This window comes from Mya arenaria, chromosome 5 (assembly GCF_026914265.1).
Source record: "Mya arenaria isolate MELC-2E11 chromosome 5, ASM2691426v1".
NCBI lineage: Eukaryota > Metazoa > Mollusca > Bivalvia > Myida > Myidae > Mya > Mya arenaria.
In genome coordinates, this window is record NC_069126.1 from 45,737,096 (window position 1) to 45,809,184 (window position 72,089).

Here is a 72,089-nt window from a genome sequence, read left to right on the forward strand (position 1 = left end):
ATATTGCATTTTTGACGGATGTAGCAATCGCCATATATCGACTAATTGGCAAGTGTTGATTATACTATTAATATCGTCTCTACATTTTTGGTGTGTGTCCATTTTGCCGTTTTTTTATCTAGTGTATGGTCTAAAATCGTATTAAAATCGCCACCGATAATAAACGTTTTTTCGTCATTTCCAAGCAGAAACTCATGTAAGGCTTTAAATATTTCCGGTTCATCTTTGTTAGGCCCATAAATATTTATTAAAGTTAATTCATCTTCATTCAATTTAATATCTAGTGCAATAATTCTCTACAAGTATATGGGTTACACAATTTCTGAAAAATGTGTCATACTTTTTGAACATGAAAGGCCTTCAACATGAAACAACATTCATGGCACAAATAGAGAACAAAAGAGTGTGTGATTTTTAAATAAAATTTTACATTTTGCAAAGACATTTGTTTGCAAACCAGTTCGATTGGAAGAGGATCATAGTTTAATACCGGTAATTAAAGAATTACTTCAAATTAGAAAGAACCATGTGAAAACAGCACTTATAAATTTAAGAAAAAAATCATGAACATGTCTCTAAGTATTACAAAAAAAACTGGTTTCTACAGTATCTAGAGAATCATTTAAACAACAAAAATGAAATATGACACTACGGCTACTATGGGAGAACGCAGCTTTAAGGTATTAGCCATGTAATACAACTCGGGAAACATCGGGTAACATCGACATATATCGCCACTCGCCGTAACAGATCGCGACGAACATCGGGCGTATTCGGCCTGTACCGGATGTTGCTATTTTTAGAAACAGAAGGTATTTCCCGGCTATTCATAGGTCAATAATGGAATTTCTACATCGTAGGATTGGAAAACATTGTGATGTTTTTCTCATGAATATACTTTTAAAAGAAATAAACACTAAAAGTACACTCTGACAGTTGATTACGATACATCTAACAATTTGAGTCATTACAGTAAAACATGGATTATAAGTGAAATATACGCGTAAGATAACTCGAAAAAACGAACTGTCAACAATCGGCATGGAACTGGAATATTCGTATCAAAGGGCTCAGAATGTAAGTATCCTTGAGCAGTTTTGTACGTTGATGTGTTCAAAAACGTTTGTTTTTTAATTTATCTTTGGAATTCTTAAACCATTTTTATTAGCTAAATGTTTAGACAGCATGTTCATATTTTACATGTACTTATGTACATGTTACATATTTTTATATGTACTTATGTACATAACTTATGTTTAAGATATGATATGAGTATGTAATCTTTAAATTGATTGTTTTATCTTAGAAAAAATATTAGACTTAAAATTTTGTTTAAAAATGATGTGTTTTGGTACGTGACCTATTTCTAACATACCACAATACATGTACATACCCGTTATTTGTTTACAAAATGCATATTTTCAAAATTAACCTGTGAAAAAAAGTTGTATGTGGTTTGGGGCTTGAAGCCGCATCTGCTAGGACTCTATTGACATTCATTGGCTTGGTGTAGGTCTCGTTAAAACCCCATACTGTTGTGAATCATTATCAACCATATGCACAACAACTACACATTTGTGCCTACCAACCCTTACTCTTAGCTAAAACAGATATTAGTGCAGAATGTATAAAACTTGTGCATTTGTATTTTACGGTGGTAGTTTCTGCTGGTTGATAATCAGAAGTCTAATTTCTTCCAGGCAGGAAAATGACTGAATATTACTTAGTCAACAACACTGGGTTATGAAGAATTCCAGCCTGCATTAAATACTATGTTGGATCCTTGAGAGCGGATTTGACAGCCATGTCCATCCACAAGGCAGTCGCATCTGATCGAGATGATGTGAGTATTTCATATTAAACATATTTGACTTGTTTTTTGTTTTTATAAACCTACTGTATTCAATAATCAAGTGGTGGTGGTGGTGGTGGTGGTCGTGGTGATGGTGGTCAAGTGGTGGTGGTGATGATGATGATGATGATGATGATGATGATGATGATGATGATGATGATGATGATGAAGAATTTTATTGATAAATTTAATAATTTTCTTTATATATATACATGTATGTATCAGCTTGTTGTTATTTTTTCAAAATAATGTCGAGAAATATTAAACTGTTTATATTTTATTTTGTATATGTATGGCAGTATAATTATCTATACTTATTAGTTAAAAAGGCTTTAAAGTACAACTTTTTTCCTTTACAGCACTAAACATTCTTGATGGGTAAAGTACCTGAAGGTGCATGAAAACCAAATCAGCATTGACTCAGCATTGAGTAGTTATCATCTGTGTGCACACACTACAAGTACAAAGCATGGGAACAGACCAAACTTCAAATGTTGAAGAGTGAAGAATTATTGTGAAAAAAAAAAAATTGTTAGAATACCAATGACAAAATAAAACAGATATACATCAAATTACCCAAAGAGATTGTTTACATGTTATAATATTTAAAAAAAACATTAGTTGAGAACTTTCACTCTGATATTTTTTGAGGGGCGAGCCCACTTATTGTTCTTGTTTCTTCACATATTTTAGTTTAAAAGTACACTCATTTGTTTTAAATTCTGTATTCTGAGTAAGTATCATAAGAAAAATTCATTTATTTGAAAGAGTACATTTTATAAATAAGTCCAATTAAGCTTTATAAATTTTTACAAGAAAAAGGTTGATTTTTAAGCTTTTTATTAGCTATAAAAATGTATGGTAACATGACATTATGTATATTTTCTTCAAAACTGGACGGTAAACTATCATAAATTGTCTTTTAAATTGTTCAATAGACATCATAGATAATATCTAAAATGATTTCAGCAGCTTGCCTTATAGTTAACTATTTTTTATGAATTTTATAAAACTGCTGTCGCAAATGTGCAATCATACATTTGAGGATGCCGTTGAAATCGCCGTTGAGGCAATAATTAATCATGTATTATTCATACAGTGCCGTTTTGCGTTTTATTTTAATTCCCTGATCAAACATTGTAGCAAACATATTTTGATTTTGTTTTTACTTATTAGAGGACTGTATAAAATTTTGTATCGCTACATTGGAGAAACACTTTGTAAGTTTTAAATTTTAATGTTCCATTTGAATTTCAATTACAACACATATTCATGAATTCCATTAACAGAGAGAATGAACAAGTTATCTAAAACGTTACATCTAAAAAACTGAGTCCCTAGGTGCCGTTTAGCCTTCTTTAAATACTATATACTGGCGCCGTTAAGAACGGCGGGAAATAACACGACTTCCACAAATTTATCAGGGAATTAAAATAAAACGCAAAACGGCACTGTATGAATAATACATGATTAATTATTGCCTCAACGGCGATTTCAACGGCATCCTCAAATGTATGATCGCACATTTGCGACATTCCCGCCGCAAAAATACAATTACTCGAAAATCAATAACTTCACAATGAATGCATCATAAAAAGTAATTTCACAAAAGAATGTGTCAGTATCAAAGATCGATACGTATTTAGAATTTTACTTTAAATTCTAATCAAATCAAGTTTAACAGTTTATGCCACAGTTTATGCCATAAAATCATGATAATAATTTGCATAGTCTGTAAATTCACGGTGTACATATGCAAAAATATCAGGAAGATTAATGTTAACAGAATCCTCGTCAACGTTAAGCAGACTTATCGAAGAAGATCTATTTGTCCGTATGATTTGTCCATCGCGCACTCTATCTGTTCGTGACAGTGTTACGTTTATACACGACACCGTTATCGTGTCACTCTCCAATTCGTCCGCACTAGAGATATAAATGATATCGTCCATCGAGTTTTCGGACTCTTCATCAGAGATGGGTTCCTCGTCACACGCAGGCGATCTTGCCGAGATATGCGTTGGCGTGTCCGCAGTTACACGTGAAGGCGACGCCACGTTGAAAATCCTTTCTGATGATTCTGGTTGGGTGACGCCGTTGTTCGGCGAGCCTAAAGTATCACCGAGGTCTTGTGGTGTCCACGATCCCAAATCATTAGAAGGCGACCCCGATACACCAAATTCATGCGTTGGTGTGTTTGGTGTACGAACGCTGTCTGGTAGTGCTTCCGTTGTCGAGTAATCGCATAGAGGCGATTTCGATTCATTGTCGTCTGTTTGCGGCTCCGACATCGCATAATCACATACAGGCGGGTTCGTCGTAGACGCTTGTTCGGTTTCGGCGTTTCTTTGAGCGTTGGCGTCTAAACTGGCATACGGTTGTGTGTCGAATGTGGTACACACAGTGTCTGTTGTAACATCATTGGAAGGTACGTTATCAACCGTTATTTCGTTACTGATCGGGATAGCGGAAAATGTCCAATCTCCTATCATATCCCCAATATCAAAGGTTAAATCCGATTCATTGACATCGTTCGCAATGTACGAGTCTATAACTTGGAATAAAGCGTCCTCGTCTGACGAAATAGGTTCTGTAACAGGGTTATAGATGTTACTTGGCTGAACTTCCTCATTTGTATTGGTTTCAACGTCACTGACGTCCTGCAAATGCTCTGAATTGTCATCATTGACGGAGCGGTAAATTTCTTTTACACTCTTAACATCCTTAACGTGTATTTTCGCTGACTGGCGATCAAAATTATGGCACTTTCGTAAATGAGTTATCAAATACGACTTTCTTATAAATTTTGCCTTACACAATGGGATAATGCACTTGTAGTGTTTCAAATCAATATGTCTTTCCCGAACATGTCTTTTCAATCCTTTCAGAGTATTGTACTCTCTGTGACAATGTTCACAAACATGCATTTTAGTCCACGTATAAAATAATAACTTGTCTCTTCAAAATTCCGAACTGAAATAAAATGTTTATATGGTTGATTAGCGCACGAGGACTTCGAGCCTACATATACAAGAGCCGTCCCATGCATATTGTCGCCGTTACACGGGAAAATGTATATCACTACCATAATTTCCTCGAGGAGGTAAATATAGCGCCGCTTGAATACACCGATTTGAGATCACCATTGTTAATATTTATTTTAGAAACTTGCCGTTGCACGTGCAAATTTATTTGACGTTTCATTGGTTAATCTCGTGTTAAGGTATGCGCGGGAAATTCAAAATTACTTTAATTTGGTATAAGTCATTTGATAACACTGATCTGTAGTTAATTTTGGACTAACTGTCGTATTTTCTTAACAGCATCCGTAGCAGCAGTCCTGACAGGACGCTGTTTTGGTTCGTTGTCCTTATTTCTGTCCTCCTTTTCTTCAGCTATAGTTGTTTCTTCAGCGCTTTTATCTGAGCCTTCTAATGGATAGAGCAGGTTCATTGGGCGTCTAATAGTCCGCCCAGATGGCAGCATCACTGACGCCGATCGCACAAAAGCATCCGAACTTTCATGTTAGGCGGTTATTTTACCATATTTCCATTGCCCTCTTGGACAATTGTCCTTTATCAACACAATATCTCCCTTTCTTGGTTCATGTTTTGATGTGATGCGGCCAGACTTTATATACACTTGTGTCCTTTCTCGCAAGCTTTTAATGTAATCTTCTTTCCACATATTCCAAAACATATCGAGCAATTTTTGTCCTTTTTTCCAAATTGTCAGTAATTTGTCTGGCGTACTTTCCATCGGTGAATACTCTTCAAATACGTCAATATCTGGAACACCAGTGCTTGGATTTAAACAGAGAAAATGTCCAGGTGTTATTGGTATGTTTGAATTAATATCCTCGCCGACGTACACTAGGGGTCTAGAATTAATAACTGCTTCGATTTCTTTAATGATCGTTTGCATTTGAATTATTGTTAAAACCCGTCTACCAAGAGATTTTCTTAAGCATCTTTTTACCAAACCTACTAATCTTTCGTAGAACCCTCCGGCCCACGGCGATAGTTCAACGATAAAATGCCAGTTAATATGTTTATTTGAAACATAATTCATGATGTCTTTATCGTTCGGTAATTTGCACCACACACGGTCAAGTACTGTATTCGCTGTTCGAAACTGCATGGCATTATCACTAATAACTTCTCTTGGGGTACCTCTTTGTGCAATGAATCTTCTCAAGCACATTAGAAATTCAGATGTTGAACAGTCACATACTAATTCTAGATGTATTGCACGAGTAACTAGGCACGTTAATAAGCACACCCACACTTTCTTATCACAAGCATTATCTTTAACCAATAACGGTCCTAAATAGTCCAGTCCAATTTTCGAAAATGGTTTTGATTCAGTTACTCTTTTTGTAGGATAAGCACTCATAGGGGGTAACTTATACGGACCACATTCAAACCGTCGACAAACCCGGCACGACTGCAAAACTTGCTTTACTGCAGCGCGTCCATGCGGAATCCAAAATCGATTTCGAACAGCTGCAAGGGTTTGAGATACACCACTGTGAACATTCTCTTTGTGTATTTTGTCAATCACTAATTCTGTGAATCGATCTCCTTTAGGGAGAAGTATTGGAAGTCTCGCATTTTCACACAAGTTTACATTCATCAATCGACCTTTGCAGCGAAGCAGACCTTTCTCATCAATGAAAACACCAAGTTGACTTCTAAAGTTGTTGTGTGTATAAGCAGCAATAGCCTCAAATACATCTTTGTAATAGTTATGTTGAATGTGTGCTATCCAAAGATATTCAGCGTTATGTATTTCACTTGTAGCGAGATGTCCATTTACTTGCTTCCCTTTTAGACGATCGATGAATCGAAGTGCTAGTGCAGTGACCCTGAGAAGTCTTGTTATCGATGAAAACCTTAATAAATCAATCTTTAAGGGACCTTCAAAGGTGCTTGGCAATGAATTTGCATTATCCTTATGAATGTCATGTGTCATCATTATATTTTCAACAGAATCATGTTCACTGTGTTCTATTCCAAAATCAAGGTCAGGGTCGTATACAGGCCAATGTTCTTCGATAAGCCATCTTGGACCGAACCACCAGAGCGTTTCAGCTTGCAAATTTTCAACGGTAATACCTCGTGTAGCTATGTCTGCAGGATTTTCAGCAGTCGGCACATATCGGAACCGAACATCAGTGCTTTCTCTTATTTCCTTGACTCTATTCTTCACGAATACAGGTAGTTCCTTAGTACTCTTGAGCCAATACAAAACACACTTTGAATCTGTCCAAAGATACGTTTCATACACACTTATATGTAATTGTTCCTTTACAAATTTTAGACATCGGATCCCAATAAGGACTGCCATCAACTCAAGTTTTGGGATAGACATTTGTTTGATTGGAGCTAATCTTGTTTTAGCAAATGTCAATTGTGTAACGACCTTCGATTGATTGTTCTGATATAAGTAGATAACGATTGCATAAGCCTTTTCTGAAGCGTCACAAAAGCAAAGTAGCTTATGCACAACTGATGACGTTGACTGAAATCCAGCATATCTTGGAACGTGAATGTTCTGGATGTTGCTCAAGTTGTTTTCAATGTTATTCCAATTATCTAGGTCATTTAGTGCAAGAGAGTCATCCCAAAGCATTTGCTTCCGCCACATGTTTTGCATGAAGAGCTTTGCTGTAAGTACTACGGGACTTACTAAACCAAGCGGATCAAACACTGAAGCTAATTTTTGAAGAACGTTTCGTTTTGTCGTACACTGGTTTCTTTCAAATGACACTGGTCTCAATGATAATGTATCCGTATGAACATTCCAGACGTGGCCAAGGATGTTAACGTTTTCTGTCTTAGCCTTGTCTTCTGGGGCAAATATGTCGGTCACTTCCATTGAATTTGAAACCCATTCTCTCAAATTCATAGCACCGTCTTTAAATATTGACTTTGCTGTGGTATATACATATTTACCCTCCTCTGCGTTTTCAGTGCCGGTAATTAGGTTATCTACATAGATATCATGTTTAATTTTGTTACCAATACCACTGTGATATGAATCCAGGTGTGTTTCAATTGTTGCACCCAACAAGAAAGGACTTGATATCACCCCAAATGGAACACGTTTGAATCTGTATGTTTGAATATTATGTTGATCTGTCGAAGGGTTGGTGATATCTTTTAACCAAAAGAATCTCGTGACGTCACGCTGATCGTCTTGAAGACCAATCTGTAGAAAGGCTTTCTCAATATCTGATACAAGAGCTACTCGGTGTAATCGAAATCTCATCAGAATACCGCACATGTTATTTAACATAACTGGCCCTCTGTATAGGCATCCGTTTAAACTCTTATTGTCCTTTTTAGTCTTTGCAGACGCGTCATACACCACTCTGACCTTGGTTGTGGATTTTTGTGGAGTTATGACGGCATGATGTGGTATGTAATGTGTCCTGGAATTGGACTCGTCTGTATTCACCCTTTCAATTATTCCATTATTTAGCTGGTCCTTGATAACACCGTCATACTTCTGTAGTAACTGTGGGTTGCTCTTTAACCTTTTGACAGTCGATTTCAGTCGACCTATTGCTAATTCTTTGTTTGTTGGTAACTCGTAATCGTCTTCCTTCCATGGCCAACAAACGTGGTATCTATTGTCTTCAAATTGGACTGTTTCTTTAAATTTATCTAAAGCTATCATATCATCATTCCGAGTGTCCTTGTCAATTATTCCAATGGATTCGACATTCCAGAAGTCTTCGAGGTCGGGTTTTTGAACAGGTGTTTCAACTGAGAACATACTTTGATAAGTTATACTCGAACCTTGATTGAATATCAACATACTGTGTTCTTCCATTTCGTCCACATCATCTGAACGTCCACTCAAAATCCAACCGAGTTTAGAGGACAGTAAGTAAAGACCAGGTTGAACACTTAACTTTTCATTTTGAATAAAATCGAGATAGTAGTCGTTTCCAATTAAAACGTCAATTGGCGATGATTCATATCTTGTAGGTAATTCGTCTGCTAATTCATCAATTGCGACTCGTTCACGCACAATTTCCAGGGTATTGCTCTTAATTGGTTTTCTATGGAGTGCACCACTGGTAAATGGTACAATATTTACAGTTATTGGTAGTTCAGAGGAACACTTTAATTTTACACCCACTTGAGTGTTTTTAGTTTTCACGTTCTTCACTCGTTCACTTCCAAACGTCACAATTTGAATTGTTTCTTCACCACACGAGTTCAAATGAAGAGTTTTTGCTAATGACTCTGTAATGTAGCTTCTATGTGACCCTGAATCAAATAACAATCGAACACGAACCGCTTCGTTTGATTCGAGGTTGATAATTTCTGTTGAAGCAGTTTGCATCAAAACACATTCATGAGTACACAACAAACTCGGTTCCTTTTCATTGCTTTCTGTATTTTCTGCCGCTGATTCTGGAATTTCATTCACAACCGTGGCAATGTCCTTTTTGTACGGAAACCTTTTCGGACATAGGCTTCTATGGTGAAGATTCATTTCACCACAATATACACAAAGTCGTTTACTACGACATTCTTGTATTGTATGTCCATCTTTTAGGCATTTAAAACAACTGCCTTTAATTCGATATTTTCGTTCGTTTATCGTGCTGAAGTTAGTACACTCGTCACTCCAATGAGTTCTGGAACAGTACCGACATTTTCTGGCAATTTGCTCAGGTCTTCCTTTTGTTTTAGTACCATTTGAGCCTGCCGTCAATACTTGTGTAGACAAGTGCGTCCTTTTGTTAACTTGTTTGATTTTAGACATTTGTAATTTCATCTGATCATGTTGGTCCTTTTCCTCTGTAAGCCTTGCAATTTTTGTTGCTCTCTCACGTGCTGTAACGTAAGTTTCTATTCGTTCTTTGAGAGAACCAATAGTCCACTTTTGCACACCATTTTGTAGTTTTATTTGTAGAAGAACATCTTCAGGTAATTTTGATTTCACAATTGATACAAAGACATCCTGGTTTATGTTTTGGTTCAACATCTCAAGACAACGAAGATGACGCTCAATATTGTCCAGAAACTCTCTTAAGCTACTGACCTTGTTCGTTGCAGTTGACAAGTTCACAAGTTTATGGTAGTGCTGATCAACGATTTCTTGAGGGTTTCCAAATCTTTTTCTTAAAATATCAACTGCGATGTTGTAGTTAGCACTAGATAAGGCTAATCCAGCAACTGCACTCTTGGCTGCACCAATTAACTTAGACTTGAGATAATTGAACTTCTCTACATTCGAAAGCATCATATTTGCATGTACTGATGTCTGAAATGAGTCCCAATAAGGACTGCCATCAACTCAATTATATATTTTCAAACATCGAAAAACTGCTCTTTTCCGAGGAATCATAAGATCAATCAAAATGATTTTTTTTTCATGTGTATCAATAATGTGTTCGTTTGAACTTTAGTTTTCTGTTAACTGAAGTTTATTTTACCAGAAACTGTTGTGTTTATTTCATAATCTCTGATAATGCGAAAAAAATTCAAATATAGACAAAATATTTACTTGTCGCTCTTTGTAGCCCTTGGAGTTTGGGGGTGGGTGTAATGAAACATAAATAACTTTTTTAATTCACGGTAAAACATCTTCAAAATTTGGATAAAAGTCCCATAGTGTACCGTGATTATAACTATGTTGTCGGTTAAAGGTTTTAAAAAAGTGTGTATTACGCGGCTAATACCTTAAGACTTCAGAATTCTTTAACTTCTTTCTTACTTAATAATGCTTTTATGAAAAACAATAATTACTGATAACAAAATTGAAACCAAGTATTATATAGCTAAAAACCTACAAATATCAATTGACTAGGGAGTCCAAAAATATTTAAGTGATGAACTATTGTCTAATAAGTTAGAAAAATGCAACAGTGTTTTTTTTTTTAATTTTTCTTCCACATTAAAAATGATATCCTGCATAAGAACCATTGGTTTTGACATGTATTCATCCTATTGAAATTGTCTAATTCAAAGTCAATATTTAATATTCATTTAACATAAACTTTAAGTGACACATCTTGAACAACTTGCCAGATAATGAATTTTTTTGAAAATATCAATTACTAGTAACAAAATTGTAACATCGTTGAAAACTTTAAAAAGAAATCAATTGATTGGTAAATGCTAAAAGATTTTATAGATCTACTAAAGTCTCATAAGGTAGAAGTTCTGAATATTTTTTTTCAAATTGAACTAATCCTCCATTAGAACCATTGTTTTATACATAGATTCTTCTTTTTTGGTATGTTTAAACACATGTATAAATTGTGGTACATATTTTTGGGGAGTTATAGTGCATCTTTAAGAAGTATAATATTTACAGTACATCTTAGGTGGAAGTCAAGAGTTCATCTTTTAAGCAAGCATATCCCAAATTCAAAAGTACTGCTCTGCTAGAATGTCTCTGTACAGCAGACCATTTCTTGTTCCTTCAAAGTTCAATTGGACCTCTGGCTGGTCATCATTAAAGTCATCATTTGGGTCCAAGGTGTCCCCATTACTCAATCCGAAATTGTGCAGAAACACACATGACACTATGATAGTGCAACAAAAATCAGGCTCCACTCTAAGTCCATAAGACAGATAGGGAAACCTCCTCTTCAGGATCCCAAAGGACTGCTCAATCACCACACGCGTTCGTACTTGTGCTCTGTTGTACCTTTAAAAGTATATATGTTAAATAAAATAAGCCGTTTTCAACATGTGAATACAAATTGAAATGAACAATTTTAAGCATTTAGTTGATTATTACATTGCAATTGTTCACACACATTTTCAAAAACTTCCATATCAATAAGCAAAATGGTTTCACATTTAAATATAAATTTTCAAGACTATCCATATTTTACTACTTTTTCATGTCTAGAATTACTGAATTGGAGGCACTGTTGCCAAAATCAGCTCTGACATAATTTAATTTCTTATGACAAATGTCATAATGTGAAAGTGCAGCTCAAAGAGCATACCACTAACATACATGTTTGGAGAGTAGGTCTTAATTAAATTCAAGGGTTCTTGTCTAAACTACATTGATATCTGTCAAGTTGAGATCATAAATCAACAATAAGATGTGACATTTGATTCAAGTAAAAATTACATCTCCTGTTTTTGGCTTCTGGTTGCCAGGTATGGTGTCAACAGGTACGGCTTTGAGGGGTAGCCGCTGTCACCCAAAATATATCCATTCAAAGCACCTGAAAATGTGGAAACAAGATAATATTTGAAATGTTAAGATAATATTTTGAATGTTAAGAAAACACTGGAATTGCTCTTTCAGTTAAATAATAAGTTATTTTTACATAAAGAGGTTGAATCCCAGCCAAAATTCCTCAAGATGGCATATAAAAAGGAGATGGAACAGACATGTTTGTGTACATTTTTTTTCAATGTACCAGCTTAATTTTCCTTCCAAAAAAATATAACTATATTATATCTTCATTTCATTCTTTCATTCATTTTCAGTATCAAGAAGTGAAATATTTAGAATGATATGTTGTGAACTACCGCACTGAGAAAATATGACTGATTCCCTAACTACAACACTTTCTATTAAAGCTGAACTCTTACAGATTTACTGTATTTACAACTTTTTTATGTTTTGTCTTAGAAGGAACTAATGTTTGCACAAATATCTGCAAACCAGTGATAAAAGACAACTGACAAAATAATAGATCGCTGATTTCATGTTTCCATCCCAAAATTAAGGTTTTATGGCTTAAACCATTTCTAACAATTAAAGAAAACGCATAATTTTTTTTTTGAATTTTAATATAAATCTCTGCAATCTTATTTTTTTGTTACCCGTCTTATGTGACTGGTTTTCATACATTTTAGCATAAATTGGCTCATTCCAAGTAAAAAAAAGTTGTCACGACGTTCAATCTATGAGAGTGCAGCTTTAAGGATAATAGTAGAATGTTTCACTCCGTTAAGGAGTGCTAACTGAAAAATAAACAGGACTGTTATATTCAAAATTAGGAACATAAAGTAGATATGTATACCTGATTCAAGTTGTTGGCAAAGTTCCGACTCTCTAAAAATCCTGGCATCATGGACACTTCCCGGCCATTTTGCAACAACATTCAAGAACCGAAAGCTCGAGTCACAAACCATCTACAAAATTCATAGATGAAAATTATGCTTTATAAATGCGAGTTCATTGTGCAAAGTTCTTTGAAGAATGATACATTGATGAATATCAAACAGCAAATTATAAACACAATGTGATATAAACTTTGTTAAATATGATTTGCAGTATTGAAGATAAAATATTGCAAGCACCTCCAATTGCATAATAACCAATGTAAATCTGGTATTATTGATAGTACAGTACATGTACGTCATAATTCAGGTCATTAGTTCCTGATTCATGTGTTATTTCATCTTCACATAAAAGTGTTTGATGTTTTTGAAACAGCTACGGTACTTTAGTAAGAATAATTATGAATTTTAGACTCACTAACTACTTACTTGAACATTGATAGAGTGGTACCCTTTCCGATTAACATAATCCCCTTAATATTCCCGCGGAGCCTGAACCCTGATATGGGCTATTTCAAGAAAAATGGCTAGAAATGTTGAAAAATTGTCAGAATTTAAACATTCATTTTATACAAGTTTGTATGTCTACTTTTGACGAACAGTCTCTTTAGTGTACAAAATTGCTTTTGTATAAAGAAAACAGCACATATTAACATTTTTATCAAACTTTTATTTAGCTGAACAAGCAATACAAACGCACAATACATGAACTCTTTCAAGTTCAATTATTCTTAAAATAACACGATTTTACATGTGTCCAAATAGTTATTTTAGTAGCTCTAATGTTTGCCTACAGAAATTAAGTACTAAAGAACTCAGTCACTTAGAATTAGGTTAAAAATTTGATTTTGTGCACTTTTTTCACAAATGAAATTACCATTTACAGGTAAAAAGTGTTTTTTTCTATTTAAATTGTGCAACTACATTAAAAATATATACATTTTCATCAAATTCAAACAATAACAAGTAACATTAGCAAAGACATCATAAACCGCATCATGATTTCACTTCACGGAACAAACATCAAAACAGGATCAATATTTTTAAAAATTGTTACACTCCTGACATATATTGATAACAATCATAAACTAGATTTCACTTAAAATTTCTCTGTATAAATCAAAAGAAATGCAATTACAAAGCAATTTTTAGCCAGTGAAACATTCCAAAACAAAGTTAGCAAAAGTAATTGTGTTTTTTTTTTTACGTATTATGAGAAAGTAATTGAAAACCATACTAAAAGTATATTTTCACTTCCATCTCAACTTGTAAAAAATGAAAAAATCATTTGAAACAACAGTTTTACATTACAATAGTCACACTTAATTCCCTTTAAACCATTGGTAACCAGTGCTTATGACTAAAAATAAATGTAACAAACAGTATTCTCCACTGTTACACTCCTGACAAAAATAATCAAAGTTCATTCGTATCAAATTTCATTTTCAAACCACGACCAGGCATTATTGTGGGCAGGGATAGTTTCCTTAATATATCATCTGGGGACTGCCATGATATATCTTCTGTCTTGGGCCAGGTGTATATCCCTGTTGAGGTAGATCCCTGCATGAATCTAAGCTGTACATCTGAGCCATCCACCTTCAAGACCTGTTCAATAGAAAGTAATATAAAGATACGTAAATTATATATATTTCTATCATATATGATGAATGATATAAAAATTCAAGTATTAAATCTACTTCAAAGATGTACTGTTGAATTCTTTTTTACCTTTGCTACGTAAAGAAACTTCTTTCTGCGTGAGGTCAATCCAACAGCGACAAAATCGTCTGGTACATATCTGAAATTTGACAAGATAGTAAGCAATTTTTTTGTTTATCAATTAACGCTTTCCCTCGTATAGGCACTTTCTGATGACTCTTCAGCAGACGACTTTTGAAAACATTGATGCAAAACAAACAAACAATTTCCCCTTTTGCCACCAAGTTTTCAATTCAATCCAATTGTTAAACTTATATTTATAGAGAATTTCAATATTTTTGGCTAGAAGATTTCGAAGTCGTTGCTGCAGATTTGCTGTATGGGGGAAAGGGTTAAGCAGGTGTTTTTTTATCAATTAAGAAGTGTTGTCGATTTCATAAACTTTAAATTCCCAATCATTTGAAAATAGAATACATATTGAGCAGTTTTGTTTTGTTTATAAATCTATGATAAAGATTCACCTTTCATCAGGTTCCACACTAACATAATGCTGGAGTGCTGGCAGGTATCCTACGGCTAATACTGATTTGGGGTCACTGCCTTCTCTGATGTCTGGGTTGTCTGCATGCACTATGAGTATTGTGGACGCCAACACTTTACTGATAACACTAATACACAGGTGGTCGGCGTATGCACCATCTGTACCAATGTTCGCGACATATGACTGGAGATCTGTAGTCATGAACTGGCTCATCTTTGTCTTGTTTTCCTAAAATATAAAGTTATTTTCATAATTTTCTTTGTTATCTGTCGCGTAACATATTAATGTTAACATTTATAAATAATAGTAACCTTATGTTGTGTTATATTTTTCATTATATATTCATACTTGTACCGGCATTTTCTTCATTTTATCGAAAGTGTCGACCCGGATTAGCCTGGGCAGCATGCACATGCTGATCCAAGTCAATACTCTACGCAAAGTCCACAATGTTAGTTTTCTTGTACATGTATATTTGCAGTTTTCATTATTTTGGTGGCACGTGACTAATAAATATATTACCTCAGACAGATTCTTGATATGTTCCACCACACATTTTCTTAGCTGACTGTGAGACTTGCTGTTGGCCTGCACCTTATCTAACTGGTCAGAAATAGCCCAGAAAAAACAGTTTCCATCCGAAGGAGTTTGTCCACGTATCTTCCAGCCCTTTACCGCAATTTTAGCCTGGAAATCTGCCATTATTTCATCATGCCTGAGAACTTCTTCCGCATGGGAAACAACACTCGCCAACTGACCATTTTCTATCATTTCCTCATCACCAGATTGTCTAGCTCTATCTACACATGCATGGGGGTTAGCAACACTACAAGCTGTTAGTACATTTAAGGTACATAAAGCAAAGGGATGGCAGTTTAATAGTTGCATTATACATAGAGGATATTGCATGAGTGGTCATTCAATATGAAATTTATAAAACAAGTTTTCTAACATTGATAAAAACGGGCTTTGGCACGTTTTTATCAATTTTATCAAATAAGTTTAATAAATTCCATATTGAATGACCACGACTGTTATGTTATATTTATATTATAAATTGCAATGCGATGATTATTCACGCTAAATACATCATGTTCAGTTTGACGCTATTCATAATGACGTTACGTACGTTGTTATTACACTAGTTATACATTTTTTTTAGATTATGACGTTATATCATGCTGGCTGGCAATATTATTATTGTTGACTTAAAAATATTTTTGTTCTTGATGCTTTAAATAATTTATAACTGTGCTTCATATAAATATATTTATTATTTGTTCTCATCAAATTGTTTTACAAAGAAAATGTAATAAGTATGTGCAATATTTTCTTTATATATTTGAAATATAACTGTTTTTGTTTTGGTATGACAAAAAAAAGAGAAGAAAATTGTATTTAGGAAACCGCATTTTATAAAAAGTTTTATTCACATCTGAGACGAAGCGAAGAGAATTTATAAGATATGCAAAAGGGTTTCATGGGATATATAAAGGATACACAATGTCATTTCCACAGGCAGGTTTTTCTGGGGGATCTGTTTACCAACTTTAAAGTTGAAAAACTTGTCAGGATTCCTGTACTGCGCATAGAAGCATGGGCCTTCTTCTTTGGTTACACACACCTGGCAGGAGCAGCTAAGGTCACTGCACATAAGTATACCAGTGCCTGGTCTCCACTGCCTGATCATGTGGTAGGACTGTGTACCAGGAACTGGTTTGGCTGAAGATAATGTCTGAGGCACTGCTGATCTGACCTTTTTTTGAAGGTACATATATTACATGTTGCTTGACATTTTCGCCAGGATTCTGCGTCAGTGCCAGGTATGACTGGTAGGCATTATTAATAACTTGACCGCCTAAGATCAGCTTTTCCAGCTTTTTCTTTATTCCTGCGCCAATACCATCACTTGGACCTTTCCCATGGCCACTTTCAGTGTAGTGATAGACAACTTCAATGTTATGCTTTCTTTCAAGAAGTAGGAGGTGTTCAAATGCAGATTTGCACTTGTACTGTGCTGCGCAATTATCTGTGAAACGATGAAGGACAGTTATCGGCTCAGGACCAGGTTTGTTTTGCAAGTGTAGAATGAGCTGCTCTGTAAATGTGAATACTGCATCTGCATTACGTTTCAGATGATCGGAAATTACAACCAGTGACTCTTTTACTATGACTGGACTGTCCACTTTGCTTTCTAACCCATGTCGAACAATGTAAATTGGATGTAGAGTTACCTGCTTTTGGGCCCAGTGGGCCGATTCTATCTCGTCCTGTGGCTGAAGAGCAATATTTTCTGAAAAGTCCATCACTGCTAGACAGTGGTTTCTGGGGAGATTGGCCATTATTTCGGTTTCAACTCTGTGCTGATAATCGACCCTAAATATATGACTGGTAAATGTGTTGATTGTGCTCGCAACATTATTTACAACTTGTTGTATGGTCTCCTTTTTTGCAGATTGAATCCAGCGGGTTGTTTTTTTAGTTTCACCCTTTCTGTCGGTGTAAATTTCAGGGGCTTGCTCCCATTGGTGAAATTTTACAGTCTGGCTTCCTGAACTCGAAAGTAGTGGTTCATAAAGACTTTGAATAGAATCAGTGCCACAATTCTCACAGTCCCTGTTGACACATGTTCTGCTAGGTATAATGTCATAAGGACATACTGATATGTCAGAGAGCTCTCTGTTTGTAGTCTTCAAATCACTCTGTAAGTTTGCTTGGGCTGCCTTGTTCAGTGCATTAATCTGCTGTTCTAGATTATAGTCTTTCATGCACACACACACTCTACGACATGCTAGGTTTAGACATTTGTAATACTTTGGCACCATGCTTAGGAATGTTGTGAACTTTCTGGAGAAGTTTGGGTACTGTTTTATAAACTTTTTGTACAACTTCAGTTTGGAACTTAGCAAGTGGCGTTTAGGCACATGATTTCCATTTATGAGCAAGGTATCCTTTTTGTTGGGCATGATTCTTGAATTACTGTCAAGGAAACTGGTCAGCTTATCTTCCCATGCTGCTTTATATGCTTCTGGTTTTGTCAGTTTGCTTTTCATCTGGGCATCTTTCCTCTTCTTGTATCTATTTAGACGCCATTTCTTCTGGCCTGATAGACTGTGTTTCGTGTTTGCGAATGCCAACTTCCTTTTGACATTTTTGTTCTCTTTTGTTGGTCGGCCAACTTTGCGGAGTTCAAGTATTTCTTCCACACATTGATGGTCATCTTTGTCAACTAACTGTGAGTGTTTGTTTGGGGTTGCCTTATTCACTATTAATTTAATGGTCTTAGCCCATGCTCTGGGGCTTTCTGGGAGGTTCCTCCTAACCCTTTCGGCTATTTTTCTGATACTGGCCTGTTTCTTCTGTTTACTGGTTTTGGGTTTTGGTTTCTCTTTGATTGCCTTTTCTTGTGTAGCTTGGCGCCGTCGACTTTTCTTTTGCCATGTTCTTTGCTTGGCTTTAATGTCCTTGTCTAGTACAGGATTACTTAGTCTTTCCCGTCTGATGCGTTCTTTGTACAGGCGATTTTTTTCTTTCTTTTTCATTTTCATTTTTTCAAACTTGGCATTGTCTTTTTTTAGATTTTCTCTGTATTTCCTAACTCTGTCCTTTGATGTTACAACTATCTTCTCTGTAATTGCAATTTTTTTTTGTTCCGCAATGCCCTTTTAATAGCCGGAAGGCTTACAATTAACTTTTCCATATTTCCTATGATAGTTGTTCTGTAAAAAAATGAGTATTTACACTCATTACCACTTTTTGGTCAGGAGTGTAACATTTAATGACATGTTAATAATCATGCTGGAAATACAAGTCTCATACTTTTAAATTTATTTAGTTATAGAACAGAGTTATCAGTTTGTCTCATTGTAGCAAAAAAATACCATTAATTGATTGTCAGTCACTTTATGATTGTTTAATTAATTATATGTTAATTAAGTTTTCTTAAATTCAAACGTCTTTGATAAAATTCTCAGGTTTAAATGGTTTAAACTTACCTTATTTACATCAGATGGAAAATTCATCCTCCTCTTCTCATTTTTAATCTAAACCTTTGCACAACAATACTGTAATACTTTTGGAACTGATGATGTCATAATATGCTAAAAAATCGCCAAAATGTGTTACACTCCTGACAATCACATGTCACCTATGTGCTCAGTAAGCAATCACCATCTTCACTCATGATCGTCACTTTTGATCACTCCAAGACATATACTTCCAGGAACTACACAATTTGACACATGTGTAAACTTTATGCCAACACATTGGTTCATTTTATACCAAATGTTACACTCCTGACATATTTAGGCCAGCTTCTTTCTAGAAAGCTAAACAACAGCAGAAGTAATAACACAAAAAAACCATTGTACCCATGTAATAATGATATATTAACCTGAACATTGAATAAATAAATTGCAAGTTAGATGATCAATAATTTGAGCTGTACTTTTACAAAGAGCTTTTTGATAACAAAACATGGGGGAAAAACTTCAACACCTCTTTTTATTATCAGTTATATTTCATGTTATAATAAGAGAATATTGCTTTCATTTTTATGTCACCTTGAAGTCAACATATGTAATTTTATTCTAAATAAAGTTATTACTTTGTCAATTGACATTGTTTCTCACTGTAATGCTTTGAATTGAGTGCTTTTTGTAAAGTGTCACGTTTTTTTGTTACACTCCTGACATTTTTGGCCTGTTTTTTGTGCATAACTTTTTTATTAGTGAAGCCTTTTCAGTCAAACTTCCCAAACTTTTATATGACACAGAATAACAAGATATGGAAAAAAAAAATGATCAAAAGTTGCATACTTTTAATTTTATTTATGAAAAACACAAACTAGCCATTTTTTTTGAAATAGCCCATATGTGTCCCGTCGACAACTCCTATCACATTCGGGAACGCTGGAAAATGTAATTATATCCATCGGTTTGATTATTTAAATCATGCATTAACGATTAGAAAAATTGCTCTATGACACTTGGTTACCATTGGGTTACGAAGATTTACGCTTTGTCTTTCTATTATGCGCCAATCAATTGTAATCGCTCTCCACCCCTGGGTTTGAACCCGGGATGCGGACGCATTTGGCAGTGATTTTACCCAGGATTCGCTGGACTAAACGTAAGAATTACTGCTATTACCCAAACATGGGGTGGGGGGGGGGGGCGGCGGATAGCACGCTGGAGAGATATTGGCACCAATGGTGGGATACAAGGAAGTTCAAGTGCGTTACCCTAGCTTTTTTATCAAAGCCTTAGTTCTTATCCATGCTTGCTGTAAAGCACTGATACAGGGGAGGGGCGGTGGGGATTACAGATACAAAGGGTAGAACTTTTCTGGGTTAGACCAGTACTGAGTTGAGTACACCACTTTTCAAATTCAATGACATTTTTGTTTAGGTATGAATACAATACTGTATACAGTATACAATGTTTACATACAGTACCTGGTATAGGCTAGAAGAAATGAAAATAATTTGTTTCCGCCCCATCTAGTATGACATTGTATTGTTTTCTGGCTAAAATGTATACCACAGTATTCACAAAATGAATAATTCATACCAAGGTCAATATTGTGACAGCTCGACTACTTCCGCTTGCATTTACCCATCCGATTTAACAGCAAGAAAATACATTGACCGTCTCTAAGGTGACATACTACCTAGATAATTGTCAAGTATAAAAATATAGATTTCAAATGAATACATGCCTGCTATTCGATAAAATTCTGCTTTGCATGCTGCCACATCCGATCTAAATCCTATGGTCCTGCTACCGATCTCGGCGAACACCTTGATGACACCTTTCACCGCCCGGCATACTGAAGAAGGTGAAATCCCATGGACAGCACCCACTACTATATAGTGGGTGCCGGTGGCCAAAAAACTGCAGTGTAACAAGCACACTTAGAAGTGGCGGGAGTGGCATTGACCGACTCGTCGGCCGGACCATTGATTGGTACGCCCTGTCAACAAGCTGTATGATAGAGTGTGGCCGGAATCTGTACCGGTTGAATACCTCTAATTCTGACATCACTTCCAGCGGGTTGGTTCGGTCCTGGAAAACTCGCGGAATCGGCAAACCAGCGATGCGGTTACGAATACGCCGAATTCGGCGTCTGATGTCGGCCATTTTTAATCCATCTATAACGCGTTTAAACCAACAACAAAGCAGGTTTAGCTAACGGGTTTAAGTCAATCGGATTAAGCGCGTTATTTGTTTCGAGAAATGCAACGGAATTACGGAATGGGTTTAAGCCAGTTACTAATCGGTTTTGGCTTAGTAAGAGGTTTAAGAAGTTTCGAGAAATCGGGGCCTGGAGATCTCGCTCTTGTTGATAAATTCAATAGCACTTTTAGATATATTGATGATATTCTAAGTTTGGATAATCCTGTTTAAAGATAATATTCAATTGATATACCCTTCACAATTGCAACTTAATAAATCTCATACATCCGATTTACAACCGTAATTAAAGTCTATTATTTAAATATTTGACTTTGCAGCTTACCTTTTGACCCTATAAATCCAGTTTCAAAATTGACAAGATTATCATGACCAATTTTCATGAAGGTTATGTATAGAACGCCGGCACTCTCTTTCGTTGTCCAAAAACTTTATTATTGTGTTTGTTTCTTTTTACATTATGTACCAAGTGTTTATATAAAACATGGTGTACAAACATAGTTACGTTATGTCAGTTTATCTTTATATGTTGTGGTTTTGTACTTATTATGTCCATACATTATTATATTATGTGCATACTTTATTATATTATGTCCATGACTAACAACCTTGACGGAGCACTCACCGAAAAGGCAAGGCCCGAATGAGAGTATAAACAAGCTAACACACAACCAAAGCTTTTAACAAAGACATTTGACCAGGAGTGAGCTGAGAAAATAATTGTTAATTTTTTTTATGCATACGTAATATGTTTTTATAAAGTGGACTTTCACCCTTTAAATTGACCAACATCACCGGCACCATGTACACCTGAAATCAGAAAATTGTATTTAAGCATCACATACTCTTTTCCGATGAATAATGAATCTGCAAGAGAACAAAATATGTATTCTATAAATAAGACCGTGTTGATTTCTATATACAGTGACTACATGTGTTGCATCATGTTCTAATCAAAAATGCCATTTCACATAATTATTCTGACATTTTTTAACATATTTCATACATTAAAAATTTGGCTTGTTAAAGCTGCACTGTCACAGATTTATCGTCTTGACAACTTTGTTTTATTTTTTATCTTTGAATGACCAAAAATGTGTGTGAATATCTGCTTACCAGTGATAAAAGGCTGATGACAAAACATCAGACCTGAGATTTTCATATTTCCATTTAAAATTTCATGTTTTATGGCAAAAACCAATACAATTGCTTTAAGAAAAATGCATTAACATCATTTCTTTCAATTTAAATATAAATATCTTGGATCTGATTTTTGCGAAAATTGGTATATATTCCATGCAAAAGAGAAAAAAAAGTAATTGCATCGTCAAGTAGGTGCAGAGCTACAATATGTTGTTTATAACCAGAGAATTCGGGCTCAATTGCAGATTGTGTGTGTGGTCAGAAGAAAAAGAAAGCCTTCCGTCATAATTGTGTGCTTAATGTTGTATTAGCGTACAGTCATTGTTCACACTGAGCGGAACTCTTGCAAGTTAAAATGTATACGAAATTACCTTCGTCTGCATTGCTGAGCATTTTTTCCATCACACAAACCGCTTGAACTCCAGATGGGCACTGGTAATTGTCTTTGTTGATGTTCATGTCGTAACCCATATGGTCAAGAAATATCTTCTGGTCTTTAGCACTCATATCCAAAGTGGCAAAAATTGAGGATAATCTGTGCATCATTTCAGTGGCATTCACTGGTAACTTGATGTCAGCCCTTTGGCAAACCTCGGGGACAGCTTGCCAACCAGAGCAATGTGTCTCCATTTCTTGGCGCAGAAAGGAAAACATTATCTTCTTTTACACCAAATGCGCTTCTGTCTCTGATTAGAATGTCAGTTGGGGGTAATAAGGTCAACCGGTACTAACACAGGAACATACTTTCTACACATGTTCTTGAGGTAAGCCAATCTGTACTGACCAAGCAAGAACTGTTCAGCTGGATCAGTAGTTTTCTCTATTTGATTTTCTTGTATCCAACTTCCTTCTCTTGCATCTTCCTATTCTGAAAGTAACATGCTTGCAGCTTCTTCTCCCCTCCTAGCATTGTAAAGTGTAAGTCTAGCCACAACCAGACTTCTTAACCAAACATTATCCTTAACGTCATAACTATTCTTTATGTCACTGATCTCGGCCGTCAAGAAGCATTTCAATTCTTTCAAACTTGTTTCATTACGTAAATTTGAAGGTTTACTTGCTGTTAGTAACGATTTTCCGACACATGATTGTCTTGACTTTGGATATATCTCACTTGACTTGTGCTTGTATGCTGCTTTGATTTTATTTTAATTCTGCCTCTTTTATTTGGTCCTGCATTGTGTCACTATAGAAAGCTTTAAAGGTCTTAGACCTTAAAAATACAGCATCGATAAACAGTTTCTGTCCATGTCTTTCTACGTGTTCGTCCCCATCAGTTGTTAAGATTTCAATACATTGTATTAAATCAGGAAGGTGTGGACTACTAGACATGTCTTCCACTGTCATTTGGGGTCCACAATTGGACTGAAAAATTTGAATTAACTTGGCTAGTTCTCGCATTTCCGCCATGACTACATTTCTAACTTCATCTTGTTTTCCAACTTCATGACGCCGTAAATTAAAATGTCTGTATCCAATTAAATGTATAAATTTGTTAGTTCGGCAGGTATTACCCACTTCACCAACTCTAAATCGGTTTGAAATGTTTGTAAATTCCTCGTCTTTGTTAATAATTTCCTCACTTGTTTTCTTCAGAAGGCTAGATTTCAAGGACTCAGGTTTTTGTGTTGTACACTTATGTTTAAAGAAGTACTTCCAAAATATCCATTGCAGTCGAGGCAAACCCAAGTTTGTCCTCCTAAAAATATAAGTACAGAAACAAGCTCAGTAGCCAAAAGTTTAAATATAAACTAGGTTTAATGACACTGGGTAAACCCCATCATGTAGTGTTAGTTAGTTTGTGATATGACAAAACTCAAAATGAAAATATTAATTAGTCAAAGGTAATGTTAGAAGTTGTAGTTAGTAATATTTGTGCATCATATTTGATATCTTGTTTCAGCTGGTCCATATGTGGAATCCAATATGTATGCGGAAAAACTACAGAAACAAGCTCAGTAGCTAAGAGTTTAAACATAAACCCGGTTTAATGACACAGAATAAAGTATAATTGTCCATTATTTTCTTATATTTAAATGACACCAAATACATAACTAATATATCAATGAGGAATAATTGAAGACTTAGAACAAGCCCCGAATATACCCGAATTTAAACAGGTAAACGGAATGACAATATACTTGTTTGCAGTTCATGAGTTTTATCAGGATTATTTACCTAAATGAAGTGTGTGATATTTCTTGAAATGTGTGTACAGGAAACCAATTTCATTGATGGAAGTGCAAACGGCATATTATATTGAGGCCACGGTTGCAAAGAAGTCGGAAAAGAAGTTCTTTGTTGCAGCGACAGATGCGCTGACTTTACGTACTAAAGTTAAAAAATCCTGTAGTATAAAGATATAACATGCTTGGTTAATCATTGAAGCTGCATTTTTACTTTAATGCTGAATTTTGCTCAAGTAATTGTTGCTTATTGCATATTTTCATATTTGTCAATACTAGTTCAACTTCATCTCAGTGCATATGATTCAATCAGTTAAGTACTGTAAATTGTTTTTTCAAACAGCAATTTAGAGAGAGAACAAAATGTACATGTTTTTTGTGATATTATTCGTGATTTTCTTGGTCATAGGTAACGATGAAAACAGACAGTAAAATGTTATGAACTATCACATTAACAATGAAAACGGACAGTAACAATGTTTTCAACTTTCACAATAATAATGAAAACAACAGTGTTTTTAACTATCTCAAAAATGAACAGTAATTGCTAAATATCTAGTCAGACATGATTCTTCAGGAATAAGAATTCTGGTTCTCCTTCGAAAATGATAAATGTAATAATTAGATAGGATTTGCTAGAATATGTACAAATGTAAAAAAATCAGCTCTCGCAGTAAACTTATGACGCAAAAACTTTTAAAACAGGGTTTCAGATATTATAAATTAAAGAAAACTTGGATATAATGGCAATATTCTGAAGAGCACTTGCCTTCTAGGTTTTGAATATGAATACCTGAAACAAAATATAGGGTTAAATATAGCATCCTTTCATAACTAAGCTTTCAGTCCTTTGGTTATTTATGAAGATTTTGCTTATTCATGTTATCTTTAAAACCGTATTTGGACAACAGGTTTTTGGCTGACTCGGAGTGTTTTGGCATGTGACTTCATTTTCTTCAAATATTTTACATTTTCAAATCATTTTGAAGAAAGATTATCCTTAATGGTTGACATATGTTATGTATTTAATGTACAATCAGTACTCAAATACATAGGCATTGAAAACACATAAGAGTTCCTTGAACGTTGGTGTACCTCTGTATGTAGTACATGGAATAGCCTCTTTAATACACCAAAAGCTCTTTCAATTACATTTCTTGTTGAACAATCTGCATCATTGAAATGTTGCTGTGCTTCATTTGCTAAAAAATCATTATCCTCATCCTCTTCATCATCACCACCGTAATAATCATCATTATTACCATGATGACATAAACATCATAATCATCAAACTGCAACAGATACAGATACTACCATTACCACCACCATCATAGTGACCACCCCTATGTCAGACTCTATAGAAGTATTCTCAGATAAAAATAGATTACTTCGACCCAGTAACATAGTGCCAATAGGCACTAAAACTATCTTCGAAATCAATAAAGGGTTTCGTCGTGTCGAACCGGAGACATGGGAGGAGGGGTTACTACCCCGGGTTAAGGTCCAGTTTCCCAGTGAGATGTATCAGAGTACCCGTAAACAACGACATAGAGCTAGAGTCCAGAGACGAGTGTCACTCTCATCCGTAAATTTTATTAAATACCGTTATATACAGCGGACCGGTTTTTCCCGCCAAAAAATAATTTTTGTTAAAAAAAAAAGTACCAAGTATTAAACCCCGAAGGGTTCAATACTCGGTACTTTTTCTCTTTTTTTTTTTTGAACAAGTATAATTTGAACATAACACACATTTATTCATTTCATATTTACAATTCATTCTTCATTTGAATACACATTGAACATTATGTTAATTTCTCTCAGACGATAAAACAATTCGTCAACATCTGTAAAACCATATATCGCAATAAGTCTATCAAACTCTGGATTTTCATTAATGTAATCATCAATAAGAACAAGTAACAATGAACGTCTCATAACTAGATCATCTACATCAGGCATTTGAATAACATTAGGTTCATTAATTTCTAACATGTCAAGAGCTTCTTCGAGTACTAATTGCTGTTCATCAAACTCCTCCACTTCCATTTCCCCGCCCATTTCCTGATACCCGGCGTCCCCGGGATCCAAATAGTTAATTGCCGCCATTTATAACACTAATGTTTCTTTCAGTTCAAGCCACTGAAAGCCCAAGTGCTTCACAAGGTCTGCATCCATTTCGCTCAGCTTCCGCCATTCATTGGTTCTTGCTCTGATGAGGGCGACGGCAGCCGGATCCTCATCCCCTTCGGCTTCTTGGATTTCAAGGTAGGTTTCGACACATTTGTTGACCCAGGACTGTCGAGAGACTCGTACGTTGGCAAGTGCTTGTTTAAATATTTTAGTAGCCGACGCAGGAGAAAGACTGGTAGTCTTAGGATTAGTCTGATGAGATGTTCCACAAGCTCCGGTTTCCGCATCTGGAAAATATATTTTATTGGTTATTGCAGCGGAAGGAGGTCTATTGAGGTAATGAGTGTGTATAAACATTGTTAATTTCATTTCTGGTTGTTTTACTGGAATTACGAACTCTGCTTCTTCATCATCTATATATTCATTGTACAAGTAATTAGAGAATTGGAGTAATGGTGAATACCAACCTCCACTCTCATCCGGTTATGTCTTCTTGGCGATTGGAGACCAAGGTGGCTTCGGAGGAGCATGGTCCACAAGCAATGATGTTGGGATGGCAGGCTCAGGCCACTCAGACATGACTTCGTCCTCGACCCAACTCAGACACGGTATGACTGGAGTGCTGGTCACTTTTGGGGCAAACCTTTTGGAGTGCTTCTCATGTGCCTCTTGTATTTTACTTATCATGTGAACTATCTCCTTGATGGCCTGTTTCACAGGATAGCCGTCCTTTTGGATGAGACTTAACCTCTCTTTCTCAAAGATCTTGAAGATGCGTACGAGACGAATCTTGTGGTATTTCAATTTAGCCATTATATCGGCTGGGATATCTTGGACCCTGTATCTTTCTTCCTGGCAATTTAGGAGGACACAACTATCATTGTCCCATTTGAAACTGTAGTCCCCTGCTTGTTGATTCCACATAATCAAGTGCTCTCTCATCTCTCTGATCACACACGACATTGGGTAACCATTCTCCAATCTACTGGGTTCCAGTGTCAAGTATCTATCTACTGATGTCGGGTTTGGTGGGTAACGGGCATGGGCGAAGTAATCTGGTGCTTCTGCTTCAATCCACTCTTCAATGGATACATAGTCACTCAGCTCTTTCTTGATGAAAACATCCAGAGCCTCTTCCACTTCGGACCTTTTATCTGGATCTGATTGCATCTCATAACCGAAGTCTGTACCTGTATCCAATTCATTCTTGACGTACTCGAAGCAGTGGGGCATCAATCTCAAGTTCGGATTACCTGCATTTTTCAGTACATCTGATTCAACCAAGTCCTCATAGATTAGGCATCTATTCCTCATGGGTTCTTCCTCTTCTGAATAGTTACACCATGGCTTTGTGTTGCATGTCAACAATACTGGCGTCCTGTTCAGGAATTGTGGCGCTTTATTCTTTACGCCAATTTTCTTGTTCTGACCCTCAGACACGCATTTCCATTCTTCGACCTGCTCCGGTTTTGTCAGATTGAGCTCGGGGATTAGAATTACTTCTTTGCCAGGACAGTCCATGAAAGCGAAATCAGCTGACGGCACTGTCTGCCCCACGATGTTTGGCAGTGGAATGAGGCAGTTGGTCCAGTACGTCTTACCGGCGTTGCTACGGCCGTGCATCATGAATGTATTTATCTTTTTAATTTTCATCCCTAAGATTAGGTAGAGGTCGAGTATGAACTGGGCGGGCGTGATGTTTTGCTCCCTGCACCAGTCTATAAATGTTCTTGCTGTTTCCTGGGTGGACATTTGGTCGGCTTCATTTCCGAAGTTGGACTCAATCAAGGTGTCAATGTATGTCTTGTTCGTTTGCTTCTTGTCTATTGCCATTTCGGCTAGTGCTTGTTGTAACATCCGCTGACTGTTCATGCTGGTCATTATCGTTCTCCACCTCTGAATCTCCTCGAGGGGTTGAGGTTCTTGGGCCTTGAGGTGTGCGAGGACCTCCTCGAATGTAGTGCCTGAACACTCTTTCAGCATGAGTAGGATATGATCTATCTTCCTCGCGGTCGCTGATATGGGCACTTTCGGGCGTACCGGGGGCGTAGAAGCCCTCATAATCTGCGGATAAGTCTGATATTGTGGATCCTGAATCTGTAGTTGGGAATCCTGAGGACTCGTCTGATGGGCTGTCCGGAGCGTCTGCAACTGTTGGGCGAATGGGCTCATTATTGAAGACAGCCCGCTCGTACTGGGACGCTCGGTGTCCTCCCAAGTATCTGCGAATATCGCCGACTGGTCTTCTGGGCCTGATCCCCACATTGTCTCCACGGTACCGAGTTCGGACGGCGGTGAGTGGGCTTGTACTTTGTCTAGGAGCATCTGGTTGTTCACTCCGACTAGGAGGCGAGGGTCTTGTAGCAGGTACCCGATCAAGCCATCCAGATTCCCGCAACGCTGATACTTCACCTTCAATCCATTGAAGTAAATCTTGGTCTCCTTCACTATCGTAGTCAATCTCGTGAATTGGTAGTGGCCCTGAGGAAAGGACGGCACATGGGAGTGCAGGAGAATGTGAAGGTGTAGACCCTTGAATGTACACGACGGGTCTGAATGGCCGTCGTGCCATGATACAACGCAGGGCGAATTGTTGCACATTGACTTCAGCGCATCTACAACTTTCTTCTCGGACTCTGCGATGGCGTTGTATACGCTGACGGGGGTTGACCACTGCACAGTGGGTGTACAGAATTGGGCCTTCGCATATATGTCTGCGGACGTGAAGTATGTCCGACATATTTCACCTGCTTTGTTTCGGACGTACTCTCCGTCTTGTTTTTTGATTGCTTTCTGGGGTTGAAATGCTTCTGGAACAGATGTAAATTCGTCTGGCAACTCTAAGATGATTGAATAGAGTCCACCGCCTGATGTGATGTCTGCTGGGAAGACTGTTTTTTCCCAATCCTTTTTGTTAATGTTTGTGTTTTTTTGGGGGTATTTTTGGTACCAATAACCACTTTTGTCCGCAGACCTGAAATATTATAAAAGTGTGGTATAAGGACGTTTGCCAGTGGTATAGGATGCTTGTAATGGACATGGACATCCTTCCATCATGACTTCATTTTGTTTATCTACAGCTAGAGTGTCTACTTTTTCTGTGAGAGAATTATATAGGTCTGTATAACGTTGCATTTCACGGACAAAACCCTCTACACGTTCAATGAGTGCATTAACTCTATTCAAGAGATCATTGGGCTTTTGATGTTGAGGGTCAGTACCACCAGTAGCCCTTGGTATAGGACCCTCATACGGAGTGAAGGGTCTTTTGACAATGGTGTTAGTGTCATAATTGGTCAGCTTATTGAGTATGCCATCCACCCTATTGGTCAGTATTGTAATACGTTCACGATTTTTTGTATTTTTAAGATCTAATTGTTGAATTTCATTGGGTATAAGTGTTTTATCAACACGTTCGATTTCTGATTCTATAGTGGCAATTGACCTTTTGATACCATCCTTTTCCTTTTGCCATACTTCAACTTCACTACCGACCGTATCTACTTTCTTTTTTATACCAAGTATTTCATCTTGAACTTTAGTCACTGCTCTTACTTTTTTTTTGATTAAATTGATATCAGCCCTGTCATACTGTTGTTCACACATATATACAGCCAATGTATATTCGTATTGCCCTGATTTATTTGTATCTCTGTATTGACAAACTAGATTACCCTCCATATCAAACCAGACAATGTTTCTTGCATCTTGGACTGTTATTTTGAAACCATTATTATAGTTATCCATGGCAATACATACTCGATAGTAATTATATTGAGCCCAATCTATTCCATTTCCCCGAGCCCCCCATTTATGTTCATTAGGACTCATGAGTTCACCGTTTGTTACTGAAACAACCCCCCCCCCCCCCCCCCCAGCGACTGATGGATAGCATACTCTATCATTAGACTTATTTAGCTGCCTTAATTGTTATGATTATCATAATCAAATATTAATCCAAATTGAAATACAATATATATGAAGGATACACATCAGCATAAATAGAAATGGTTTGCACAAGTGTATGCAACATTACTTGGGTGCAGGTATGGGGTAAGCATCTATCAGACAGGCATGTGTATTGCTGTAGACTGTAGTGGCTATTCCTGGGAGATTTTGTTGGCATCGCAACTACATTATCTTACGAATAATATTCAAACATGAAATTACAAGAATAAAGGTTTTGTACTATATTTGATTTGAAATTAATTTTACTACAATAAAGCTGTTTTTGTTATTCAGATTTTCATAAAATATAATTTTCGTTACCTCTATGGTCGATGCTGGCTTGCAAAGTAATACTGTTGAAATGTTTTATGTTTACATAGTGAATATTTGTTTACGTCAGTGTAAGATCGTATTTTATTTCACGAGTGTCATAGAAAAGATATATTTCCACGAGTAGCGAAGCTGTTTCTTTTATGCTTATCTTCGGAGTTTTATTAGTATTTTAATTATTTTTTTAATAACCCCTGTTTTTGAAAAGGGTGTTTTTTACGCCGTGTCCCTTGGGACCCCCCTCACGCAAATTCTCTCTCTCTCCAAATATATCTTTTTCTTAAACTTTTGTTACATTTCTTTAAATTTGAAATATTTTATTTGCCAACATTTTCTGGTTCAAAGTGAAATGTTTTGTTTTAATCTAGGAAAAGCATCTACAATGGATTTTAAAAGAAGTTCTGAAAATAGATATTTTAACTCATTATTTTATCAGATATGCGATATTTTCACTGTTGTTGTTTCACTGTTAAAACTCCATTTTTCATCGAAAAACATGAAATGAATACTGTTCCTCGTCCTCACTCCTCGTTTGTATTCAAGCATGTGTTCCATCCACCGCGGAAAGTACAGACGGGAATCCCCTAATGGCATCAAATCCAGTCTTCGTACATCGTCTGAAAGCGAGTCGCGCTGTCCTTCAGGTCAAATTTGTAGTCAGTCACTGCAGTAACAACTTTGGAAACATTTACCAAAAATGTATCCCCTATGACTTGTATTCCCTGTAGCGTAAAAACGTAAAGCAATCATAATCTGTTGCCATGATGTTGTTTTCTGCAAGTCGGTCGCTCAATTATGTCTCCTATCAGTCGTTGAAATCTGCCTACGTTGTGTGGAGTGAATCTGCTGCGCTTGCGTACTTCCTCGTCGTTGTCTTCGCCCGTTTGTCTGCATATCGGCATAAATTGTCGAGGTCGCCTAGCGTTCACTATGGCTAGGTCGGCTACCTTTATTGTTGTTAAGTAAGCTAACCCTAACTAACTCTTTTAAGCCGGTTGAATTTTGCCGAATCACGCGCTGGTTTTGATAACTTATATTTTATACAATCGGTTTTCGGATAACTTGACCAAATAAAGGAGATAACCAAAAGATAACCGCTGGTTAGGACTAATCCACGTTTATACAATCGGCTGCTGGCCGTAGGCAATGTCAATATTCCTGCCTGCAAGATTAAAAAAAACAATCTATTTTTTGGATGACAAATTCAGAAATATAAACCAATTACATTCCTTAAAACAATGATTTTTGCATTATTAAACATAAAGACAAGTGAAATTAACTCATTTGGATAAAAAAAGTCATAACAATTTCAATAGATTGCGATTCAGCAGACTTTGTTTTCTTCTACCTCCCAGTAGAACTTCCTCAAGAGGCGTCCCTCGTCAACTGTAACCTGATCAATGACATCTCCATGAACATAAAAGTGTGTGATTGGGAAAGAATGGAATTTGTACGAGTTTGACCATATCAAAATTAGTGGCAATCGGTTATGTTTAGCAAAACTGTAGGACCTACTATGTAAAAACCTTACATAGAATCACACGTAATGAGAGTCAAAATTGAAAGAAAAACGAAATTGATTTGATGTGTATGGAATTTGTTTTATTATTATTATTTTATTAAAAAGTGTGTCAATAAAACAACAATCTACGAGTAAATATTGGTTCGAATTGTTTTGATTAAGTCAATGAAATAAACAAATTTCGGTATAATCTTTAAATATTCGAACCCCGAAATATTTTGAGGGCCAATTGAGTGTTTTTCTTCGTTTTTTGCAGCATGTTTTTTTTCTTCAATGTATATCACCTCTTCTGTTGTTGGGTTTAAATCAACCGGATGACCCAGTTTCGGTTTTACTTGGTATCCGTGTCTGTGTGCATGACATTCACATTTTCTAAGGCGATTTACTAATTTTAACCAAATGCAATATCTACTTCTGTTGTTTTTCAATGATATGATAAGAAAATCCTTGTCTTAAACATATAAAATATGGAAGCGTTAAGTGGACATCAAATTCACCACGATGCTGTACTTTGTGATGGGAAAGGGTGAAACTAATGTTGATATCACTTGTAGCCCAGCCAATTTGTTCTTTGTGTGATATCATTTGTAAGTGTGATTTGTATTTATTTTAGTAACGACCACGATCACCGGATATTTGATTAATTCCTGGTCTTACTATTTGCAAATTTGAAAGTACCCTTTTGTTAAATTGTTCAAGTTATCAGCCCTTTATTGACGTATTGATTGGGGAAAAAGGTGGTGCTTTTTCTATATGATTTATATTATATTCTTGTGACAGTTTTGGAGTGGTCAAGCTACAGTCCTGTTCTGAATCATATTGCATATTATGTTGCATACACTGTCGTTCAATTTCTTGCAGTACTGCATTTATTACTGAACAATTTTTTTCTTAAATAGAAACAGAGACAGTCAATATTGAAAATTAAACAAACACAGCAACATCAGATCAGGTGCCTAAAAGAACATGAACTATGAGGGTGAAGAACCGTGTAAAAAGAAAAGTGTCAGTGGGAGAGCATGAAAGCTCTCTCCACACGCATGGTTGAGGAAGCAAAGAAGAGGAATGACATTTTAAGTCGCCTAACTAATTCATTGCTAAAAAAATAAGTTTAACTGATTACTTACTAGACCCCGCATCAATGATACATTTCATTAATATCAAACACTGCTTTCCTTTATACAAAACTGTCAACTTATTTTAACAATCAAATTTATTTTATTGCCTCAACAATGTGTGACACTTCTCAGCAAGTTTTGGACCAATGCAGGTGCACTTAGCTATTTAATGTTTTAACTAATGATGTAGTTCAAAGTCCTGGTCAATGTAACATAACTATATGAAAGAAAAATACATATTTCAGCTGTACTTGGACCTATTCATGACAGCATTACGATAAAACTGTATCACTGTAATGTATTTAATCATCTCTGTGAGATTGAACTGTATATAATGTGTTTGTATATATTAACATTCACACTACATTTATGTAGTTAATAAATGTTGGTTTGAGTGTAAATTCTAAGTATATATTTCGATTCGTATGTGAGAGAGGGCTAAAAGTTTAATAGAATGTAATATATCAAAATATTTTTTTTTCACAAAATACAACAGTGACATCTCATTTCCATTATGCAGATAAACTTTTGTATATCATGGGAAAGCATTAAAACTAGAAATTATTTAATTGTTTAGATTAACCAAACATTATATATATATGTTGTTCCTATTTTCCCCAAAAAACTTACTAATTTATCTCAGAAAGATCAAATGTTCATTCTTATACCACCTTGTGTTCTACACATTTCGCCGTTGTACCAGTTTCAAAATGTTGTGTTCTTTTAAATTACTGGGAAATAAAATATATGTGTGCAAATAAAATATATGTGTGCAAAAAATGTTTTCATATGTTTAACAGTTTAATCTTTGTTTATCTGTCAAAGCATTGCCTTGGACTAAAATTAAGTTTATACATACTTCATGGTGGAATGTGAGTGTAAAGGTATCCGTTTTTCATGCATATAGTTTTTGAGCATTGCATGGCCAATAAAGCTATCCTAACCTGAAACCGAAATTCTTTTTTACTAAGGTTGCCTTGTTAATAGCTTAAACGGTATACAACAAATTCACCGTCCATCTTGATGCTATGTTACAACCAGGTTAGCATGCATCAGGGGATGGTTGAAAGCTTATAGGTACGTAGATGCTGATCTTCGCCATCCAAAACCATGCAATTTTGAATATCAACTATCTAAACCTCAAGGTCCTTGTGTACTTAGGTTGCCTTGCTAATAGCTTAAACGGTCGACCTCACATTGTCCGTCTATTATGATGAAGGCATCATCAGAGGATGGTTAAAAGCTAATGCGTACATTAGAACATCAACATCACAGTTTATCAGCAATCTCCCTTCTTTTTTCTACACCATCCAATGACACCTGTCCATTGTAAGCCTGCTCCTCCACACCATCATCTGCAGGATCTTTGTCAATATCGAAGTCATGTTCATGGTCCAGAATGAAATTGAGAATAACACAATAGGAAGAAACTGCAACTTGGATTTCTTCTGCCTATTGCATGCCCAGGTATTTCATCCGGCGGAATTTACACTTCAACAGACCAATAGATCTTTCAACATCAACCCGAGTTGAGGAGTGGCACTTGTAGAACTTCTTCTTAGTGTTGTTGAGGTGACCATTGTCTCTGTAGGGAACAAAAACATGTTTTGAGAGAGGATAAGCTGAGTCCCCTAAAACATGAAACTCCTCAGGAAGATTGTGTATCTTTTCTCTGATGGTACTGTTCCTGAAAACTCGTGCATCATGAACAGACTTTGGCCATCCAGTGAACACATCCAGAAAATTCAGGATGCTTTTACACACCACCAGAAGAAATATGCTAGCAAACCCAATTCGGTTAATTGAGGATGCCCTGTGTTCTTAGGTGAAGGTATTCGGATATGGGTCCAATCAGTGGCAACAACAACACCAGGAAAACCACACCTAGCCATTCATCACTCTGCCACTTCCTTCATGGCATGCATAGTGCCAGGAAACTGAATGAGGTCTGACATCAGAGTAAAAAGAACTTGGCAAGTTGCCATGACTGTCATGTGCAGCGTCCCTTAAAAAGATAAAACAAGTTGTGTGAAAAGGGCACTGTAAGCTTCTTTATGTATTGAACTAGTTATGGCATATGTGTTTGTTTAATTGTAACAGGGTAATTTCGTTCACAAAAGGAACATTCCATGAACAGCGTAGATACAAGTTACAGTTTTTGTTGATAGAGGTCCGTGACATGGGTACGTCTGCAATATAATCAGAATTATTAATATCATGAATAAATCCGTCATATACTATAAAATCATTTCTAATTTTAACCCGACTATTTCAATCACCGACTAGATAAACAGTTCCTAGTCGATCGAACCCATAAGTATCGTTTTGTATCAAAAAGAAAACGTCAACATTTGCTATTTAATACGCCGGTGAGCCTTCACATAATAAATAAACAGCACATAGATAAACATCAGTATCCAGATTGATTTTTTGTCCAGTTCAACCATATAACACTAGCATAGTGATTTTGTATGATACTTATGCCCAGCTTAAGTAATTCTTAATAATAAATAGCCACCCCGCCAGAATACCTTTTAGCTTTTCGATGATGAAATTTTTGAAAATTGTTATGGGAGATATAACCAGAAATGTCAATATTACTATTTGAATTAGTCCAAGTTTCATACAAAATCACAATATCACCACTAGATACAATATTTACAAAATCATCATTGTCCTTATCATCTGTCAATCCATTTACAATCCATGAGAGCACCTTTAGATCATCGCCCATCTTCTCCCGCTGCGGACAAAGTGTCATATGATATCAATGCCCATGTATACAATGGTTCATGTATACAATACTCTGTTACGTTTAACACCTTCCATTCCCTTCTAACTAATTCTCTCTCCTTATAGAGCGTAAACTTGGCGATGGTTTTCCTGTTCCTCCCTGCTACTTTCAATTCCATTCTGTAAACTCACTCAAACGATAGAAATTTGCTTTCAACTGTCATTGCAATTTGTACAGTAAAACTGATGAAACTCGAAGAGGTGGAAACTCAAGAACTGTGGATTTGTGAGAGGTCGTTGCTAACTCCCGATGTTTAATATTTTCATTTTCATTGGCTTAACATCATAAATTGATGACAAATGGTAGAAAGCCTTTTGCATTAATAATATGATTCTGTAACATTTCATTGTTTTCTGTCTTGTCCAGGAATCAACTTGAAAACTATATACTAAAACACCCAAAATCTGTTCAAGATGCTTTCTTTGACAAAAAATACGTGAAGGAATTTATGAATATAATGTTTGTCTGTTGGCAGAAGGAAAGGAGGCCAAAATGAGAGAGAGAAAACCAAAACTTGCTGACTACTAGCTGGTAGGCTGAGCTTATCAGATTATGCAGAGCTTATCAGATACCACTTCACAAAAATGTCATTGCCGAAAGGGAAGCAAGCAATCAACACATACAAGGCTGAATTGTAGTGTTTATAAATAAAAAAAAATGTTACATTAGCATAGAACATTACAATTCCAACTTATTACCTTTCCGTTTTCCCCATGCTTTTAAGTCTCCAATGCAAGACGGGGAGAAAATATCGCAGAAATGCACATCTATAGATAGAATTCTTTTTGTAAGATATGACCTAGAATTGTAAGAAAAGAACATACTGATTTTGTTGCCTTTTCCTAGTTTAAAATATTGTTTTTTGATGTCGTTTTCATTAATTTTGATAGCGTCATTCATTTTTACTGAAATGAAAACATTAAATGTTAAGAAAATAATTGTTTCATAAAACCTGCATTGCATGAACTTTTGTTGTGATTCTTACGATTATTGATAGAATATAGGTAACGCTGCTTATTAATATTAAGTTAACTGGCTGCCGGTTTATAACTGAAATAGTGTTGAACCTTCCAACAAACAATCAATCAAACAAATACCCGGATATTTTAATTGCATTTTTTTTTGTATTTCAATATACTAATTTGCGTAAATTGCAAACTTAGTGAGCGTCTTATCAACAATAGTTAATCGTATCGTAGTTAACGATCGTAAACACAAGTTACGAAACTTGCGATTTTAAGTTGCGACTGTCTTATCAAGCGCATCGTAAATTCGATAGTAGATCGTAACCTACGATGTCGTAAACAGAATAGTACGCATGCGCACTGTAGTTGTTTTGATCTTCAAAAAGGAGGTTTTACAGCAAAATCGTTATCGTCTGTAAACAATCCCAATGGCGACATCAAGAAAAAGGTCACAGAATTGGACTGAATTAGAGCGAAATGCTTTAATCGACATGATTATGTCCGCGAAGACTACCCAGTCTGTATCATGGAAGGAAGCGGCTGAAATGTAAGTCCTTTTCATGTAAAGTGAATTCAAAGTGATAGGTAAACTTAATATGTGATGTTCGAGGACAAATAGTGGAAATGTCAACTGAAGTCTCGATGATATTTCTATCACATTTGAAATTAAATGAGAGTAATTGATATATAATTCCAATATACAAAAACATTGCCATATAAAAAAAATATAGAAATCTGCCAACGTACCATTATTTGAACTAAGGCAGTCATCGAAATTAGACCTTGGGATCAACAAACCCGAATTATTATACTATTGCTTGGCATCAAATTTTTTAACAAGCCCTGCTATTTACAATTCAGAATTTGAGCAAGCCCAATACCATTTTACCAGTGCAGGGCTTGCAGGCTTGTGTTAATTTTGACCACTGCTAAGGAAATTGTTATACCTTTATAGTGTAAACAGTGTTGGTGGGCATGGCCGGGATGCTGGAGAAGTGAAGAAAAAATGGATCGACTTGAAGGTACAATATTTACATTAACACTTCATTCCTAAATGATGGTTGTTGTTTATCAATTTCACATTATTTCTGTATAAAGTGCTATGGAATTTCCCATCAAAATCACATGCGTTTGTTTGTTACTTTTGTCCTGTCATCCTTCGGACTCCGTCCATTTTGAACAGCCCCATTGCATACCATACCCAATAAAATGCAACATGTCAAATTTTAATCCTTAAAAATAATTCCTAACAACCGCTTGAATAAGGTACACAATCTGTTCTGTTTATTTAAAATTGAGGGCACTATAGATACATGAGTAAATTGCATGTTTGAGTTTTTATTTTCTCAAATAATGCCAGTATGCAGATGCTCATGCATGTATAATACTCTATAATTAACCAAGGGTTAAGTGACTTAAAACCTCTATGATGAGAAAATGTTGAGGTATTGTGTTTTTCTATTGCTATTAACTACAACAACTATTTATTGTGTAGTTTAATGAAAGATACATTTCTATGTAGTAGATAAGTTGTATGATCTGTAAGTAACACATGCAACTTACCGGTAATGTCAATAATGTCAACACATTTTTTCTTTATGCAGTCTGTAGTGAAAAAGAAGGTCATGGGGCAGCTTCACGGCCACAAACAAACCGGAGGTGGCGAGCCCATTGAGATGAACATTCAGGATTGGGAGGAGAAGGTAAGACATGTTCATGATTGTACTCTTCTGTATTGTATAAAAAACTTAAAACAGGGCTTCCTAAACACAAAATGAAGCAAGCAAGTGATAGCCTTCTATTTTTCAGTTAATGGAAATCATTGCCCTTTATTTCTTGACTTTTTGTTGAAGTTTTGTTTTCCCAACAAGATGTGAATGGGTCCCTTTTAAGCAAACATTATAGTATCAGTATCATAATTGTTTCTTACTGAATATTTTTGTGAAATAGCTTCATTTTGAAAAACAGATTTCTCCTTTCCAGGTCCTTGCAACCATACCAAAGGTGTCTGTTTCGGGGATAGAAGGGGGGATCGACACTAGTGGTAAGTTTGTGTTACAAAATAAACAGCATGCCCTGAACTGATAAGTACCTCAATGAAAAACGGAAATATATTAACATGTATTTGTTATTGTGACAACATAAATATGGGTTAATTGTAGGGTACAGACATGACAGCATTAGCCTGTTTTGTATTTTAATACATTTATTACTACAAATAACTGACAACCACTTGTTATTCACCATACATAACAATTGAATGGCATCATGTCTTCAGAGGTCCCGGCAACTTCACTTGAAGTCAAGACAGGAGAGGTCTCATCACGAGAAGGAACAGGGAGTGGTAGGTTGAACAGTTCCAATAAATGAATTCAAATCCAAAAAACATATGACTTAAGAAATACCAGTCGAACATCAGTATCTTGTTTACTTGTACATGTACAATTGACTCATCTCTCTGTATTCACTTGCAATATGTTTTGTTAACACTTTAAGAAATTAGAACTGGAACTTTCATTGTTTAAAAAAGCGATGTTTCATGATAGGAAATAGGAAGACTTAAGATATTCGATTCCTTATGACAAATTCAACAATATTTAAAGTTGCACTTTCACAGATTGGCCATAGTGACAAAAAAGTTCTTGGAACAAGCTAATTTTTGGGTAAATATCTGAAAACAAGTTATATAAGACAGGTGACAAAGATCAAATTGTAGTTTTTTAAACATTTATATTTGTAATTTATGGCAGTTTTTCACAATTGAAATCTGTTATTTGTTTAGTTTTACATTTATGAATGAATTGAAGGCTTTGATGCCAATATCGGCTGATTTCGAGATGCAAATTTAAAAAAATGTGGAAACTGTCTATCTGTGAGAGTGCAGCTTTAATTAAATAATTGAGTAAAGTGCAGTGTTAACTCCGTTGCTGATGTACTGTACATCCTTGTAAATACATTAAAAAAATAGATCATAATATTCATGTAATTAAGACTTTAAGTGATGAATGATATCATGTCATAAAATTGTAAATATCTTTTTGCAGACATCACACCAGGACCATCCTCAACAGCCAAGAGAAAGTTGGAGGAGCCTGGGAAGAGCGGAGAAAAGAAAAAGAAAATGGAGGAAGAGGATTTAAGTCTGAGGATGGTTCTTGCTCAGGAGCAAACAAACTCAATATTAAAAGAAATAAGCAACAGCTTAAAAGAAATTGTAAATTTAAAAAGAGGCGAACAACAATTTAGTGTTTTTGAACAACAACTTTTGTATATGATGTCATTGTGTAAGCATTTCTATTATCTGGAAAACGTTATTTGCAAATTGATAATTAAAATGTATTTAAAAAGTTATTATTTCTTGTGAATGAAATTGAGCTTTGGCATAATTTAAATGATCTCGTTATAGATGAAAAGTAATATGTTGACATAATGTAAAAATAGATGATGATCATTGCAAGAAGTATCCCTAAAGTCACATTAATCTCTTGAAATTAAGAAATTATATATTCAATTGAAAAGTACATACATTTAAAACAGAAATGTTTGTAAAAACAGAAAAAACTTTGTCAGGGATCTATATTTTTTTTATCTTAAAGGGACTGTTCACCACTATGCTATGAAGGCTTACTTTAAACGAGTGGTATATTTAAGCTGTATACCTAACTTGTTAATCTCATGTGATAACAACGACTAGCCAATCACGCATTAGGAATGATTTCTACTAGGTAGACATACCCAGTAATATTTTTTAATTGAAAAATACATAATAACTGCTAAATAAATTATAAACTATGAGGAACTCTAGTTTATAGTAAGTTTCAATGCATCGTACACATTAATACCAAGTTTATGTCAGTTTTCGACAATTTTCTTGCAAATTGATCATCTGGTGCAAAGTTACTTTAACAATCCTGACCCCAATTTCTTGAAACTTAACAGGCTTTAAGTAGTTCCTTTTATTTTGCAAAATATCAAATTTAAACTAGATTTTTATAAATAATAATTTGTTATTCCTATTTACCAAATAAATAACTTCCATTAACAGGCTTAACATTTTAAAAGAAGTATATACAGCATGTGCTTGAAAAGATCAGTAATATTTAGCGAAGTTAAATCATATTATAACAAAATTGAGCAGTTTTGAGGAATTGGGTACTGGTATTGAAATATACTTTCACTTTAATGGAACATGTTCACAATTCTGCGACGCATGGTCTGTCCTTGTTCATTCTGTTGTGCAATTTGGCAAGCTGCTTGAGCATTGTCATTGTCATTATCCATCATCATGTCAGCTGGAAATGGAACATTGTTTTCGATACAAAAGTTGTGCAACTTTACACATGCCACAACAATTTTGCAACATTTGGTTGGTGTGTATTGTAGCGCTCCTCCTGATCTATGTAGGCATCTGGAAAAGTTACATGAAGATAATGAACATTGTGTGTATAAGTATACAATTAACTGAAAATGACATCTGTTTAAGTCTCATTGCATCTCATTCATTGCAATCTGTGTTTGAAATATTCTCAACTTTAAAACTTTATATATTTATTATTGAAGATTTACTAGTTTTTGATTCATAACACATTTCATCCTTTCCTGTTCTTTTATTGAAATATACTGATGGATTATTGATACATTGTTATTTAAAATATAATTTTACTGCTTTCACTGATTTTATCGTATAATTGTAAATAGCTTAACATAAACACATGCAATGCTGAGAAGAAAAAAAATGACATCATTTAATTTCGTATCCAGTATGACATCATTTGTCGGTGATATCCCAATTAAATATCCATTAACTTTTGTAAGCAGGAAAGGTAAATAATTATTGTATATATTCTTTTATGGCAATATATACAACATTTTGAACATCAAACATACATATTTCACTACTGGACATTCGTGAAATATAAAAAAAAATTGTGCTCACTCATTAATTATATTGCTATATATCTAACACTGAAAATTACAAATATATCTTATACCTGAAACGGGATTTTAGAAGTCCGAAACTCCTCTCAATCACTATACGTCCCCTGATTTGGGCCTTGTTGAAGGCAACCTCTTGTGGAGTGGTAGGATTGAGTAATGGGGTCACTAGGTATGGACGGAGTGGATAACCGCCATCACCAAGTAAAATGCCTGTCTGGTTGGTCTCAAGGTGGTCCTAGATTCAAAGCCCAGCAAAACAACAAATTAGTGCATGGTCCAGTTCAGTTAAATATTATAATTATTGATGTGTTTGCATATGTTCTTCCCTATAACTTGCACTCAATTAAATGTTTAATTTCTACAGGATGACAGATAAGAATTGTTTTTACTGAAAAAGAAAACAACAATGTTTGTGATAATGATTTAGCTTAAGTACACAATAACCTTTAGTGTAGATACATCAAACACAGCTGCATCATGCTGGGAACCTGGCCATCTGGCTACAATGTCAGTGAATCTGTAAATATTTGCAATCTATAATTAATGTATTACTAATTGAATTTTTATAGATGATTTTATTGTGATAAAGAAGAAATGAATTAAGATATTGTTATTCATACCAATGCAAGTCTTTTATTACTATTGTAATATGACTGTTTCATATTCTAGTAATTTGTTATGTTTTGTTTATGATGTTTCAAATATAAATTAGATATGTACAACATTATTTACATTGACATGATTTAAGTTACATTTGCAGTGACTAGCACACCTATGGAATTTGCTTAATTTATTTGAAAGTAATAGATGTCCAATTGAAATTCAATGCAATAAAAACAATGTCTATTTATTTTGGGCCATTCACTCATAAATTGATGTGTATACATTGACAAACTGTACTATATTAAGCAATCACTCCATATTACTCATGAAATGTACCACGCAATTACAAAAAATCCCATAACATTTCATTATATTTTTCTAAGGCAAGGATAAGATATTATCATATCATTTAATGTTTTTTCCTTTTCACAGTATTTGTACTAATTTATTTAAATTACCTCATTTCATGGTCACATACAGCCATGACATTGATGGCATGGTAACCCTTCCTGCATATGAAGGCAACCCCATTGTCCTTAGGAGCAAGAATAGGGACCAATGTTCCATCCACTGCTCCTGTAACAATACACTTTGTTGTTGTATGACTAAGAAATGTTTTTAAAGTATTTGTTGCATTATTTTTAGTGTACTTATAGTGTTATTTAATGTTTCTTGTTTGATGTATGTCTGCAATAAACATTGAGGATAATTATTATCTTCATGTAAAAATTTCATCCATTGTATGTTTCGAATATTTTATACAATGCCTTAAAGCTGCAATCTTACAGACAATTTGATTTCTGGAAACTAGTGATACAATACTAGTGATATATTCAAACATATATGTTATTTGGTTTTAAATTACCTATGATGTTGGGTATCCTGCACTTCCTGAAAAATCCCACTTTTGTCCTTAATACCTCATCTCTTGTGGATGGTAACCTGTTAAATATTTTTGAAATGTATCTATACATGTACAACATTATGACCATATTCATGTAAGTAATTTGGAAAACTGTAATTGTTACTTTGTTTAAAGCTGCACTCTTGTAGATTGCCAGTTTGGTAATGTTTGTTCTTATGTTTTGTTCCAGAACCAGCTGATTTTGGCATCAGTGCATTTAATTCAGTCATAGGCAAAGCAATCACGATAGAGTAGATCTGATTTGTTGGGAAAACTGCTTAAAATTCGTAGAGCTAGTAATTAATGCTTTTAGCTGTAAAAAAAAACAATTTCCAACGTTAGTATGGAAAACTGCGCCCTGATCATTTGTCCGCAGAATTATATCACTAGAATTTGCACAAAAATTGGCTCATTTGAAGACAAGAAAATAAAACATTTTTGAAAATATAATATACTTTTTTAAAAATGATCTGTGACAGTGCAGCTTTAAAGTGTCTCAATCAGAGAGTTTATGGTGACTGCAATGTATAAGATTTTAGTTTCATTTTGTTTTAGTCAATTTTCTAACAAAATATGGTACCAATTTATAGCCTATTTACTATTTGTAGCAATGAAATAAAACCTTTTTTCGAAAATCCATGTCTAAAACATTTTACAACCATTATGAATAACAATAGAAATTCAAATAACTGTATCCTAACAAATATTTATCAATGTTATTAATAAACACTAGTGTTGATGATGTTTTGTCTCTGAACAGATAATAAACCTTTAAATGTGGCAGTGGTTACTTTCTGTTATTATATGTTCAATCCATTCCTTATGTTATAGACTGCATTAGCTTCAATGAAAATGTCAATATTACAAAATTACAATTACAGAAGAGATTCTCATATTCTTTGAACTAATAGAGTGTATATATAATATACAGCTTGGTCAGAAGTTCCTGATTTCAATATCCATTTGAAGATTTGTAATATATTCATGGTTTTCCTAAATTTTAACCAATATATTACCTTACATTTCTAATGTTTCTGATAACTGCATCCAGAAAATCATTAAACACCCTTCCAGCTGTAGCTTTTGATATGCCATGAATGTCGGCAGACTCTGACAAAAAAGTTTCCTTTTGAGAGCATCCTCAGCCCTACAAGGACCTGAAAACTCCAAACATATTACATATGTATTTGACGGTTAATTTTAGTATTTTAATGATGGTCAACATGCCATATTTAATAGCTAGATTGAGCTGATAGGTAAAGAAATGTAATTCAATATAATAAATATTTTTGCAAATAAAGTAATACTGTCAGTCTGTGAGAGTGCAACTTTAACCAAGTGCAATGTAAAGACAATGAAATGAAGAAATATAAAGATAATTATATAGCACCTGCTCAGAAATTACAACCATTTACACAATTATTTACTTGATAACAGAACTTAACCAATTTTACCTCACACACACGCACGCACGCACGCACGCACACACACACACACACAACCGACTTCAAACAAAATAAACAAAATCAATCTTATTTAATTCTACAGTACATTTAGTACTATTGATATCATGAAAATACTATATGGTTATGCACCAGTCAATTGTAACCACGCACCCCCCCCCCCCCCCCCCCCCCAGGTCCGGCGAATAGCAAGGACTTTGACTTTAGGTCCAGCCAACCCGGCTAAAAACAGAGGGACAAACAGATGGTAAAATTCCCCCCAAATGCCCCTGCAGCCCAGGGACACTAGGTAAGGCCTATTCCCCGCCATATTTAAAGCGAATACAAACTACCGCATTCACCCGGCACTGCGGGGCCACCTGAAAGGTAAAAACACGGTTCATTTCCCCGATGTATACCCCAGACCTGGGGGGGGGGGGGCGTGGTTACAATTGACTGGTGCATTACTTTAATTGAAAACAGTTATCACTTTCCTTTCAGTTATGACATAGATTTATGTTCCATCTGTAGTACATGCATAACCATGAGAAATCATGTTCATAGTAAAACATGTTTTTTCGTGGAAAAGCTTTTAGATCTACTCCACAGAATTTCCACTTTCAGCACAGTATTTTGTTCAATAACGCCATTGTTTCCTGTGTTTGCCTCCATCTTGGTGTCATGATATGTCCATAAGATAAATGCATAGGCGTTTATCAATATCCATCAAACACATACACTTAATAATTATCAGAATATTCGACCAAGAATATTTAACAGTGTTTAATATTAAACTTTCATGTTTCAACTCTTGATCTGAAGACAGTGAACTGTGACATATTAACTCAAACGTATGTTACTGTAGTAAATTTTTAGTACGATGACAAGAAATATTTTAATTCCTTCTTGAATAAGCACATCATTTCAGGTATAAACATATTTAATGTTAAACCGCCCAACGTTAAACTAGTTGAACTTGTGATGTTTACTTTCTTTTCACTGACAAGTTAGGTCAAGGTCACTGGATGGTACAGTAAAAAGATAAAAAGGTTACATTATAATTTTACATAATAATATAACGGAGAGATACCACTATATACAGTTGGAAGACCCGTTTGTTAACAAACAAACATTTTTTAAATTATAATATACCTTCGTCATTGATGACACTGACATAGTTCTATTCGTGGAAGGCTCCAAATCAGCGTGCAGTGCTGCCTCCAGCCGTAAAATGGCGTCTTTCGTCAACCTGTAACGCCCAACGCATTCCCAATCGGGCACATCGGCGATAGCGACCACCCTTTCCTTAAAAACTCGCGGTCGTCGGGCATTTTGTCTCCTCGCAACGAACAGGGCGGCCATTTTTAATATACTTACGACAAGGCTAACCCAATCGTAAAGTTACAATCGCAAGTTACGAAATCGTAACGTTACTATTACTTACGATTCTTAGTAAGACGCTTGGAAAATCGTAACATGGTGTTACGATGCGTTTACGATTACGATTTACGCTACGACCGTTGATAAGACGCTCCCTTAATCTTTATCATACATGTATGAATTCTGACAGAGAGGGTGATACTTTTTATATCTATTATACAATTGTATCGACATCTTTATATATCTACATGTATAGTAGTTTGTAGAGCAACTTTCATTGTTACTCGCATTTGTGTGCCAATTTTATTGAAGACTTTAATTAGTTTGAACATTCTTACGCCTTAGTAAATTCTCATAGATTGTTCCAGGTATTATAATGTCTTTTTTAGCTTTAACCTCTTCTAGAATACACATTACTGAGTTTGAACTGATAAGTGCAGTTTTCTTTGGAATCAGTTTAAAGCTGGCCGGTCCACTTTTAGCATAGTACTGACCGCGTATTACTCCTGCGTCCTTTGGGAATATATAGTTCACGGTGCTGTAATCTGCACAGTTGACTTGTAGCTTTAAGCAGATACTAGTCATATTCGTTTTCATCCGTATACACTACAACTAAATCTCCCTTCTTTACCGATTCTGCTAATTTTAAACACAGTTCGGGTTTGTTCTAAACGGATGTTTCTTGGCGAAGACAATTCCTTGTTATGACATATTTCAGATGAACTATTTGCACAATTTCCAAATGTATAACAAAAAGGCTCCGTAGTGTTAATATACTGTTATATATTTTACAGTCACGTGTTGCAAATTTTATTTTTTAAAAACTATACATATACTTTTAGCATGTGACGTCTCGAAGTAATTTCGAATGCATTGATGATACCCAAAATCTCCGCAACTGTAGCCAACATCACCCATACAGTGCCGAGATTTGTATTGTGTCTGACATCCATATGTAAACTCGTGCATTGTATCAACCGGATACGATATTGACGTAAGGTATTGGTGAATCATCTCCTGAAATTTAAATGTTCTCCAGATGGTATCTTTGAAATAAACTGAACTTCAGTTGTTCCGGTTTTATATATAAATAACGTTTTTCACATAAGTATTTTAATCATAATTGTTATAATTTTTTAATATTTAACTTTTCGTTGATTACAGAAAACAGTCCAACTACTATTATTATTTATAACTATTATTATTATTATTTATAATTATTTGCATTATAATTCTTATTAGGTCAGCTATCAATGTCATCTTAACCAGGTTTGTATCGCAACCTACACTGTAAAATGATAAAAGTCACAACTAATTTCAACTTTCTTATGCCTATAAATTGTGATTAATATAATCACATACCGGTTGCCTATTCCGATTCTGATGAACAGGGGATGCCGCTGAAGGCAGGCGTTCCCTTCATGTCTTGGATGCCCAATGTCGTGTCATCTACGACGGACAGTGGCTTACCCGCACCGGTTTGCCTGGCGTGGACCTTTTCCTGGACGACGACCGTCTTGACTCAACTCACCATCTTTCAATGTTTTTCTTGGAGTAAATTTAAATTATTTGCATCGTGTTTTGTATCAAAAGACATTGAAGTAGGCATATAAATATAACCTTGGACAAATAACAATCTTAAATAAAACCACCAGAAATAAAGAAATACGCAGGGTAGGAGCTAATTAAAAACGAAAATTGCGTTTGTCATTGATTTACATATATTTAAAAACAAATTATTTTTTTATATATTTTTAATATCAACAAAATTACAAGTTTCAATACCTTTAACCTTATCAACCGTGTGAAATGCACGGCCGACAGCATTGACTGTTTGAGTTATTTTTACCCAAGCGTTGTCTTGTAGTGATTTGGTATTTTTTCACCGACTTTATTTGTATTTTTTCCCAATTAATTCTCCACAGTTGACGTAACCTAATGGCTGCCTTTTCAGCATCCGAAAAGTTAATTGATCTTTTCTTCCCATAATCTGTAGCATCAGCTGTCAATTCGGCCATATTGTTGTTGTTTCAGACGACAGTGTTTACAAATACGGCAAAACACGCACTGACCGAAACCATGCTATCGATGCATTGTGGTGTCGCTTGAGTTTGGTCAACTATGACCTATTTGGGTAGCTCAATAACCGAGTTCGTTAACTTAGCAGCTGCATTTTCTGTTTTTATACAAACGATGAACGCTCCAATAAAATGGCCAACTTGGTTAAAGTTAACTTAAGTTGGCTGCTGATGTTCAAAACAGCAAATCGCATACTCAACAATCTCCTCAAACACCAGATGTGGAAATTTCTATCGCTGCCTACAAAACACAAGTATCATCAGCAATGGTTAAAAAAAATCCTGACAATATCAGTTAAAAAATCTAGTTTAACCAGAGGCTGTTATAGAGTTTACGTTAAAAGAGGTACAAGTCCGGGGCACAACGTTATGATAGTGATATTTTCTGTAAAAATATGTGATATGGGGTCAAATTAACAGTCTAACAGTGTTTATTTCAACCTTGTATCTTCATCCAGTAAAAAGTTATTAAATTTTCAAGTTTTGGAATTTTCATTTTTTTCTGCCGCATTTTCTGATAAATGATACAACCCTTGTGTTGAAGTTAAAAATAGTTTTATTGAGAATGTTTGAGGTCTGTGTCACATGAAAACTACAGAAAATACAGATAAAATGCATTTAAATCAAACAAATACAGTTTGTAATGGAAAAGTAATGTAGTTTAAAAGCTCAAATTTCCATCATTGCTTGAAAAAACAGTAACTGAACCCGCTGCTGTCTGTAATGCAGTTATGGTTTTGGCGTACTTATATTAACCATACTTTTTACAGACCTTATACAAGTATCTGCAAATCAGCTTTGTTGATGTCTTTGTCCAAATGGTGGTAGGTGTACACTGAGGTGTCACTGTCATACACAATGTTGAACCACTCAGGAAATGATGGTACCTGAGAGAGGAATACATGGGTTAATTAAGAAATATTCAATCACAGTGAAAATATATCTGTTAAATGCATATGATGATTGAAAATATCTGTCTTTCTATATAAGAACAAAAGTGTGCACTAAATGAAAGCTTTCATGAGTGATCATTGCTACGCCACTATAAAAACATGCATACTACTAAGCGATATAAAGCCATAGAGTTTCAGATTAAAAAATATATAATAAAGATAAAAATATATATTTTAGTTATTGTTAGTAATATTGTTAGGCAGCGCTCGTCATGTTGTCATAATCAAATCGTTTTATACATGTACAAATGTACTATGTTAATATTTGTGTCTAAAAATAACCATCTTCTCCGGCCCATATCCAAAATTCTCCGTATAGCTAAAATCCCCTTTAGCCATTTTACAAATGTTATTAGTTAGTTCTAAATATCGTAGAACTTAGTAGAGTATTTCCTACTTCAGGATAAGTCCGTAGGTCTCGGTCAAACAGATAAAATAACCTTTTAATCATCACACCTTTCCCACCTAGAGTTTAGCCTATCAAGCGCAATATTCTATGGTCGGGATTCTCCGTTAAAACCGAGAATTGCCGAAGTGGTAATCGGTAAGTCCGTGTATGACGAAAATGGCTGTGCTCGATTCTTTTCTCCGTTGTATGTCATCTTATTGATGACGTCACCGGAGCCCCTACTTTTTGTATATAAACCCCACAAATCCGGGGACGTTTTGTCAATCTTCCTAAAACCTTGTAACCACCTTTCTATATACGTTCCTCATAAACCTCACTCCCCGGATCATCCGGACTTGAACCGCTTAGTAAGCGAGGTAACGGTTACAATGAAATCTATACCATATTAAACTAATATTATACTAAATATCCGGAGAAATACCTTTATATTATGCTGGATCATCCGGACTATAAAACAAATCGCCTTACCTTAAGGCTTATTCCTGTTCTCTGGGGCTCGGAGATGATACTCATACGATATGATATGTATGCTTGTGTTTCCGTATAACTTACCATGATGCAACTATTTAAATGTTAAAGAATAGGGATGCACCGATACGCTCAGTATCGATACAATATCGATACAGAGTGCTGGCGATACGTATCGATACACAAGCCGAGCGTATCGATACGAAAACACGTGTTCGGCAAAAACGTTTACTGTCCCATTATTCGATAAATAATTAGCAGTACCGAAACAGCCGATCAGTAAAACGCTCGCTGATTGGATGCTATAAACGGTGTAACCAATCAACTTGCGTAAAACAGATCGATGTTCGTCGTGAGTCGCAACATGGCGGACGGTGAAGAAGCATTTGTATCGGGAGGTGGAGAAATACCGCTCTGAGATTGCATCTCCATTGGACACTGACCCCCAGGTAAAGTTGTGCAAATAAATATGTGTATGTATGAACAGAAGTATATTGTAGATTACTTGCATGAATCAGGGTATAAATGAGTAAAGGTATTATTATAAAATTGTAGTGTTGTTATAAATTCAGTCAAAATGTCTGCAAAATAACATATTACTATTATACATTTTACTTGTGAGATTAAAATATTCTAAAAAATAATAATTCCAGGTATGGTGGAGGAGTCATGAGAATGACTATCCTAATCTGAGCAGACTGGCCAAGCACACCCTCCATATTCCAGCCACATCTGTTGCAAGCGAGAGGGTCTTCAGTGTAGCCGGTGATGTTGTGACTGCCACCCGAAGCAGACTGGCCCCAGACATGGTGGACGTACTAGTGTTCCTAAAGCATAACTTGTGAAGTTTTGAACTTTCCTGTCATCACGCAGCACGTTTGGTTTGGTTATAATACAGTGTTTGGTTAATTAACATTATGACTTATAAAGTTATGGCAATGGTATGCCATTATGTGTTAGACTCTTGTAAAACAGAAGCATTTTAAGTGTTGTGACTATATTATAAAGTAACATGCCATGTTGAATTGTTGACAGTTAAACTAATGTATATAAGTTAATGTGCTAGATTGCTAGTAGCCTCGTACCAGTAAATGAGACAGTGTACTGTGTAGTGTTTGCAAACTTTGCATAATATTTACATTTTAATTGATTAACCTTACAAAGATGTGCCACACTCTTAATGTGTTTTGTCTAGTCACTTGTAAGTTGATGTTTTCTAGTCATTTGTTTAAGTTTCTTACCTAATTAATATATTTGACAGTTAAAATAAATATAAACCCAAACAGTTGGCTTAGTAGTAGTGTATAATTAACTTTATTCAATATCACATTATGTATCGTATCGTATCGGAAAATATCGTATCGGGCACTCTTCGTATCGATACGTATCGTATCGCGTGATGGCCGTATCGGTGCAACCCTATTAAAGAACGACTTGGAAAAAAATGTCTTGACTTAAGTTTTCATCTTGTTCTGGTTTATGCGTACTAAGAGAAAACCCTGCAGAAACTACACATCGAACCCACATAAACATATTGGCATAATACCAGTACAATAGCTTGAAAATGTTACCGCCCGCACTAGGGCAGGGCTGGTTTGCGGCGGAACAACTGGTGTCAGAAGTGGGATTTCAAAGTAAATTGAAAATTAAAACAACACTACAATGCTATCAACTGAAATTCAGGAAAAAAAATATGAGAATGTTACCCTCAATGAAATCTTGGATGAGTTCGATATTAGGTCACCAGGTTAAATTAAAGGAAAAGCTTGTTGACACTATAGAGGACACATTTATGACTGTATCTTCAGGAAACTTATTCAGAATGTTAATATTAATACTCTCTAGGCCAAGTTCGATTCTGGGTCATGTGCGGTCAAAAACTAGGTCACCAGGTCAAATTGAAGGAAAATCTTGTTAACACTATAGAGCTCTCATTTAGACTGTATCTTCATGAAAATTAATCAGAATGTTTATATTAACAATCTTTTAGTCAAGTTTAAATCTTGGTCATGTGCGGTCAAAAGCTAGGTCACCAGGTCAAATCATAGGAAAAGCTTGTTAGCACTCTAGAGGTCACATTTATGACTGTGTGTTCATGAAACTTAGTCAGAATGTTTATATTAATTAGCTCTAGGCAAAGATCGAAACTGGGTCATGTGCAGTCAAAAACTAGGTCACCAGGTCAATTTGAAGGAAAAGCTTGTTTACACATTAGAGGTCACATTTATAAAGGTTTGTTCATGAAAGTTGGTCAGAATGTTTACATTAATTATCTCTAAGTTAATTTCAAAACTGGGTCATGTGCGGTCAAAAACTAGGTCATAAGGTCAACTCATAGGAAAATCTTGTTAGCACTCTAGAGGTCACATGTATGACTGTATCATCAGGAACCTTGGTCAGAATATTTATATTGATTACCTCTAGGCCTAGTTCGAATCTGGGTCATGTGCAGTCAAAAACTAGGTCACCAGGTCAAATTTAAGAAAAAGCTTGTTAACACTCTAGAGGTCAAATTTATAACTGTATCTTAATGACAGTTGGTCAGAATGTTTATATTAGTAATCTCTAAGTCAAGTTTCAATTGTGGTCAAAAACTAGGTCATTAGGTCAAATCATAGGAAAAGCTTGTTAGCACTCTAGAGGTCACATTTATGACAGTATGTTCATAAAACTTAGTCAGAATGTTTATACTGATTTGCTCTAGGCCAAGTTCGAATCTGGATAATATGTTGTCAAAAACTAATTCACCAGGTCAAATTTAAGGAAAAGCTTGTTAACACACTAGAGGTCACATTAATAAATATTTCTTTATGAAAGTTGGTTAGAATGTTTATATAAATAATCTCTAAGTCAAGTTTAAATCTGGGTCATGTGCGGTCAAAATCTAGGTCATTATGTCAAATCATAGGAAAAGTATTTAAACATATTCATGGAACTTGATCAGAATGTTATTGTTGATGATCTTTATTGGATCAGGTTAGCGATTCAGGGCCTTCAGGGCCCTTCAGTTTAAATTATCATTCCTAAAGTAGTACAGATTTAAATTAAAACTCGGACGATGCGGGATGGATTTGTCGCCGAAGCAAACCACTTTTCGCTGCAAATGTTGTTTCTATATGAAACTACATTTGTTTTATTCATTTATAATACATAATTATATACAACGGAAGGCTGGTCGTGCGGTCTTCGATTTTTCCCCCCGGGTAAGATTGACCATCTTGTCACAACGGGCCCAAAACTTGTGGCGGAATCGTTCCACTGGATTCAATTATTTGAACCCAATGACTTTATCCGGATAGTTATGATCTTTATTCTTGGATTGCATTCCGACAATTTGACCTGCCTTAAAAAATATATTGTTACTTTACTGCATAGCCATGACATGATGTGAATTGTATCCGGATTTTGTATTATTTTGTTTTATATAATAAAACCGGTAACATGTGTTTGTTACTCTAATGGTGGGTTGAGTCATTAGGAATTATTATTATAGTCATTAGACTATATTATTTATATTTCTCTTGTTCATGAAGCAAAGATTATTCCTGCATCTTCCAGTCGAGTAATACCATGAATGACCAGTGTAGAGAAGAAGGTCCTGACGATACCAGAAACATGAACCTCGATTTAAGCAGCTGCTCTGATGAAAGGGAGACTACTTCTTTTAGTTTCAGACCTTTACGTGAACGAAACATGCGTGACGGTGTTATCTCCCTTGATGACACAAACATTCCACCCAAACCTAACCAAAGCCCAGTTACCAAGTTGCAGAACCCATCACAGTCCCGAAATGTCAATAAGGATCAGTGTTTCGGTACCCACATCCCAGAGAGGGCCAACACCACACATCATAACCCGTCCCCTGACCCAGAGATAGAATTCCCTAACTTAAACCGGAATCAATATGATAGAGGTGACACAGCATGTAGAGTTGCCTACCCTTACAAGGCAAGGAGAGATAACCCTCAAAGCTGGGGCAACAACCCTGAACAGCCTGACCCACATTTTAGAGTAAAACCCCCAAAATATGACAGGAAAGATGAAGTTTATGAGTGCCTGGTTGGTCACCGAATTTACAAGGATTGTACCAAGCTAGCAGCTCAACACGCAGGGATTCTGACTGAATTACAGAGAAATGAAAGGACAGACATTAATGTTCTTACACAGAAACTGAGAGAAAGATATCAGAAAGTTTTCAGAGCTAAGCTGAGGGGACGAGCCAGAAAAGTAGGAGAAAGTATTTCAGACCTTGCCCAAGACATCAAAAAGATGACAATCTTAGCTTATCCGAATGCACACATTGAGGTTCTGGAGACCATTGCCAAGAACCACTTCATTGATTCATTTAATGAGCAAGAGATAAGATTGAAACTGAGAGAAGCAGACCCCACAACACTTTCCCAAGCAGACCAAATGGCAATAAGACTAGAGGCCTATAAAATAGCTGACAAGCAAAGATACGAGACAATCCCAGTAACAGCTGGAATTAGGACACATGATCAGAGAAATTCTGAGGGCCAGTATCCGCAAAATTGTAACATGAACAGTACCCGTCAATACTCCTCGACACACCATATCACTGAAAATAAAGTAAACCTCCAAACTCTAAATAATACAATAGAGCAACTGACCAAAGCCCTGAATAACTTTACACAACATAATCAGAACTCCCGACCAATTAACAACCAAGTGCAAGTTACCAGAAGCAACCCTAGATATCCGGACAGGCCAAATACTTGGCAGGGTCCTCCGAGAAACAACTACCCAAGAAATGACTACAATAATAGGTCAGGGAGACCAATACCAAATAGCAATTTCTACTCGAACATGCCAAACAACAACATGTTTCCCAGACTGTCAAAGTAAGGACCACAACAGTTCGGGAAAGTTCAACAGGTCTTCTTGGAGGTCCACGTGGTTGGTGTACCCATTTACCTTTACTTGTGATGGCCTACAACTCAAGTCTATAAGGCATAACACTGGTTTCACCCCGTCACTGATGATGTTTGGTCGGGAGATGAATTTGCCTATCGACCTTGCCCTGGGGAAACCTGTAGATGAAAAATCACATTTTACAACAACATATGTTCTTGAACTAGAAGACACTCTAACTGAGATACATGACATCGCACGTAAGAATTTTGGGAATTTAGCCGTGAACATGAAAACAAATTATGACAAAGGAAAATTCTATACCAATTATGAAATTGTTGTGCCAGTGTAGTACTACGATGATAAAAGGGATTAGGTCCCAAACTCCAAAATTACTTGACAGGACCATACATCGTGACAAAGAAATGGGGAGATGTTATATCTGATATTCAATTAAAACAGTTATTGACGTGTTGCTACACCCATGATCCCAGGTTGTTACCTTTTACCATAAAACTTGTTGATGACTCAGCTCCAAACTCAGAATCCATGAATGTATCTCCATTAATTTGGCAAGCCCTTTTTTCAGTTTTTCTTGAAAAGAAAAAATATATATATATAAATCACTTTCAAATATACCGAGGTATTGTTCATATCTTCTAGGACAAAATACTTCACATGCTATAATTTGATATTATTCAGGCTAGACAGTGGCAGTGTACCCTGTGTCCACACATTGCTAAAGGGTTTACCAAGAAGGCCAACGCCCAAAGGCACGTACATACAACACATCTAAATTTTAAATATAAATGCATGAGATGTCAAGCCATAATAAACAGAAAAGAGGACCACAGGTGCCCCAAGAGAGGAAGATTGGAATACATCATCCTATTTAACACAATATCGAACATTGAAGGTAGCGCCTCCGAGAAAGCTCTGAAACAAATGGATATGAACGATTTTTTAACAACGAGCATTAAACAGAAAGCTGAAACTTTAAAGGAAAGGAAATCTTACACCATCAAAAGCCAAATTAAAATAGTGAACCAGACATCTCAAACCAAAGAATCAAAACAGGATACACAAACAAATATTAAATCTGTCAACCAGAAATAAGAAACCATAACAAATCCACAAACCAAAGAATCAAAGTTGGAAACCCAAACAAAAGCTACAACCAAAGAATCGAAAACAGATGCTATGGCTAAACTTGCACTTAAAGATCATAATTCCAACACCAAAACCAAACCCCAATCAAAAGATTCAAAAACGGAGGCCAAACCAAAACTACATGAAAAAAACAAAAATTCACAGTGAAAGCATGCTTCCCCTACTAAATGATGATTTATACCTGTCAGAAGATAGAGAGGATGACTATTTTGACAAGATGTGGGACCTGAACACTTTCGAAAACAGAGCTAGATTATAATTTCAATAAAGATGAAGACAGCAAAGGAAAAGAAAATCAAGATTACGAGGGCGATAAAAACAAAACAGAACACCTTAAGACGTTTAATAAACACCAACAAAACAAAATCTCCACAGAAATAGAGCAATCACTAAAATCCAAAAGCCTAATCCAAGAATCAGAAAAGACCGCAGGCCATAATGAAGTAGCACCCACAACTTTCAACAAAATTCCGAAACTGGCAACAAAAGAAATACACTGCAACAATAATATACAAATTTTTCGCATGAACTCCCCGTTGGCTGCAGTAGACAGAAGGATAGTTATAAACCAAGAACTAACCCAAATTAAAAAAATAAACCAGAAAATAGCTGATGAAAAAAAAATAATAGGATAACAAAAAGGAAGCCTCTAGAGACATAGTCACTCCAATCATTTCAAATCTGGACAAGCGCAGAAAAGTAGTAAATTACTCTGACATTTTCATAAACCCTGAAGACGTCCCTGATGAAATAGCGACTTTTGAAATGGAACCCACAATTGACCACGACACATTAAGCCATGAAGCCTTAAAGGACAAGTTGTTCACCATCAATAAACAAAACCAGAGCAAAATCATTCTCAACATTGGAGGTGGAATATACAATACTTCAAAACACACCCTACAAAATGAGACCTATTCCGTACTGAGCCATATATCACAAGATCACAAAGGAAGTGACATATTCATAGCCAGATGCCCAAAATACTTTTCAAATATATTAAATTAGCTTAGAAATGGTGCTACTATTCAATTATCACTGCTGCCGAACACACTGGAAGATCTTTTGGAAATGAAAAATGAGGCAATCTTCTACCATCTGAAAGACTTAACCAAGAAAATATAGTACAAAGAAAAACTCCTAAAACGAAAGTAATATCTAAGATCCACAATATAAACAAAAAAAATATTGCTAAAGTACCCGAGAGCTGATGATGCCCATGGACACCTCCATTACGAAGAATACGTACAACACCGACCTGAAGACAACGACAACACATTAATGACATTCAAATTAATAATTATTTTACCTTATATATTTTATTAATCTTATTATTATATAAAACTGTTAAGAATCTTTCAATAATTGCTTACAATTACATTGTTCATATTAAGAATATCTTCTGGGTTGACTAGAGTATATCTTAAACTTTCACGCATTGAAATATATAATACCAAGTATCAAATATGTTAACCATGTACATTTTTGGTTGGATTAACATGTTGTTATAAACAAAAATAATATTGTTAGGTACAATGTAGCTTACCACACTCGCCTGGTTTTGACCTAAAATTTTACGTTGGGGGAAATATCAGATCACGTTTCGTTTCCTTCCTGATACAATAAGGATATTATTTTGTCTAAATATTTTTGTTGTTGTTGTTGTTGTTTTGCAGTTTAAGAGCATCACTAAGTGTAGTTGGTCAATTTATTAACCTAAGATAATAAATAGGTAGAAATCATTTTATGGGGTTAATTAACTATATTTATAAATCTGAAGTACATTTATTCTTCGGAGATGTTGCTGGGGCTATGTGTTTTATACGGGGCGTTTGGGGCTGATAATTGGGTTCGATAAGAGGTTTTGGATGGACCTACAGAGACATTTTGTTTATTTCAGTGCTGGGAGTAGAGCCTGCCTTTTCTATACATGATTAAAATTGCTAGCTAGCCACATGTAAGTTCCTTAGAGTGTGTTTTCTTTTAGATCGGAGATTGGAGGTCTTACATTTTTTTTTGGAGATATTCGGTACTTTTGTTACCCCCTATTTTATAGTTCATTAGAGACCGGTGGGCTAGGAGCAGTCACTTCCTAGTTCTCCTTATGTAATAGGTTCTTGGCCTTTTTAGGTTAATATAGGGCCAAGTAGGTCTCTTTATTATATTAGGCCCCCGGGGTAGATGCCGCCCCCCCCCCCCTTGGCGAAGTTGTTGCCCCTAGGACTAGTTATAGTTAGTGTTTTGTAGATCTAAGATTTGTCACGAGAGGTTAATCGAGCCATGACTAGTTGTGATAGTTGGACTCCCATGCAAGTTTTGTGTGCCACTAAATTTATGTTGATTTCTTGCATCAAGGTCACCGCACCTGTTCAATTGTCATGCATCCGCCATTTAATTTTCCTTACCACTGGTTTTTTTGCTTTGGCTCTGTACACCAACTGCATCCGCCAGTTTTGTTGATGATCCCTGGTCTGACGTGTGTGATCCACCCGGACAAAATCCTCTTACTAATTACGTCTCTGTATGGTTTTGGCACCCTGGTAGATAGATACGAGATATTATGGAAATATTTGTAAAGGCATCATAACAATCATGTAGCTTGGGCTGACATTGTACCCTCCGTCTAAGACTCATGTTGTTATAACTATATAGTACCAAGCATTATCGCGGGATGGGAATTTCCCCACAGAGATTATACTATGAGTACATTGACCACAGGTTTTATACTACAGTGAGTTAAGTGCCCCACGGTTTTAAGGTTACGGGTTGGACCGTAATCAAGCTCTTTTTTTTGTATGACTTAATTTTATAAGTGCACCGATAGGTTAATACAGTTTATAAGTTTTAATGAGAGTATTTACCGATACTTACACATACCTAACTCCTGTTTCTGTACCGATGGCCACGGACAAGCCAATACCCCTTTTCTAGCAGATACTGTAAATATGCCTATTATAAATAATGATGTAAATAATGCAGTATTCTTCTAGGTATTCAATGAGTACATTTAGAATTTCAGTTAACTGAAATATGTAATGTTGTAAAAAGCTTAATCACCTTGTTCTATATTATGTTACATATTAATTTCATAGAGTGCATGCATATTATTTATGATGTTACTTGTCATGGAGATCTTCCCGGCCGGGGCACCATGGTATGACTGGATAGAGCAAATGTATACGTCTGAAATTGATGAATAATTATCATTAATGAGATATCATGTTTTGCAAATATTGATGACAAATTTGAGTTATCCCATTATAACTAATATTAGGTAATTATAAATGAAAATATGTATATAGCATGATAGTGCAAATTCATCATTAAAATGTGTATGTTCAGGATAAAGTGTAGTGAGACTATAGCGTTGTATTGCTCTGTTAGTTTAAAGTTGAAAGTTGTTTAAAAAAAATGAGGTCAGACATTGATAAATTACAATATAGTAATAACATTGATTCACCAAGTATAAATTTATGTAAACAGCATGACGAGTAGTCCCTCTTTATTGACTATTAATTGTCAATTTATTACCATTAGCCATACCGTTATTAGCTTACCTTTTCATACTTATTCGGGGTCCGAATGCCTTTTCGGGAAGGGTGCAATGTTAAGCAGCGCTCGTCACGTTGTTATAATCAAATCGTTTTATACATGTACACATGTACTATGTTTATATTTGTGTCTAAAAATAACCATCTTCTCCGGCCCATATCCAATATTTTTCGTATAGCTAAAATCCCCTCTAGTCAGTTTACAAATGTTATAAGTTAGTTCTAAATATCGTAGAACTTAGTACAGTATTTCCTACTTCAGGATAAGTCCGTAGCTCTCGGTCAAACAAATAAAATAACCTTTTAATCATCACACCTTTCCCACCTAGAGCTTAGCCTATCAAGCGCCGTTTTGTATGCTCGGGATTGCCGAAGTGGTAATCGGTAATGTCCCTGTAACCACCCTTCTATATAAGTTCCTCATAAACATCACTCCCCGGATCATCCGGACATGAACCGCTTAGTAAGCGAGGTAACGGTTACTTTGAAATCTATACCATATTAAACCTTTATATTATGCTGGACCATCCGGACTATAAAACAAATCGCCTTACCTTAAGGCTTAATACTGTTCTCTGGGGCTCGGAGATGATAGTCATACGATATGATATGTATGCTTGTGTATCCGTATAACTTACCATGATGCAACTATTTAAATGTTAAAGTACGACTTGGAAATAAATGTCTTGAATTAAGTTGACATCGTGTTCTGGTTTATGCGTACTAAGAGAGAACCCTGCAGAAACAACACATCGAACCCACATAAACATTTTGTCATTATACCAGTACAATAGCCTGGAAATGTTACCGCTCGCACTAGGGCAGGGCTGGTCTGTGGCGGAACAATATTAATAGATCTATATATATAAAGGAACCCGTCATTACTTATTTCAGAAAGTGCAATATTTCCAATACCTGCGGTATAACTTTCCCAGTGTACGATATATCACGTCCATCTTCAGAGAAACTGTGACGAACCCTTTTACCAATTAGGATATGCTGATGGTTAATATCTTTTCTTACTATAGCCTGTGTTACTAGTGACTTGAGATTTAATGTTAATTCTTCGACTGTAAGTTTCTTTCTGCTTTTTTGGTTGTTCTGGCTTTAAGTAATGTTGAAGACTGATTTTTCAGTTGGTACCTGCTGTAGGACATTTTTTTCTGAATTTCAATTGTTTCTTTAAGGCCTCATGTTTTTCAGGTATAGAAGAATATGACTGTAGCATGTTGTCAATTTCCTGATCACTTTGCCAATGTCCATGGCAAATAATGTTTTAGGTGTTTTTTTTCTAGTTCCCTAAGTATTGCTTGTTTAGCTGCTTCTTTCTTCTGCATTTGCACATGTAATGTTATGCGGCGTCTTTCTGCAATTTCATTATACCCCCCAAAACAAAGTTTGGGGGGTATACTGGAATCGGGTTGTCCGTCTGTCTGTCTGTCTGTCTGTCCGTCTGTCCGTCTGTCCGTCCGTCTTTTTTTTGTCCGGGATTCATCTTTGTCGTTATTGAACGAATCTTTTTCAAACTTTCAAATATTAATGACCATGATGTAAACCTGTGCCTCCGTGGATTTGGTCAGAATCGCATGATCCTGAGTGGAGTTGTGGCCCCTTAATGAGTTAAATTGGGCAAAATTAGCTTTGTCCGGGATTCATCTTTGTCGTTATTGAACGAATCTTTTTCAAACTTTCAAATATTAATGACCATGATGTAAACCTGTGCCTCCGTGGATTTGGTCAGAATCGCATGATCCTGAGTGGAGTTGTGGCCCCTTAATGAGTTAAATTGGGCAAAATTAGCTTTGTCCGGGATTCATTTGTCCGGGATTCATCTTTGTCGTTATTGAACAAATCTTTTTCAAACTTTCAAATATTAATGACCATGATGTAAACCTGTGCCTCCGTGGATTTGGTCAGAGTCGCATGATCCTGAGTGGAGTTGTGGCCCCTTAATGAGTTAAATTGGGCAAAATTAGCTTTGTCCAGGATTCTTCTTTGAAGCTATTGAGCAAATCTTTTTCAAACTTTCAAATATTAATGGCCATGATGTAAACCTTTGCCTCCATGAATTTGGTGGGAGTCACATGATCCTGAGTGGAGTTGTGGCCCCTTAATGAGTTAAATTGGGTAAAATTAGTTTTGTTCGTCCTACTCCTTCGTCATTTTTGAATGAATCTTTTTCAAACTTTTAGCCATGGTGAGAACATTTGCCCCTGTGATTGTGGTTGGATCACATGATCATGTCTCCAATTATGGCCCCTGAATAAGTTAAAATAGGCAAAAATTATACAGCTTTGTCTAGTTGTTACTAAAAATAGAAAAACGGTTTCCGGACGATAACTCATGAAAGGCTCGACAGATTTGAACAATTTTTGGTACACAGGTGTAACATCAGAAGATACAGGTCAGGTTCGATATTGGGGCTGGTGGGGCCAAGGTCAAGGTCATTGTTACTAAAAATAGAAAAACAGTTTTCGGACAATAACTCATGAAAGGCTAGACAGATTTGAACAATTTTTGGTACACAGGTGTAACATCAGAAGATTCAGTTTGGTACACAGGTGTAACATCAGAAGATATAGGTCAAGTTCGATATTGGGGCTGATGGGGCCAAGGTCAAGGTCACTGTTACTAAAAATAGAAAAACGGTTTCCGGACGATAACTCATGAAAGGCCTGACAGATTTGAACATTTTTTGGTACTGTGGGAGAAAATCGTGGCTTATTCGCTACAAAGGGAAATAACTCAAGCGCCTGTACTAGTTCAATCGTAGATTTTCGACATTTTCCATATCTGTTCGTAAAAAACAACGAGAAAGCGCTATCTGCCTGTCTGTTTCCTCATAACATCTTGTGACAAACTTCGAATGCAGCCAGGCAAGAAAGAAGGATACATGTTTACACACAAGACATGAAAGAACAAACGTTGCAATGATGAAAAACACATTTCAGATGTAAATTGACAATCCACAGTATGCACGATGCAACTATATATACGCGATAAATAGCACCTAAATTGTAAACACAGGCATGCATTGTTCAACAAAGGAATAATGGTAAGGACGCTTAATTACATACCATCAGGCAACAAGCAATACGATGAATGGAACGTACAATGTTAACAGGCGGAATGGAGTGGTCATAAGGCAAACTACAAATGTCATCAAGCATAATGCATTTTTTGCGTCAATACCCTTCCATTTATTCTAGTCTGACCATCAACCACTTTCCATGCCGTGTCAGATCCTTCGCTTACATCTCAACACATAAGAACGTTATAAACTGACTCCCATGAGTGGTGTATATCAAACAACAAGGATCACGTCATTACTTTACTCCACCAGAAGAGGGAGCACTCCAATAGCCATTATTCCTGCAGATCATACATATGTTTTTGAAGAACGTCATCTTCGACCTCATTCCCTCGAAAATGAATAAATACATACACTGCATTTTATTGAAGAAAATAGATACTGTCATTAAGTAAGTGGCGACCTCTCTTTGTATGAATATAGCAAAGTCGTTTAATGAAAAGAGGAAAATCATAGTTATTTCGAGACGATGAAGATTGATAAATTATTATATTGTCTTTATTGGACGTTTTATTTATGAGTTAAAATGCTTAAGGTTTCTACTTTCGCCTCAAGGATCGATGAAGCTTAGCATGGTAGATGTTAAACGGACAATGCATTGTAAGAACAAAGTTCTTCTTATCAGAATATTTTGGCGATTAATTAAAACTTTATTCTATGCTTAAAAGTGCGCTCGTTTTATCAACCTACGTACAACCAAGTATCGTAACTTTTAAATTGCATTTAGATTCAAACTCAATATTGTTCACGTGACCATAAGAGCAATTTGCAGAAAATGCGTTCTATAAAAACCTTGATTCACAAGATCAATAAAGTGATCTTACGATAAGATCGTCAATAAGAGGGTCCCGATATTAGTGGAACATATCGCGAATTTTCTTAAAGTAATGCATAGTTATACAAATTATATGACATAACGTCAGTACATATTCTTGATATAAAACTAGCGTAATTACTGTGCAGAAAGTGTGTCGTTACGTCATTAATGATTTGCTTTCAGAATAGCTACGCTATATAGCGAGTTTAATGAATTTAGCGCTCTAAATTGGCACACAAGTATTTTTCATATAAATAGAATATCACATTGATGGTCATTAAATACGAAATTTGTTAAACTCTTACGAAAATTGCAAAAATGTCACCAAGACTGGGTTTTTTTTTTATCAAATTTAGATATATGACTGGCAATATATAAAATTTAACACTTAAAATAGATACGATTTAAAGTTTCGAGACAGCACCATGGAACCTTAAAGCATATAAACAGCCTTTACTTCTTCTTATGAAAATTAAACCAGTAATGTTTTACTTATAGGACTACAATGGCATGCCAGACGAACAATGCATGGAGTAAATGTAGAATGTAAAAACACGGGAAATTACTAACCACTAATTTATCAGTCTTAATCCTGAATACTATTATATAAGTATTATTTGAGACTTTCTTTCGTTGGGCAGACACATGTTAGGTTTCCGAAGGTCTTGAAGTTGTCATGAGATTCCTCCGTAAGCAATTCCTGCCTATATAAGTTTTTAATGTAACAAAAATGTGCAGCAGAATGCAATGAACTTTCAAGGCGTACGCGTTGAATAAAACATATCGATTCGATATCAACTTATGTGTGCACCTGCAGTCATGAGAGTCAACACTGTTATCCTGAAATAAACCCTTAAAAGAACAAATTGACTCCCAAATAGACCAATGAATGACGATGACTATTCTAGTTTGACCAACAACCACAATCCCTGGTGAACGAGACATGCCGTGTCGGATTTCTTCGCTTACATCTCAACGCATAATAAAGTTATACAGTGGCCCCCAGGAGAAATTATAGCGAAGAACAGTGTACATCAGAGGATATTCAAACAAACCTTATAATGTCCAATATCCAGACGAGTTTTGCTACAAATGATATACGTGTATTTGATCGGAGTGGGCGATATGATGTACGATTAACATGTTCAGACTCTAATTCGCCTATTATTCGGTGGCAATTGATAATAATTTGTCCATTATTAAACAAATCTAAACATTTTCGAATTGCCGCAGGTTGTTTGTTTCCCTGTTTGTTTGTTACTATAATCATTATAGATTCAGTTTCTTAAATCAAATGTAGTGCCGAGTAACTGATGCAAATCTGTTGATGTAAAAGCAATTTATGAATTGTCTCATAATAACGTTTTGATTACCCGAGAATAGGCATATATTTTAAAATAATTAGTGTTATTTTGCCTATCAAGGTTACTCGTTTTACAGTGAAACATTTATATGTTATATTTTTTAACAAATTTTATAACTTTGATACATTGCAATATAAGGCATTCTAATGCAACACATAACGTTCAGGGCATTTTCCTTTTATTCTAAAATATGTTGGGCGAAGACAAATTGCCGATTTATTAACTGGCAGTGACAGAACGGCGCAAAGGCATCATTGACTCACTACATTTACCGTTATTTGATGTGATTATCGCCTTAGAACGGTCAGTTAAACAAGAGTGCACTGGAACACCAGTCTACTTGGGCCTAAAACTAGTTAGCATGGCCTCACACTTGTCCTATCACATGTATTTATAAATATATCACAATTCCATTTCTTGTACAATATTCTTGTACCACTATTGTGTATTGTGTATCAGCTCTCTCAACCGCTGTAGTTCACTTATTTAATTCACAATGATATAAATGAATTTATAAAATACAATAAAATATCACACAATACAATAGTATGTATTTCAGGAGTAATCACAATGCTGAAGTAAAGTCAGTACATCGCGCGTCACAAATAACAAACACTATGTACGACACCATAAATCTAGTACCACAACGCAATCTTCCAAGTGTCTCATTTTCTCCCAAAAAGTTTCGTATGAAATACAAATACTGATTATCGAAGCAAACCGTACTATTGCGCTTAATACGCTATCACAAATACAAAACGGCTTCAGATGCTGTTCTGAAATGTTTAAATTTGAAGTGGCACTAATATATGACGCAGCTTAACACAATTATTAGTCGGCTACGACACAAGTTATCAAATATGTTTAAGCAACAATTCAAAGTCCGAAATTAAATTTAATAATTAAACAATTCAACACAAGGATACGCTGTCACCGTGAATTCATTTAGGTCTTCCTTAACATTTTTGATGAAAATTGATGTATATTCAATTTGTCATATATCGCCAGATAGGAGCATATGTTATTTTTTTATTTATGTCCATACCATCAAAAGACAACAAACAACTAATTGTTGCCAGTCCCTGGGGTGACATGAGCGAATGACGCTTAATTCGGTACGTATATATTGTATCCGCTTAGAATTAACGCTTGCATTTCGTAATATGACTACGACCTAATCTGATCTAGAAACTCAAAGATACAAAGCAACGTTTAATTTGATACGGCAGAGTTATGTATAACGGTATATCGAAACGTTTTTAATTGCGGTTACAAATTTGTTTAAAGAACTATCGCCAGTAAAAAAGTACATTTTGTTCATCGTGCATGTCAAACGGTTTTAACGAAGAATTATTTTTGTTTTGCTTATTTTATTGACTTTAGGTGGGTGATAGCTTTGTTTGGTGATTGTTGTGTTACGGTGCGCTTCAAGAGCTAATACTTTCATATGTTGGAATGGTAGGCAATTCTTTTAAGTGTCAATTCAGTTTTAATCACACACTTTTAACTTGTATAACAGCCAAACAATGATGCAAAACAATCAACGTGTCTCTTCTTGCTCCTTTTATATATTTGAATCATTTTAAGCATGTTGATGAATAAGTGAAAGCATATTTGTGTGCTTTTAACAAGTTAACGCATTTACATGAAACATCGGAAACTCGTTTCATCCGTAGAAAATATGGTCACAAATGTAAATTTTAAAGCTAAACAAAAATAACTCATTATAAGGATGATATTTCAGACTCTGTGACAGCAACATATTACGAGATAACTGAAATGTAAATCATAATACAGGTTTTGAAACACTAAGTTAATGGGTTTTTCATCTAACAGTAATTATTTACATAAGTCAAGACAATTACGACATTCCAAGATCCTTTAAAACCAAAGAGTGTAATGTATGGCTTGCATTGAAATGTGGCTTTATACATGACAGAAACATTGAACACATGGCGTAAACAAATGCTTTTTCAGATAACAGAAGTGCAATATACACAAACTAAACGAGTCCACCAAACGTAATTTTTTAATTCACAAATTCATGTATGTTTGAATAATGTTATTTTATCACTAGAAACGATAGAAGCCTGAACGTTTTTTTCTTGTTTCAGCTTTACATTTTATTACTAATTCATTGAACATGCACATCTCTTTATTCAAAAATAAAACTATTGATTGCTTTATAATATAATAATTTGTATTTTTCAAAGGAAAATTATAGTTGAAAAGTGTATAAGACATATTATTCCGGTTTTATTGTACACAAAAGGTCTATTTCAAAGGTTGTCGCACGAAAATAAACCTCTGACATTAAAGGTAGATCTAATATTTATCAACTAGTATTCATTTATACTCTTTCACAACCACAGACGTGGAATTTACGCTTCGTTTTTCAAAGTTGAATATTATGTCGATTATTATGTCACAATTATTGAAAAAATGTTCTTCCTGCTAACACATTTTGATAAAAGATGATTAACGCATTTAAAATGCAAGGAGCCTAATTGGATCCGAAACAGGTTTTGCGTTCATGTATATACGTATTCCTTGCTAGCGAAACAGTCACAATAGTTTTAGCTCTCCTTGACGCGTGGAAATATATATCCCCAAATCGAAACAGACAATACCAATTTTATGAGATTGAAGACAATGAGAACATCACCAGTTAGCTTCATGATGTCTGACGCTTCCAGTGCGGGTAAGTGTAAGGTTAGGTAGATGAAATAAATTTGTGTGATATCTCAATTCGAAATTGGATATTGCCAAGAATTGATGGGATGCAGAGGACTGAATCAATTATAAGTCTAGGTACAGACTGGTCGCAGACGTTTGCACTCAGCATCGTTATTATGCACAAGGCAAATAATTTCCATAATTGCATTCATTGTGATTGCATGTGATATTTTCAGGTGACAATCTGGTATCATCTTTGAGTCTGAAATACGGTATGTTGAATTGTTTCTTATCTATTTAATGACATGTGTTCCATCTTATATCGTGCAATTGATTCCTTTATTCGTAAGCATTGTTAATAAAGTGTAAATATTTTGTATCTTGCTAATATGTTATTGTCACGTGCATGCTGGCGTTTTGGAGGTAAAGTATCTTAAAATGTCATGTACGTCATGCGTTCTGATTCACATTGCGTCATCAACGTAATTCTACTGTTTTCATAAGTCTGAATCTGAATCTAAAAAGTAATGCTTAACTGTTATATTATTTCAATGTTTTTAAGCGAATTACGTATAAACAACTTAATAGCGGTATATAGTATAATTTGTCATGTTTTTTCTAAATCTCCAACGTAATTACTATAAATTCATGTTTTTTCATGATTGCCTATACATATGATTATTTCATGGCTTACGATAATTATGTGATCATGATTATTGTTTAGTGTTAACTTTAATTTCAGGATGTCTGTCACCTGACCAGTCATGTGCCTTTTATAGAATTATTGGTTGCTCATGACTAGTTTTAATGTTTTTCTCACTAGTATTCGTTCTGTTATAGTAACCATTGATAACATTCCAGCTTTTAGTGAACCTTAGGCCACGTACAGTTCCTTTGAGATATTTTGAATTCTGGCTATTTTTTTATATTGTATATATGAGTCAATATTTTTTTTGGCAACAATTCTTGTCCTTTCAAAAATAAATTGTCCTACTTTGGCATAAAAGTACAAATTTAGTTTTAAGAATTACACACCATTGCCTTGTATATAGTCCAACAAAAGAAATTATCTGCAGTGAAAAGAAACTAGTAAAACCGATAATTGATTGATAAAAAATGCCATAAATTCTTTGTCCCAAAAGTGTATATTTTAAACATTATTCAAAAGAAAGGAATTATAAAATAAGGACAAATGTCATTTGTGTAATTATTTTGTAAAACCACATTAGTTTAAGTGATTAAATATGTACAACCCTTAAATGTGACTATATTTTACATGTTTCTTGATGTGTAAAGTGTGTACCTCATCTGGAGTTCAATGATGTAACATTGTGGAAAAGTCAGCCAATATATTAGTTATTTCCCTTGTATATGGTTACGTCATTACCTCTTTTTGAAGAGTAGCCTTATACAGATGACCAAGGAGGAGCCTAAAAGAAGCTGATTTATGAAAATATTAAAATTAAGCCTTCACTGCGCTAAGGTAAATAAATATAATTGAATTTTCTCTATGATGTAACCACTATAGTCTCATTTATGCAAATGACCAAGTAGTTAATTCATTGCACTTGTATTTTCTTGAACTAAAAGGAAAAAAATGCACCGTCTGTTTAGAACCCCACATACATATCATGATGGTGCAAGTGAAGTAATGGTTGAATATATCCATCCTGTAACATTCTATGATGTAACGCTGTATTTCGTTATATCAGGGAGTAGTTTTGTTATATCAGAGAACAATGGCAAGTGTACAACTATTTAAAAAATAAAATAAAGGTTTATGACATTTATATGTGTAAATATTGACATCATCAAGCATTTTCAACATGCTGAGAAAAACAACGAGCTCAATAATTTAATTAGTTTTAGTAAAAATATCGTAATTTCAATTTTGATGTTACAGCAAGGAAGGTAAATTGTTATGTCAAGGAACTTAATATAGTAAATACAATAAAGCATTTCTAGCATACAGCTAATTGCAGTACATATCTATATTCTGTTACTGTTAAATGCTTACCTGTATTAGGACGAGATTGATATAACATTGTTAACACGTTGTGGCATAAAGTTGATAAAACTGTTACAGCAAGTAATAAAAGTGGTACAGCAGGGAACTAAAACATTTTTATTATCTGAATCATGTGATCATGCTGTATTTGGTATTAATTTGATATTTTTGTACATTTCAGTTGCTTAGAATCATACAAGTAACTGCCTGCATATCAGAAATAAATAAATAGAGAAAGAAGAAACAAAAGGGCCAGGTAATTAAGTTTTGAAGTCTTAGATGTACTTCAGTTTTCCACACTTGCAAAAAGGTCCCACCTGTCTTTCATAAAAGTTGAGATGGCATTTTAGTGTCTTTTAAAATATCTATTGAAAAATATATGTTTACACAGTTGTTATACATGTGATACACCTTTGACGGTACAAAAATACACTTGTGATGGAGTATGTGCTAAATGCAAATAACCAGGTTTTCCAAAGGTTTTATTAGATTGGTTTTCCAAAAGTTTGTATAAGATTTTGGTATATAGTGGTGCGAGCGGCTGGACTGGATGATATACTCAGGATCAAGGTCGCACTTAATGACCTTCGTCAAAAGTGTCATTGATCAAAATAATGGTGATCAATAACTTAAATGATAGAATAAGCGTAGAGTAACGACATTATTGTCTAGTAACACTTAATTTTATTTTAGAATGGGGATGTCAAACGCAGAGCGTCGAAGGAAGTTTCGTGCCAGACGGGATGAGGATGAAACAAGTAGAAGAAAGTATTTGAAGGACTCTAAAGAAAAGTACAAGAAGGACAAAACATTGGGGAAAAGAAAACAGATTACAGATATGACACAAAGAGAAAAAAGGCACCAAAGAAAGATTTGGCGAGTGCAGAAAAAGGAACTGAAAGAAAGAAGAAAGGCTGAACAAAAAAGAATATTAATACCCCCTTCTTCACCTGTGACACCAGAAAAGAGACAGAAAAGACAGCTCGATGATAAACAAATGAATCCATATGAAAGGAAAAAAGAATTCAAAACATACCTACAAAAACTGGCAAAGTGTAGAACATTGTGTGAGCTGCAGACTGAATGCAAGCAGATCGATGATAAAATTGGTAAACTTACCATTGACCCACATGAGGTACATATTCTGAAAGAGGGTATAGAAGTTGATATCAATGCAGCTGATTATATTCCGTTTGATATACTTGACAATCAGCTTCTTCCAGGTGTAGTTCATTCTGACGGAAACTGTTTACCATCAACTGGAAGTGTTTTTGCTTACAGTGACACTGAACATGTAGAAGAAATGCGAGTCAGAATCATAATTGAACAAGTCAAACGTGAATTATTTTACCTGAATGACGATTTCTTGCAAACTGGCGGGACTACTTGTAAAACATCCAAGCAGTATGCTCAGTATTCAGAGATGTTCATTCCAAATGAAAGGGAAATGACAAATGAAAACATAAAATCAATTTACAGAAAAGAGATTCTCAGTATCACAAAAGACAAATAATTTATGGGTATTTGGCAAGTTCATGCACTGTCATCAGTTCTCAAAACTCCTATTCAATCAGTATACCCTGAGCTAGGCAATAGAAATGTGAGGAAAGACATGCACAAACTGATCAAACCTGTTTCAGGAACCGATAATGTGGACATCAAACAGGGATGATATGACTCCGTTACACTGGGTTCCAAATCACTTTGTGCCATTGTTGAAAGTTCCGGAATGGTATAAAATAGATGATGAAAATAATAATGATTTGGGCGTATCTGACAATTACCAAACAAAACAATCACGTCTGGAAAGACCAATTGAAGTTGAAAGTTCTGCATATGATATATCAAACGCTACGAAAGTTCATGTGTGTGATTTGACTGCAGAGATGGGAACGGCCAATGAAATCAGAAAAGCTGATG

At 35.4% G+C, this 72,089-nt stretch overlaps 2 protein-coding genes, 1 long non-coding RNA gene and 1 pseudogene across 3 annotated transcripts; 2 read left to right on the plus strand and 2 right to left on the minus strand.

The window, feature by feature from the left end:
* Positions 1-11,120: 11,120 nt before the first annotated feature.
* Positions 11,121-21,255, minus strand: LOC128233538 (putative nuclease HARBI1; annotated as a pseudogene).
* Positions 21,256-37,756: 16,501 nt separating this feature from the next.
* Positions 37,757-40,862, plus strand: LOC128235742 (uncharacterized). Its single transcript, XM_052950543.1, has 7 exons — positions 37,757-37,992; positions 38,401-38,467; positions 39,050-39,148; positions 39,429-39,489; positions 39,724-39,789; positions 40,490-40,729; positions 40,852-40,862. Exons 1-7 carry the CDS (start codon positions 37,874-37,876, stop codon positions 40,860-40,862), a joined length of 663 nt encoding a protein of 220 aa, XP_052806503.1. The 5' UTR covers positions 37,757-37,873.
* A 54-nt stretch (positions 40,863-40,916) lies between these two features.
* Positions 40,917-44,019, minus strand: LOC128235368 (putative nuclease HARBI1). Its single transcript, XM_052950177.1, has 5 exons — positions 43,852-44,019; positions 43,445-43,562; positions 42,828-42,900; positions 42,437-42,618; positions 40,917-41,853 (listed from the first exon to the last, which is right to left on the minus strand). The coding sequence occupies exons 1-5, from the start codon at positions 43,982-43,984 to the stop codon at positions 41,625-41,627; spliced, it is 735 nt and encodes a 244-aa protein (XP_052806137.1). The 5' UTR covers positions 43,985-44,019; the 3' UTR covers positions 40,917-41,624.
* A 6,866-nt stretch (positions 44,020-50,885) lies between these two features.
* LOC128236225 (uncharacterized) lies at positions 50,886-51,903 on the plus strand. Its single transcript, XR_008261295.1, has 2 exons — positions 50,886-51,069; positions 51,274-51,903. It is a non-coding gene; the product is annotated as an uncharacterized LOC128236225 (long non-coding RNA).
* The last annotated feature ends 20,186 nt before the right edge of the window (positions 51,904-72,089 follow it).

Coding starts and splice junctions, on each gene's coding strand:
- LOC128235742 (XM_052950543.1), top strand. CDS start 37,874: ATGGCGACATCAAGAAAAAGGTCACAGAATTGGACTGAATTAGAGCGA. Junction 39,149..39,428: donor TTCAGGATTGGGAGGAGAAG/GTAAGACATGTT, acceptor TCTCCTTTCCAG/GTCCTTGCAACCATACCAAA. Junction 39,490..39,723: donor AGGGGGGATCGACACTAGTG/GTAAGTTTGTGT, acceptor TCATGTCTTCAG/AGGTCCCGGCAACTTCACTT.
- LOC128235368 (XM_052950177.1), bottom strand. CDS start 43,984: ATGAATATGGTCATAATGTTGTACATGTATAGATACATTTCAAAAATA. Junction 42,901..43,444: donor GTATGTGACCATGAAATGAG/GTAATTTAAATA, acceptor AAATATTTACAG/ATTCACTGACATTGTAGCCA. Junction 41,854..42,436: donor CTTCTAAAATCCCGTTTCAG/GTATAAGATATA, acceptor TAACTTTTCCAG/ATGCCTACATAGATCAGGAG.